The sequence below is a fragment of the Camellia sinensis genome, unplaced genomic scaffold, assembly GCF_055761805.1.
Source record: "Camellia sinensis isolate YWXY unplaced genomic scaffold, ASM5576180v1 Unanchor12, whole genome shotgun sequence".
Classification (NCBI taxonomy): domain Eukaryota; kingdom Viridiplantae; phylum Streptophyta; class Magnoliopsida; order Ericales; family Theaceae; genus Camellia; species Camellia sinensis.
Window position 1 is genome coordinate 1,303,262 of NW_028128998.1, and position 72,089 is coordinate 1,375,350.

The 72,089-nt window shown below is 38.7% G+C and overlaps 1 protein-coding gene across 2 annotated transcripts; it reads right to left on the bottom strand.

Annotated features, from left to right (window-relative positions):
• Positions 1 to 3,286: 3,286 nt before the first annotated feature.
• On the bottom strand, positions 3,287 to 11,237 carry LOC145814665 (homeobox-leucine zipper protein ATHB-14-like). Of its 2 annotated transcripts, none has more exons than XM_082911637.1 (7): positions 10,872 to 11,237; positions 9,900 to 9,989; positions 7,511 to 7,644; positions 5,725 to 5,884; positions 5,507 to 5,589; positions 5,123 to 5,397; positions 3,287 to 3,635 (listed from the first exon to the last, which is right to left on the bottom strand). In XM_082911637.1, exons 1-6 carry the CDS (start codon positions 10,923 to 10,925, stop codon positions 5,388 to 5,390), a joined length of 531 nt encoding a protein of 176 aa, XP_082767763.1. In that variant the 5' UTR covers positions 10,926 to 11,237; the 3' UTR covers positions 3,287 to 3,635; positions 5,123 to 5,387. The 2 variants fall into 2 exon arrangements, with proteins under 2 accessions (XP_082767763.1, XP_082767762.1); XM_082911636.1 differs by having other exon boundaries at positions 5,123 to 5,415.
• Between the last annotated feature and the right edge of the window lie 60,852 nt (positions 11,238 to 72,089).

A 72,089-nucleotide genomic window follows, 5' to 3' on the forward strand; every position in this document is an offset into this window, starting at 1 on the left:
GGCCAGCATCAAAGCCACACAATATTCCAGACAGACAGGCTGACCCACATCAATATCCCAACTCAGCCAAGCAGCCCTCCTACTATTTCCTACCCAAAAAGGAACCAGAGTTTCTTTTCCATTTTTTCATCCTGGAAAGAGCAATTACCCCATTTGTTTGAGATATGAAATAATGAAAGAAGAAACACATCCAATCAAACAGAGATGATGTCAACCCTCAAGCAGCATAATTATAAGACAACCTATCAGCCTCAGTAGCTTCAGCATCACAGTTCAAAATAGTATCAGTTCCACAGATAACAGTATAAAGCATAACAGCTCAGACCATGACCATATATCAGAACAAACATATCAGCCCAACATACCAGTACAGAAGCTACAATTCAAATAGGTTGGCAAGACCTAGTTTTCTACACTGTCTATGAACTCTACCTTAGCCAAAAGGACCACTGCCTAAATGAACATGCAAATACAAAGCAACAGTGCTGCAGAGCTGATATGTTGGGCTACAGAATCAACAGCTGTAGAGCTACATAAACAGCTCAAACCATGACCCATATATCAACAACCTCCATGAACTACAAATCAGCTGGAACAAAGTCTAAGCTGTTACAGCTTGAAAATGATTTCAGTCACTGAGTAGGCCAAACCTGAACATGATGCTTTAATCCACAATGCAATTCTTACTGACACTAGATCACAGAGATCATCTAAGTTAGGTTGGGCATTATTGAAAATGCACTCATTCTTTAATTTTCATATAGACCAGAACACCGCAAAGGGGATGATTCTCCAAATCTTCTTTTCCAAAATAATTTCCATCTTATTTTCCAACAAATATGATATTGTTATGTAGTTATGAATATTCGATTAACTTAATTTGTTGTCACGAATAGTTTACTCAATGAATCACACAATATGAACGATTTGAATTATCAAAAATATGACTGGTACTGACCCTTATGAGAGGTCACAACAAGCATCCCTATGATATATTCAGTTATAAGATAAGTGGTCTTTAGTTATGAATTTAGTGATGTTTGATTATACTAAACTAAAAGTTCAAAATCACTAAAAAGTTTTCATAATTTAACTCACAATAATATAACATTTTAGATGTTAATTTTTATTTTTCACAAATTCAGCTCTATAAATCCCAACTCTCTTACTTTATCATTGTAAGTGAGTTTGGAATCTAAATTGTGAGTTACCCGTGTAATTCTAAACTAAGGTTTGGTTTGGGATAATTTAAAAAAGTTAAAAAGTCACAAATTTATTAAAAATATCAAAAAGACAAAAAGTTCATACTATTTGGGAGAAACCTACAATATTTGATTGGTAGGTTGGTCATTTTGATTTTAACTACCTAAAAGTCAAAAAGTCAACAAAGATAGATTGGTCATTTTGATTTTACTATAATATTTTATTACACATCTTTTCGTAAAAAGTCGAAAAATTATCTTAAACATGCATTTTTTTCTCTATTTTTTTAGCCAAAAAAAAAAAATGCACTTAGAGCATCCGCATCAGCCTCAGTAAATTTTGAGTCAAATTATAACTGAAAAAGCTATTTTCATATTTTAACTAGTCACCCACTACATCAAACTCTCTATTTTAACTCAATCCTATTAAAATATTTGTTATTCTTTTTTTTTTATAATTAAATTGATGACCTATCAATCAAACAATTTTTATGTTTTACAAAAAGATAAAACTAGAGGAAAAAAAAAAATTGCCGTTGACCGGCCGGACTTCCGGTCGGACGTCCAGTTACACCCAAATCGCGTGTTGTAGCGATGAACAGTTCCTCGCTTCATCAGACGATTTACTGTAGCAAATTTAACAAAAAGTTAATTTAACAAAAATTTACTGAGATTGATTGAGGAAGGATTTGATGATTTGTTATTTATATTTTTACTTTTTATTAATTTAACAATATTGATGCTGATGCTCTTATATAATACATCCCAAATAACCCTTAAATGTGACTTAAAATGGTTGTGGGGCCACCAAAATATTAAATCAAGATAATTTATGAAGTTAATTGTAGTAATTTTTTTTAAAAAAAATATATGAATTAAATCAACTTAAAGTCTTGTTTGGGTTAAACTATATAAGTACACTTTTTTGCATAAGTATACTTATTTGAGTCACATCAATCAATATGTCATCTCTACTTTTCTACAGATTTTTTTATAAAAAGTCAAAAAGCGCACTTATTTAGAACATCATATTACAAATCAAATCAACTTGCATTTATTTTTTTTAAGGGTAAATTATACTGACACTCCCTGAGATTTCTATTTAACACAAATATCCCTTCCAAATTTGAACATTATACTTACCTGTTTATCAGATTAAAATGACATATTTGTCTCTTAACCTTTGCACATGTAAAATAATAAAATAATATAAATATTTTGTTCACGTCAATTCAAAGGAAATATCAATCATCTTCTTTGGTTTAATTCACACAAAAAATTTCATGATGGAAAGTTGTAAAATGTAGTTATGATTATAGGAAGAAGAAATGGTAGGAAAAAATATAAGATGGTCATTTAGAAACTTTTAAGGCATGACATCAGCAATCCATGAGGTAATTTGTAATGAAATTACAAGAGAAAAATATAATTTTTTTAATGTGTGGAAAGATTTATATTAAATAAAAATATCAAGAATGTCAATGTAATTCACTACAACAAAAAACACATTTGGCGACCCACAAATTTCGTCGCCAAAAGTACTAATTCCGTCGCCAAACGAATCGGCGACAAAATATACAACTTGTCGCCAAAGCCCTGTCACTAAAAGTATTGGCGACGAAATCAGAAATTGTCACCGTATGTAGACATTTAGCGACAAGCAAAATTGGTCGCCAAAAATCATATATTTTGTCGCTATAAAATTACAATTTGTTGCTAAAAGGTTAAAATTTGGATAGGCTATGTACTTTTAGCGACAAATAAATGCGTCGCCAAAAGTACTATTTAACGACAAAATTAATTTGGTCGCTAAAAATCACGTTTTTAGCGACGAGTAAGTTTTGGTTGCTAAATGTTCCTGGAATAACCACTAACTTTTAGCGACAAAAACAATATGTTGTCGCCAAATATATTAACAATGACAAAAACACCACCTGTTACTAAAAATTCACTACACAAATTTTGATTTTAATAATTTTCCTGTTCAAAATAATCCAAAACACCTATTTTCCTGTGCACAATATATAAACAAATGTAATATAAATAATAATGCACCTGTGCAAGACATTCATTCTAATTCAAAATTAATAGCTATGAAAAATCCCAATAAACATAATTACAATTCTCTGACAATCTAAAACATGCATACCAAAGTACTTACAAACTACTAATATCAAACCCATAAATACATTACCAAATCCTATGTCAAAATATTTTCAAAATTACAACCAAATATTTTGATGTTAAACATCTAACCAACAAGTTATTTACTAAAATCCTATGTCAAAATATTTGCAAAAACACAACACCAAATATTTTGATGCTAAACATTTAATCCATAAATCATTTACCAAAATCCTATGTCAAAATATTTCCAAAAACACAAAATCAAATCTTCTGATGCAGCCCAAACTATTTTCCACCATTGTCAATCTGTCACATGAAAAAAGAAAAAACAATATTAGATTGACAAAAAAAAAAAAAACTCGATATGAACTTCACAATTTTGATTTTAATTTTGTAACGGGAAGTCCAATCGGGTGCTGTTTGCTCATACAACTCTATTTAGGCTTGAACAAGCTACCCGTGCCAAGTTTCGATAGTTTCAGTGGTCATTTTGCAATTTTGGCCCCCGAACGGGCCTTTTAAGTCTTGTGTTTTACATTTTTTCTTCTAATTTTCTAACCGGAAATCCAATCGAGGTCCCGTTTGTTCCTACAAGTCTATTTAGGTTTGAACAAGCTGTCCGTGCCAAGTTTTGGTGGTTTTGGTTGTCATTTCGTAATTTCGGCTCCTGAACGAGCCTTTTAAGTTTTGTGTATTACAAATTTTCCTTCTAATTTTCTAACCGAAGATCCAATAGAGGTCCTGTTTGTTCCTACAAGTTTATTTAGGCTTGAAAAGGCTATCTGTGCCAAGTTGGGTGGTTTCGGTGGTCATTTTGAAATTTCGGCCCCCGAACGGGCCTTTTAAGTCTTGTGTTTTACATTTTTCCTTCTAATTTTTTAACCGAAAGTCCAATCGATGTCCCGTTTGTTTCTACAAGTCTATTTAGGCTTGAACAAGCTGTCCGTGTCAAGTTTCGGTGGTTTCGGTGGTCATTTCGCAATTTCAACCCCCGAACGGGCCTTTTAAGTCTTGTATTTTACAATTTTCCTTCTAACTTTCTAACCGGAGATCCAATTGAGGTCCCGTTTGTTCCTACAAGTCTATTTAGGCTTGAACAAGCTGTCCGTGCCAAGTTTCGGTGGTTTCGGTAGTCATTTCGAAATTTCGGCTCCCGAACGGGCCTTTTAAGTCTTGTGTTTTACATTTTTCCTTCTAATTTTTTAACCGGAAATCCAATCTAGGTCCCGTTTGTTCCTACAAGTCTATTTAGGCTTGAAAAATCCATCCATGCCAAGTTTTGGTGGTTCCGGTGGTCATTTCGCAATTTCGACCCCCGAACGGGCCTTTTAAGTCTTGTGTTTTACAATTTTCCTTCTAATTTTCTAACCGGAGATCCAATCGAGGTCCCGTTTGTTCCTACAAGTCTATTTAAGCTTGAACAAGCTGTCTGTGCCAAGTTTCGGTGGTTTCGGTGGTCATTTCACAATTTTGGCCCCCGAACGGGCCTTTTAAGTCTTGTGTTTTACAATTTTCCTTCTAATTTTCTAACCGGAGATCCAATAGAGGTCCCGTTTTTTCCTACAAGTCTATTTAGGCTTGAACAAGCTGCCTGTGCCAAGTTTCGGTGGTTTCGATGGTCATTTTGCAATTTTGGCCCCCTAACGGGCCTTTTAAGTCTTGTGTTTTACAATTTTTTTTTCTAATTTTCTAACTGGAGATCCAATCAAGGTCCCGTTTGTTAAACACAACCAGAAATATTAAATGAAATGCTTGTAGTGATTTGAAAAGTAAATTATGAAAAATATACTTACAAAAGTGTTTGTTAATAAGATTCCTCTGATGTAATTTGTTCTTGCTGGACCTTGGACAAATTCTTCAATGACTCTAGTTCTTTTTGTAGGCTTGAAACCACCTCAGTATGTGCTTGTGCAGTAACAGAAGATCTAGATGATGATGGTTTTGGACTAACTCCAAAGCCTTTTTAGTATCCCGATTTCTTTCCAAGAATCTCGATTGACAGCTGCTCCTGAGTTAAAGGTATTGCCCCAGGCTCTAAAGACTCTTCATGTCGCTTTTTCAAAGCTTCCTGTCAATTTGTAAACAACTTCAAAAGAAACAATAAAACAAATTTTTAAATGAGATCGTTATTATTCATGTAGTAAATATAATACACAATGTTAAGAAACAAGACTTACTTGCAAGAGAAACATGTCACTCTAGGCATTATTGCATCTTCAGGATAATGGCCAACACCTTCCAACTTAATGACCTCCAATAACTAATAAGGACAAATAGAGATGTATAATTAATGTCAACAATTGAAGAAAACCATTACAATTCAACAGGTCAATTTGAATTAAAAAAGATCAACCTTATAGTGATTTCAGCAGTAAATCAAGAATAAATAACTTACCTCTTCGTGCTCAATAGTATGAGCTAGTGGAAGAATTACTTGGCCCCCAAAACTTCCAGCTCGAGCCCTTGGTAAAATACAGGGACCAACTTTGACAGCTGCAGCTAAATAAGCATCAATACTGTTGTCTGCCCATTCTGACCTGTGCTCCCGCAAGAACCTAAGAAGTATTGCAGGGGGCACATTCTGAAAGAAAGGACAATGTAGAGAAGAAAAAGAAATGCTAAACTTGAAATGAGAAGATGAATCCAAATGACAAGTAGGAGTGTGAGAAAGCATACATTAATAGACCACAGTATGACAATAATCTGAAATTTACTTCACTTACTAAGATGCTTCCATCATTAATTAAATCCTGAAAGTTATGTGGGAAAAAAAAAAAAAGGAGCCACATAAAAATAAACATAATATTTGTAGATATTATACAAATGTGTGATAGCAGCGTGACAAAATTTTTGCACACTCAAGGGAAACCTAATAACAATCATTGGCATTATTGTGGAACAGATCAAGCAATTTAACCATTGCTTACAGCATACCACTCTGGATATGTCTGATCATTTCCTGAAAACCAAAGATTAAAGTAGTGCAGCAAAACTCCTATGCTGCAGAGACACAGAAACTAGTCACTTAAACATCCTGATGTACCTGCACTGTATGTTTGAAACTACGAGATGTAGAAAGCACATGCCAAAGATGAGATGAATAAAGTGGAATGTTGAAAAGAAAAAAATTCTGGGCTCTCTAGTGGTTGTATGGTATCAAACCATCTAGAGGCTCCTGATCATATAGACATGGGAATAGTGATAACCTATTTCCAGCAGTTGAACTTAACTTTAACTAGCAGGATTGGGTGCAAGTGTGTAGTGTTTGTGAGTCGGTGACACACAAGGTAGATATCAAGTCTAACCAAGCTAGTTCATTAGTTTAATCCCTTATTCATTTCTTTTTCCAGAAGGTGTCATCTATATACTATTATATTTTTACTAATGCAAATTACCACTGCTGAATACAATACACTACCACTGCTGAATTTGTTCTGCACAATTCCTTGTTGGCTTTAAAGTTTAAACTACCTGCCAACTTTTCTCTTTGGGTTGGTATCTCAAGGGGGCATGGGCAGTTTTACAACTGAATGGAAGCTAAATCAACTGATTGGTAAACTAATCAAACTCATAGTAATGAAAACAAACATCTATGCTGTGTTTGAGCTATGCACAGTTTGGCTGATTGACAAAGAGGCAGAATCAGCCTCATACAAGCTGAGCCCTAGCATACACACCAAAAACAAAAGCTGCATAACAAGTTGACAGCATTTGTCATCCTGGGATAATTTAACAATCTATGCATGAGAAACATAATCAACGAATGAAGTACTCCACAATTTTTTTAATAATGTTTTCCCATGGACTATTCAGATAAATGAAACACTTCCAGTACTAATACCCATGTTCTGCCATTTGTCCTGATCATGTAAATAGGCATGGAACTAGTAAATAGCATGCTGGTATAAATGAAAATCATTCAATAGAAAACATGAGCAAACTAATGATAATTCCTGTTTCAATAAAAAAAGACAAGAAACACAGAAATTACATGGATTAGCAGCTGCAACTAAAAACATTCATATACTGGTAAAAGAAACAGACAGAATCAGATGCAAATAAAACCATCATCATAGCAGCAAATGAAGCATCATCTTTAATATGTTAAAGAAAACTTGCACAAGCATCATCTTTACCACACAAGATGATTAATAATCCACTAACTACAAACTGAAATCCACCTAAAAAGGGCCCACAGCATAATGGGTCGTGTGAGGAAATATGGACCGAGAAAGGGCCCACAGCAGAACCTCGCAATCAGCCCAATATCACTTCCAGTGCCCGGTCCACCAGCACTCTGCAAACAGAAATGGGTCTAGGCCCAAAAAGAAAAAGCTAAAAATAAGGTTACATATCTTTCAATGTACTTAACCAGATATTTTTCAAGATAATACAAGAAGAAAATGGAAATTTGAATTACAAGCTACAATGACCATATATGGTTTTTATGAATGGTCTACTACTCAATGTGAGTTTAAAATTTTCTTCAACAAGATTGTTAAGAATGAATTTTGCCAAGATTGAACTCACTTTAAGAATGGTTAATTAATCCAATGCTATTCACGCAAACAATTGTGCAGGACTCATAGGGAATTTCAGATCAGTTGTTGTCAAGAGTTCATTATTTGAGACTCCTTAGCTTCCCTTTGCCAACATACTTCCGAATGCCATAGATACTAAAAATGCAACTGCATTCCCCACTTGTATATACCTACAAATTAGATGGAAATAGACAAATATTAGACACCAAGGAAACAATTTAGAGTGCTGCTATTTGCCTCAGACCTTTTTTCTTTTGGACCCTCATCTTTTAATATTGATAATTATTTGTTTATTCACCAAAAGGGTCGGTCAAGTCTTAAAAAAAAAATAAAAAAATAAAAAAATAAAATGCAAAACGACGTAGTTCGACTTCTAATTTATTAACTCCAAACTAACAAAATTTAGAATGGCTCAAGAATTTATAGAACTTACTGATCAAAGATCAAGTTCAGAAGCTTCCTGGGTAATCAATATATTGGGGTAAAATTGAAACAAGTATTTGTGTACACTACGTGAGCTTTTACAACACAAGCACTATTTGAAGTTATCCCATGTTGAATATACAAATTACTTTTAGTGCCATAATGCTATGATGATTACATCTATGTACCATGTTTTGTTTAGAATTTTGTGTGACACCACTCTATTAATTTAATAGATCTCATCAATCATGTCTGTTGCTAATTCAAAGGAAGTTTGGCTGACCCTTAGTGGGGGCACTTTATTGCTTTGAGGATTTGAGAGAAAAACTAATTAAAAACTATACAGAATTATCTGAGAATGATGATCCATTTTATGTACATTGCATTGCTTATTTTAATAGATCTCATCAATCATGTCCATTGCATTGCTTATTTGAATTATCTGAGAATGATGATCCGTTTTAGAAGATGGTGTTTTGTGTAGTTGATGCTGGTTTACTATTTACTTGGGTGACATTTGTTCTTTATTGAGAATATGATTGATAATTTAGTCAAACCTTTGGCAATTAAATTGTGCAAATGTTCATGAACAACTGTTGTTTTCTTGTCTTTTCGTGCATATTTCTTCTACAAGGCATCTCATGACATGGATACACGATTTGGGATTAACAAAGAGCAAAGCGATTCTACTACTAAAGCATGGCTTGAGAAGATGAAAACCCTATTTATCAGAAAGGGTTGTGGATTCTCCTCACGGAGTGTTATTACAGGTGATGCATATAAAGGAGTCAATGAGATTGGACTACCTTTTGAAATTGCTCAACGGATAACATTTGAGGAGAGAGTTACTCAATATAACATGCAGTATCTGCAGAAGCTGGTTGATGAAAAGTTGTGTTTAACCTATAGGGATGGTTTGTCAACCTACTCGCTGAGGGAAGGTTCAAAGGGGCATACTTTTTTAAGACCTGGTCAAGTGGTACATCGACGGATAATGGATGGGGATATTGTTTTCATCAATAGACCTCCGACAACGCATAAGCATTCCCTGCAAGCTTTGTCGGTTTATGTTCACGATGACCATACAGTCAAGATCAACCCTCTTATATGTGGGCCACTTAGTGCTGATTTTGATGGTGATTGTGTCCATATATTTTATCCTCAATCCCTTGCTGCAAAATCAGAGGTTTTGGAACTGTTCTCTGTAGAGAAACAGTTGCTTAGTTCTCATAGTGCAACTAACGAATGTATTTTGGACTCTTTTTAACTCTAAAATTAGACAATAACCATACAGAGGGAAACATAAAACTTAAACCTTCATCTCCGCAATACAGAGTAAACTCATTCCCCGTGTAGTGTACACAACCAAAGACCAACAAGAAAATAATAAAACAAAAATAACATGTGATTTTTGGCAACGCAAAATATACATATTAGCCATAATGAGATACACAAAACTTTTGTGACTAATAAACACACACAAATTTCATCAACAAAATTGTTAGTTATATTCTAACACAAGCACAAATCACTAGTCCCACATAAATCAACTTATAAGAATCTTCTTCTAACAAGAAAACTATTATTTATATATATGTGTACGTACCTTATCGGGATGAAGATAGACTTTGTCTCTGAAGAGAAGAACAACACTGGCCTCATCAAGAACACGGGTGAAAGCAGCGACTGAGTGTTCCTGAAAATCAAATAATTGTAGTATTTCAAATAATTCATGTACAATTACAGACTCTCACTGAAAACACTATAACTGAAATACATGGAGTGACAAATACTAAAAAATGATTAATTAAAGATCCTAAATTTACTATATATACATACTTCCACAACTTCAATTTGTAGATAAACACAAAAAACAAACCCACCAAGAAAACTAAATTATATTCTCCTAAATTGTATTTGAGTCCAAAATTCTCCTAAATTATATTCTCAAAGATCCAAAAGTCAAAAAAAAAAATGGATCTAATAAACAAAATCACAGTAGGCCATCATTGATGCATTTTATCGAACATTTGACAGACAAGAAAAATGGGATTTGAACTCTAATGAGAGAAACCAAACATCACAACAACACCCCTAAAAAAAATTCTAAAAAGGCACTTGGCAAGAAAAAAAATTCAATTAGGGCATAGAAATTGCAATTTATAGGGCAAAGAGAGACAAGCACAATTTGCCAACAGAAAAAATAAGAAGCTGAAGAAGGGGGGAGAGAGAAAGAGAGAGTCCCCCCCTCCGGCGACCCTTACCCTACGGCCACGCCTAACAAACCCACGGCCACGCCCCTCCTTGCCTCATCTACGCCAAACACCTCTACCGCTCTCGCCATTCGCTACCTAGCTCATGCTTGACAATCGTTTGAGTATGCTATTTGGACTCTTGAAGTCTACTATTTGGATGTTGAATGAGAAGAGAAGAGAATAGATGAGTGCATACCGTTGATTGACAACTAGACTTATTAAATTTAATAAGGTTATATAGTTTCAAGATCATAGGTGTAGAAACTAAAATGACTAACTTGATAAATAAATTTAAAATGCCCTAAAATATAGTCAAAGCTTACTTGATGTAGTAATTGCCCCCAACGAATGATTGCAGCTTTTTTATCTCTTCGCATTAGCCAATAACCTATAACATTTGAATTGTAAATCAAAGTTTAAATTAAATTGCACTGTACATGAAATTAACGGAGAGTGGACATGAAATGAATGTTATATGATGAAATTATTAAAAGGGTCACCGATACACAAAATATCTATAATTTTTTGGGCAATGAATAGTTGTAACTTGTAAGAATATTCAACACAAAACTGTGGTCCACCCTCATGACACACCACTTGAATAAAAATACAAAAAAAATGCAAGTTCCCTGGTTCATTCACATACCCAACAAAACAAAACAAGAGTCATATTTTGCATACTCCATCTAAACCAATGGCAAAGATGATCTTAGCCAATGCTCTTGAATATCCCATTAACATATGCTTCTTAATGCCATGTCATGCTGTGTGCTCACAATCGATGGGCCTCATCGACACACTGACAGCGGTGGCAAATATTAATCCAAACAATATTTTTTCACTTTTTAACAATGAAAAATATTTTTCACCCAAACAAATTCTTTTTCATTGACTATAAAAAATATATTTTTTTGTTAACTTTTGTTTTCCTTCATAAAAAACTATAGAAAATACAGAAAATAAAAAATAACTTTCACTTAAACAAACGAGCTTAAGTTTGATCTCTGTTTTCTTGGTAACATCCATTTACCTTTTTGCCTTCTAATGCTATATAATACATCACCAAGAAATAAAAAAAATAAAAAATAAAAAAGAACAGAGACAGAGACAGACACCAAAATTTTCACAGCTCCAAAATCAATCACAAGAACAGAGATTATCACAGCTCCAAAATCAATCACAAGAACAGAGAAGACACCATAAATTCTCTATAAAGTCTTATATAAACCATCCTTGCATCTCTTGAAAAAGCTCTAGATTTTGTTTCTTACAAAAATCAGTCCAAAAATTCCGAACATACTAGTCCCGAAAATTAGTTTCAAAATCAGTCCAAAAATTAGAATAGATCAATCCCGAAAATCACAATATCAGTCCGAAACTCACAAAATTAGTCCGAAACTTTCACAGTGTGAGTGAGTGAGAGTGAGAGGGAGAGGGAGAGGGAAAGAGAGACGAAGAAGAGGGAGAGAAAAATACCTGTTTGTGCCGCTGCAGATTCGGAACTGAGAAGATGAAGAAGTCTCCTTTTAGGTCACTTTTGTTTATTCACTTAAAAGTCATTTAAAAAAAAAAAAAAAAGACAGATTCGAAACTCTCACAGTGTGAGTGAGTGAGAGTGAGAGGGAGAGGGAGAGGGAGAGGGAAAATGAGAGGGAGAGGGAAAGAGAGACGAAGAAGAGGGAGAGAAAAATACCTGTTTGCTGCCTCTGTTTGTGCCGCTGCAGATTCTGAAATGAGAAGATGAAGAAATCTCTTTTAGGTCAGTTTTGTTTATTCACTTAAAAAAAAAAAAAAAAAAGATTCAAAACGACGTCGTTTTGATAATAAATTTATTGGCGACGAAAATAATTTTGTTGCCATAAATAGCACTCACCTTTCAGCGACTAGTTTAATTCTGTCGCCAAAAAGTCGAAAATTGGCGACAAACAGTTTCGTTGCCATATATTAATTTCGTCGCCAAAACGTTTTTAGCGCTCCCGCGCGAAAAATTAAATTCGCGCCAACCATTTTTCGCGACGAATTGAAATATTTGTTGCTAATGGTGTATTTTTTGGCGACCAACACGTATATTGTCGCTAAAAAAATACAATTGGCAACCAAATTCAATTTTGTTGCTAAAAAACGTCGCAGAAAATGCTTTTTGTTGTAGTGTTACCCTATTTTTTATTTATCATCCACTGACTGAAATAAAAAATAAATATAGTATACACCTTGAGAAGTGGGTGCACATAGTAGTCGCTCCCATAAATGGCTCTATGCATTTCACATTTTGAGCTGTGCATTCTAAACTCATCTGTTTTAATTGCAAACAAACAGTATATGGAGTCTCATGGTTTGCAAACACGTAAACTTATGGTGTTGGTGTTGCTTCTTGTGGGAGTTGTGGTGTTAGCTTCTCAGACATGTAATGGAAGGGACATTGTTGTGACGCAGCGTCGTATATGCGAATCACAGCAAACACTCGTGGGGTTTAGAGGAGAAGATGACTCCTTAGAGGACTGTCGAGGAAGAAGCGTTCCTGCACCGGTTTACGACCGCGGATCTCAGCAACACCAGACTCTTCCTCCTCCACCTCTGTAAATTTCTAGTCGTCTTCAATATGGGTTTTCAGCTTTATCTTCTATTTGATTAATTAAATGCTAGCTAATTCTATGTATGGTTTGTGTTTTTCATGATGACTGTTATTGCTCAACTCTCACTTGATCTATGATTTTAAACCTTCAACTAGTTTGGTGTTTTGTTCATCTTTATTTTGTCATAAATTCTTTTTTCTTCACTGGATTCTTATAATTAAATCGGTAGTTCATTACTATGAACTTTGTCTGGTACAATATTTGTTTATATTTTATGATGCAGACATGATTTTAAATTTTTATTTTGTTTTATTTAAATTAAATTTAAAAAAAGAAAAAGAAAAAAAGAAAACAGTTGTTATAGTGAGTAGGGGTGTGTTTGGTTTGATTTGGATCGGTTTGAGATGAAACACAATCAATCCATTATGTACGTTTCTATAAAAATTGAAATTAAATAAAACTATTAAAATCATAGAATCAATCCAAACTAAACCATTTAAACATGATTGGGTTTGCTTTAAAACTATGTTTCCACATATTTTGTTCACCAAAAAAATAAAAAATAAATAAATAAATAAATAATTTTAAAAAAATTCAATATACCATAAATTATAAAAATAATAATAGTGTGCCTATCAAGCAAACTACTTTCATAACATTTCACCAGTTGAGCAAAATATAACATTAAGGAAAGGAAAATTATAAACCTATATAAAATTCATAGAAAAAACTTGATAGGAATGATGTGATAATATTATTATTGTAAGTTAAACGAACATGATGTGTAGCAAATAAATAAAAGACAATATGATAGAGGGATTAAATAATTTTTCCTTATATTAGTAATTTTGAGACCTTTTTTGTTATAGCATTTAAACTATCATTTTCTTAATTTAAATATAAAAATTAAAAAAATTAGTAAGTACAACTTTTCTCACATCTGTTAGTAGATTAGACTACATGAATTATTAAAATTAGAGGGCTTAAATAAAAAAAATAAAAAATTCAACGGTTATATTGTTAGATGGCTTAAATAAAAAAAATAAAAAATAGATGGGAGCTTAAATATAACAATAATACTAGGAATCCAAACTTACGTACTCAAAAATTACTCATAATTATCATATTGTGATTTAGATTTATTTTATAGATGAATCATACACTATATAAATTTAATTTTCAACAAACAACCATCCACTTAAAAAAATCTTAATGGTTAAGTCTGGGCTACAAACTTATTTTAAATATAATGTTAAAAAAATTTGAGAATGGCATTAAAAACTAAAATCTATTTAAATTAAAGTTTTTTTCGGTTAGGTATTTAAATTAAAGTTGGAGCAAATTACACTAAAGGTCCCTAAAGTTTTGGACTAGTGTCACTTTAATCCTTGACTTTTCAATTGTGACATATTTGACTCTGAATTTTGAATCTTGTTCCAAATAAGGACAATTGAATATACCATTACTCAATTTCAAAGGAAAAATCGTCAATTTGATAAAAAAACAAACTAATTTGACAAAAATAAATGTCAAAAAAATATCTTTTAATTTTTAAAAATTATTTATACTCATCAAAGATAAAATTATGTAAAATTGATAAATCTTTTACACATTTATTTTACCAAAATAATTTTTATTATGTGCTTGGATGATAATCATGTAATGGGGTGATTGTTTTTATTTTGATTAAATTAGTTTCTATTTTGCCAAAAGTTAAATATGACAACAACTTTGATATCATTATTAAACTAATCCGTTAAATTAAAAATCCAAAACTAAAAACATGTTATATGTTAAATATATCGATTACATATTAAAAGTCAAACAATCACCTATTACATGATTATCATCCAAACACATACTAAAAATTAATTTAGTAAAAATAAAAAAATAAATGTGTAAAAGATATATCAATTTTACATAATTTATCTTTGGTAGGTAGAAATAATTTTTAAAAATTCAAAAATATTTTTTTGACATTTATTTTTATCAAATTAATTCATATTTTATCAAATTACCGCTTTTGCTCTTGAAATAGAGCAACAATATCTTCAATTATCTTTATTTTAAACAATATTTAAAATTTATAATTAAATATATCACAATTAAAAAGTCAAAAATTAAAATGACATGAGATCAAAATTATAAAGGCGATTAGTGCAATTCACCCTTAAAGTTGGAAGTTGAAGGTATACCAAAGTTGGGCGATTTGGCTCGGAATAAACAAATGTTAATCGCATTGGTTTTAACATTGAGTGCAAGGCCCTTTTCACATTAGTTAATCCAATTAAGTTCTAAATTAATGTAATTTTTATTTTAATAGTCAACTCGTTTTTAAAATTCAAAAGACTACATTATTATATAATTAGTCAACTTGTTGATTAGGCTTCCATGTCTATTTCGTGGAGGATGCACATTCAATTTAGATCACAACTAAGATTATTCAAATTATAGATAAAACCGATTAGGGTCAACTTGTGCAGAATAGACGGCAGAGACCTGATCTATGCTTAACTTGCCACCTCCACTCGGTTGGAATTCCAAGTTCACGTGCCAATTGTATTGTTTATAGCATTTACATCAAACTACTTAAATTAAATTATCAATTTAGCTAAAATAATTAAGGGCGTACAAGAATTAGATTGGTCCAGTTGTAAAGTTGTTACTTTATTTTTTTTAAGAAGGAAAGTATCATAAATACGAGTGTGTTAGCAAAAATTAAAAAATTCTTACAGATTAAATTCAATCCAATTATCAAGTGATTGTGTTGACGATTCTTTTGTCTCAATAAAAAGGATTTCAAAATTGCCAAGTGTAGAGAAAAGAAGAATTAAAAGAGGAAGAAGGGAAACAGAGAAAGATGATTGAGTGAATAATCAGGGGTGATTTGGTGAACAATCAAACTAACCATTAATTTACCTCTACTCCTATGCTTCGAAAATGAAGTGTAGGAAATTAAGTGCAGGAAATATAAATGATAAGAAAAATACAAAATCAATTGTCTTTAATTTGAGTTATGAATCCTTTACAATATAGCCATGAATGACTATTTATAGGCAAACATTTGTAGGAAAAAACTACTTAATAACTACCATATTCTTTCATCTCCCACACTTCACACTCTATGATCTTTCATTGTCTTTAACCTCCAATTCATGTTTCATGTTCTTCACTTTGTCCTTCATCATCTTTCTACATGTGTTTAATACTTTATAACTCCTCATAACCTCCAAATGAGTAGGAGAGTGTCACATGTCTTACAATTATATAAATAATAACTAATAAAAATTATTTATTTATGGTGTCAATATTACCCCCCGCAACTCTTTCAGAATGAGAAACCTCAAATTCATGAAGAGTTGTACATCAATTTAGACCACATTTGGCAATTAGTTAATGTAGATGAAAGGAGACACACATTGGAAGGTTCTTTTATCATACAACATGATTCAATTTTTGTTAAAAAAGAACCAAAACCTTGCTCCAAAGGTGCTCACAACATATTTTAGAAGCTTTAAAAGCTTTGAATGCGTAATAGTTACCTGTTTTGAGAGTTTTTACAGCTTCAAACATAATTAAAATAATTTCACATGCTTTGAATTTTAAGGTGTGCTTTGAAATTGGATTACTTTGCATGTGTTTAAAATGGTGAATTCTTAGCAAAATATCACCAATTTGATTTAGTCACAATGCATGCCAATGTTATTTTTTCTTTGAGCCATTAGTAACAGTTGGTCCTTCTATGCTTTACTTCGAGACCTTCGATGTTCTTGAGACTATGGAAATTTCAAGACCTTCAAAGCATGATTCTTCAAACGTTAACAATATATTTTCACTTTTGATTGCACTACTTCAAATTGCTTTGAAGTGACAAACAACATACACACTTTCAAATTACATTACTTTAAAGTGTTTTACAGAGTTTTGCATTACCCTCTAACTAAATATATAGACCTTCGAAGTGCTTTTGAGGGAGCTTCGAGCCACATTCGAACTAAATATATGGAACTTTGAAGTGTTTTCGAGTTTCGAATTACCATCGAACCAAATATATGGACCTTCGAAGTGCTTTTGAGGGAGCTTTGACACACCTTCGAGCCAAATTTGTGGACCTTCGAAATGCTTTGACATAGTTCCAATATTATGTTCAACTTCAAGATAGTAGCATATCCAAAACTTATCTTGTTTTGTGGTATACTTTAAAATCGACAAATAGCCAACCCTGAAACACTTCTCAAGACTTCAAAGGTGAGTAACCAACCTTCAAGACAATTATTGAAGTTTTAAAGGCCAGTAACCAACCTTCAAAATAATTCCTAAAAGCTTCAAAGGCGAGTAACCAACCTTAGAGACAATTCTTGAAGCTTCAAAAGCAAGTAACCAACTTTCAAAACAATTCTCAAAGCTTCGAAGGTGAGTAACCAACCTTTGAAATAATTCTTGAAGCTTCGAATGTGAGTAGCTAACGTTCAAAACAATTCCCTAAGCTTCAAAGGCATACAATCACATCCAACCATCGATTGTTTGTAACCCAAAATTGTTGTTGATGTAACAAACAATCCTTTGAAGCTTTCGAAGTCTCAACAAAAAAGAGTTTCGAAGCACATGTTTTGATTCATATCAAAAAATAATAATAATAATTGATAGAACTACTTTGAAGACATCCTGGAGCCACCTCCAATACATGCAAAGACCAAACTTGGGTCTTACCTTAAAGGATGTCTTCCAAAGTCAACAAATTTAATAATGGATTCATAGATGAAATCCAAAATTAAACCACTTCACAAAGTTAATTATGGTGTTATGTGGCTGTCCATAAAGCTTAAAATTTCAGAAATTAAAATAAAATAAAATAAAGTTAAATTGCCATTACTTTGAATAAATTGGCCATTCTTAGCCAAGTTCAAAATTTCATACGGCTGAGTTGTTCTTTAGTGCATCAAACTCATCAAAACAATGCTTAAAGATGATTATTTTATTAGCCATTTCATCAAAATTAAATTTTGATGTGAACCACAAATCCAAAAACGATTTTGAATACCAAGAACCATAGTACAAGATGGCCTTAAAAATTCAAACAACTTGACATTTTGAATAATTTTAAAAAATTCAGATTCATGAACATTAAATTGTTCATCATTCTTAGCCATGTTTGGCTTGAGAACATGTTCGGCTGGAGAACATGTTCTTCAGCCAAATAACTTTCATCATTCATTGACAAATGGACTTGTTTTTTTATTTTATCCATTAATGGATTATGAAAATCCTCTAACTGAGTTTCATCATTTCTTGGTCTAATGGGTAGTTCCATTTTAGCCATTAATAGTTTATGAAAATCCTCTATATGAGTTTCATCATTTTTTGGCATAATGGACTGTTCCATTTTAGCCATTAATGGCTTATGAAAAGCTTTCGTAGACATGTTATTTCCATGGTTTGACCCTCTAGGAATAGGTTTTTCAACCCTCCAAACTTTATATGGAACATCATTTTTAACCATGTTTGGCTCAACAACATGCTTTTTAGCTATGTTATTTTCATAAATTGGCTCTTTAAAAATGAGTTTTTTGACCCCCTAAGCCATTGATGAAATCAATTTTTTTTCTTTTGCTAACACTAAAAGAATTTTGAAAAAAATCACCAATTTCGGCAATAAAAGCCTCGGTTAAAGACTTGGTAGTGAGAGTTGACAATTCATCATTCCATTGGTGAACTTCCATATCAGTTCATGAATTTTCCCAATTAAATCGTGTCTTTTTTCTTCCACTAAATAATATTGTAATGGATGGAAGTTTCTTTCATCAGGAAAATAGATCTCTTCTTGAAGATCCAAAATTTTTTGTTTACGCCAAAAGATTTCATCTAGGCTATTTAGAATGGACGAATCCAATTCATTTTTCATTTCTTACACTTGATGTCCTACCGGGCATGCCAAAAATTGTTGGCTTATTTTTCCTACAAAGGTAAATACCATAAACGCAAGCATGCCAATAAAGATTGAAAAATCCTTACAGATTAAATTCAAGCTAATTATCAAATGATTGTTTTGACAATTCTTTTGTCTCAATGAAGTGGATTTCAAAATTGCCAAGTGTAGAAGAGAAAAGAAAAATTAAAAGGAGGAGGGAGATGGAGAAAAATGATTGAGTGAACAATCGGGGTGATTGGGTGAACAATCAAACTAACCATTAATTTACCTTTACTCCAATGGTTGGAAAAGGAAGTGCATAAAATAAAGTGCAGAAAATTTACCTCTACTCCTATGCTTTGAAAATGAAGTGCATAAAATAAAGTGCAGAAAATTAAGTGCATGAAATATAAATGACAAGAAAAATAGAAATCAACTGTCTTTGATTTGAGTTTCAGATCCTTTACAACATAGTCATGAATGGCTATTTATAGGAAAACATTTGTAGGAAAAAACTACTTAATAACTACCATATTCTTCCATCTCCTACATTTCACATTTTATGATCTTCCACTTCATCTTATGTCTCCATAACTTCCTTTAACCTCCAATTCATGCTCCATGTTCTCCACTTTATCCTTCATCTTTCTACATGTGTTTAATACTTTATAACTTCTCATAATCTCCAAATGAGTAGGACAGTGCCACATGTCCTGTAATTAGATAAATAATAACTAATAAAAATTATTTATTCATGGTGCCAACAAAAGTAAACCAAAAAATTAGAACCATAACTGAACTGTTAACCTATGGAACCGGATCAAAACCGAACCATAAAATTAGTTCGGTTCAGTTCGGTTTTACGGTTCTAAAATTTTTATATAAAATAAATATGATATATATTTTATGTTAGTAAACAAATTAATGATAATTAATTTGGTTAGGTTTGTTAGAGTTTATCAATTTAATAATGAAGACTAGCCTTCAAATCTTATAAGAGACTTTTTATGTTTTAATTTAATATATATAAAAATAAAAGCAAATAAATATGCTACAATCCGATTCAGTTTGAAACCGTAAACAAAACTTTTGAGCCATGAACCGGACCGATTTAAACAGTTCCACATTTTCAGAACTAGAACCAAAACCAAAGCTAATAAAAATCAAACCAGACCAATTTAAACAGTTCCACATTTTCAGAACTAGAACCAAAACCAAAGCTAATGAAAATCAAACCAAACCAGCAATTTAGACAAATTATATCAGTTTACTAATTTCACTGATTTTTTTTGTACACCGCTAAAAATAGCTAACCAATTTAAAGGAAAATTCTCTAAAATAGTCATTTCTCAAAAATAAATTACCTACACTAAATTTCTACGTAAAACCGCAATGAAAAATGAAATTCAAAGCAAAAAAGACTCTACATTTCGGGTTCAAAAGTCAATTTATAGAAAACATATAAAGACACTTACTTTCGAAATTAATGCAATTAAATCACATAAAAGAAACTCAAAACAACATTACGTCTTTCAATCCAATTATTACACCATAAATGAACCGAACACACTGAACTGCATCAAAATCGACCGTTTCTAGGGCTTCAATTTAGGTGAAAACCAACAAGAAAGGAAATAAATTTCAAACAAACTCGAATTCTAATCCTTACATTGTAATAAAAAAAAATTCTCCGTTATTACCAACACAAAACACATATAGATTCGGAAGTGATTTCTATTGAGTCACTATATACTAGCTACTTAATTCTTTATTCCTAAACCATTTACTTATGTGACTTCTCCCTAGCCGCTAAAATAGTTGTGTATAGCCAAAGGGGAAGGAGAATGAGCGGCAACTTTAATACAAAATTAAAGTAGGACTCAATTGTTGGTTGATGTGGGTCTAAGTGGGTTTGTATTCTTTTAAATGAAAATGTTAAAAAGAAAAAATTAAAAAATAAATAAAAGTTGTAACCATTGAATAGTAAATGAGAAATTTTGTTCTAAAGTGGGCATCAATAAAAGAGGTTTTGGAAAGGTGAGAAGCCACCTATCCCACATTGGTTAATGTTGAAAACATTAATGACTATATAAAGCCTAGGATTTGGCCATTAATTTGGGTCCCTTCGACATCCAAATTTTTCGAAGAAAAAGAGTTGTAGATGTCTCAAAGATGAGGCTTAAGCCTAGACTATGGACCAAGTCGGTTATGCAAAAATTGATACACGAGCTCGTTGTCGCCACCCGCTTGGACCGGACTGAGTCTGTCAATCTTGGACTGGGACATGGGTTGGGTTGTGCTTAGGCTTAGGCTTGGGTTTGGATTAGGTTGTGACCCAACACCCGTATTTGTTTTGTGACCCATTTGTTTAAATATTCAAACTGCATCATTATATACAAATTTATTTATATATAATGCACATGGGAGTTTTGTACCTTTGTAGCTCTAACCCTAATGGCTAGAGTTTATGACATTTGATGGCCCTCATGATGGTTGCTTTCAAGGTTAAAGGCTTTCCCCCTAGTATAAAAGGGCCATTCCCCTTCCAAATTTAATAAATGGATTTTAATAGGTAGTTTTTGAGAGATGGAAAATAAAGATGTTTCACACCAAAATATTCAAAAAAATTTCCCCTCTCTTTTGCTAGTCTCCTTCCTTGGCTCTTGTTAGAGAAAGTACTTCTAATGTTCCAGTTCGTTAGAGTTGTTCTAGTGAGTGCTATTACAGCAAACATTCAACCATTGAATCCTAGGAGACACAACAGACTTCCAGCACTACCAGTGAGGCGGAGAATCTGTTTTAAGGATACTATGTGAAACATAGACATCAGTTTGCATCCCTTATCATTCGTTCTTCATTTTTTTAGATTCAATTTATTTCATGTTCAAATCTTATTTATCATTGTTGCTATTTGTTCTTGTAATTTGTTTTATTTGGAATACATCTTGTAATATATTTTAATGTTGTAATTTAATTTCAAGTATTGTATTTCTTTTTAGAATTAAGAACAAGATAGTTTTGTCTTATCTATTTTTATTTTATCTAATTTATTGTTCAATTATTATGAAAAATACCAACAAGGAGAAGGAAGGAGAATGATGAGGAGAATAAGATAATAGAAGGGATGGTAGATATGGGTCACTAGCAGGGGGACGGGTTGTAGAGGAGGAGACCCTAATGCCTTTTTAATTTAAGACCATGGGCAAGTATCGTTTCACGGTGAGCTCGCTCAGTACCATAGCCGAGTTCTGAAGGGATTACACCGTTCCAGATGACGTGCAATTCACTCTGGCCAAGCAAGACACCATACCTTGGGGCAAACCCTATTTCTACCCCTTCACCGTGCTATCCATAATCGAGGGTAGACTCCAATTCCCCATTCAACGTCTTATATGCGAGTTCCTTAGACAGACTAGGCTCTGCCCATCTAACTGTCTACAAACGGTTACAGAATAATAAACGGCATCATCGAGCTCAACCGTTGTCTTGGACTAAACCTTGGATTGGCCGAGATATTCCATCAATATTCAGTCGGTCAAAACGATGACGGCTGGGTGTATTACCATAAAGTAAAAAGAGGCCGAGAGAAAATCGTCAAAAGAATGCTAAACAAAGACTTGCACAATGACGATTTTCCCTAGGTCTCTGGCAATTATGAAGACCAAGAGGCCCAGATACTAGGCTACAATATTAACTAGAATAAAGGATCAGCTAGTATGTGTAGACAAGTCCGCAGGGGGACCTCACTACAGTTCGGACTCGATTTGTGTCACGGTTCTTAATCTGAACCAAAGAGTCCAAATCCGGCAAATCGTTTTGAGAAAACAGATTTTGAAAGAAGTGCCAAACATGGACTGCTTTTCCAGATACAGAGTCGCCACCTAAATATTTTATTTTGGGAAATTTAGGAAACCCTTACTCGTTGCCTAAGGCCACGTGTCCATCATCACCAAAGTTGCCTCGGCTCGGGAACTTGGGTACGATTGGGGAAGGTCACTTCGTGAGCACCCCCGCTCGCCTGATCAAAGATCGGCCTCTACTAACCATGATATCAAGTTTTGAAAACATTGTGTGTTCTTATTCCGATTTTTTAGCCTAGGTTTACTATGTGATGCGCACAGCATAGAAGTATAGACCGAGTCGCCTGAATTGGAACAAAACATTTCGTGTTTGTTTTTGAAAGATGGTTTGATGGTGCTACTCGCAAGTAGGCTAAGACGTGGATTTGCCACCCTCGGGTGGGCTTAGAAAAGATGGTTTTGCCACTATCTAGTGGGCTTAAAACTCACAGTCAATGATTTGTTCCAATCCAAATAACCCAACCTTCACCCACAGGCATTCAGGCAGTCATATCACATAAGCAAATAGCCTCATGGTAAGCATGCTATCATGGCAGTCACTCACACACATGCAAGGATGCTAAAGCATAAAACTCACCGAGTACTCCAAGCCAAAACAGAAGCTAATTAGAAATCCATGCATGATCCTAAATATGCTGAAATGCCTAATGCAACACATGCAAGAATGCAACTATAGCAGGCTCGGCTATTCTAAACATGGCATATGAGGTGCAACAGCTAACAAGTATTCAATCTTGAAATTGAAATACAAATGCAGTTAGTATGATGCGCCGAGCCCGGTGCATGCAAAACAGATGAATGAATGCAACATGCTATCATACTGTATGCTAATTGAAACATGCCCTAATCTAACCATCATAAGTTGGTAAATAAAAGGGAGAAAGACGTGGGGTTGGAAGACATGCATCACACACATGCACACTTATTACAATTATGCCCTCGCACAGAGGGTCTGAATAAATAATATACAGTCCTAAATGAATAATTGCAGTCCGAATAAATACAGTCCAAATATGTACAAAACCCTAAGTAATTAACAAATTAAATTAGGAAAGCGATAAATTGGCATGCAAGCCATGGACTGCCTCGGCTTTGTTCCGAATGATGAATGATGCATGCTTGAGTTGCCTTGTGCGGAAATCCACTGCGATGCCCCAATTAGCCTCTGTTTGCAATTGTTCTTGGAATGCGTGCCAAGCTCCGGAAGGCTGCTGATTCTTGATTTGCTGCAACAGAGAGCAACAAAGGGGCATGGCAAAGTATTTTCATATATGTATGCATGACTACTCTTCAGGGAGCGTAGTCCTCGATCCTCGTGCCATCAATCACGCATCTTAATGCATGATGGCCGAGGAGTCGAATTGCACGACTCAATATGAAATGAATGCATGTATAAACACAACAAGGACTAGACTCCATCATGAATAATCCGGAGTGTCGGCGACCAGGAATTGAGACACGTTCCGTCACTCGAAGTACGAAACGTACCTCGTTTCCCGTGCTTGGGCTAACTCCTATCCCAAACACCATGCAATATGCATGGCATGCATGAATGCAATCCTAACATGCGTCCTAGCATACACAATGCTATGAAATGGTATACACAATGCTCGATGTAACATGGCATACACAATACTCTAACATACAACCTAGCATACGCAATGCTATGAAATGAAATGGCATACACAATGCACAATGGACTTTCACCAACATGAGTGGACCTCAGCCACACTCATATTAGTAGCCATTAGATGAAAATGAGGTATTCGAAATGCGTGCACACGTGCACGCAAACTGAGGACCGAACCTAAGGCACGAATGCCACTCTACCAAAGCATGGCAAGGCACAAAATATGGCATACAAGTGTGCAAGTTTCAGCACTGAAATATGACACAAAACAGCCCCGAAACATGGAAACATGGCACTCGATGCATGAAATGAATCCCGAAACATGAAATGAGGTACATGGAATGACCTATGGCTATGCAAAGCATGCATTATTTGAACATGAAGTATGAAGACAGAATCAAGAAAGCCCCAAAAAAAGCATATTTCCAGTTTATAACAAGTCTCAAAAATGAACACAAATAGGGCTAATTTACCATGCAAAAATGGCCCCAAAAATAGAGATTGAACACAAAGGGACAGCAGCTGGCCCCAAATGGAGGAGGGCCCTTCAACAAAGTTGAAGAGAGGCCGAAAACATGGTATTTTACAGTTTATGATCAAACCCAAAACAGTGCATAAGCAAGCTTAAAATACTATACAAAATAAGGCCTAAAATAGAGCTTTAACACAAAGAGCAAAAAGGAAGCCTCAAACAGTGAAATATCCTTGATCAAACATGAAGAGTGGATCAAAATATTGCTATTTACAGTTCGAACTAGAGCCCAAAAATACAAGCACAAGGAGCTAAAAAAGCATGCAAAAATATGGCCAAAAGAGAGATAAAGAGGCAAGTGATAGAAGGAAGTCTCAAAAAGTGAAGAGCCCTCCAAAAAAGTTGAAGAGGGGCTCAAAAAAAGGTATTTCACAGTTTATAGAAAAGTCTGAAACAGCTCACAAATAGGCCTAAAGTACTATGCAAAAAAAAAAAGGCCTAAAAGAAGGTTTAAACACAAAGAGTAAAAAGGGAGCCTCAAACAACAAAAGACCCTTAATCAAACATGAAGAGGGGGTCAAAATAAGACTATTTTCAGTTTAGGTCGAAGCCCAGAAATTCCCAAAAACAAGGCTAATATATCATGCAAGATTAGGCCTTAAAAGAGAGATAAAAGGAAAGGGGTAGTAGATGACCTTAAACAGAGAAAGGTCCTCAATAAAACATGGAGATAAGCTCAAAATAAGAGTATTTTAAGTTTGGGTCGGAGCCCAGAAATGCTTGCAATTATGGCTTATAGATGAAGCAAGAAAAGACTAGAAAAGGGAAGAAAGAAGACTCACCCTTGAAGAGTAGCAAACCAGCAGCTTTTGGACCAAATTTCTGAGCTTCCAACCTCTGAAAATCAGCCTCAAAGTGTGGGAATGGAGGATGGATGTGTGGTGCTATGAGGTGTAGGGTTAATGGTGCAAGAGGCTTAGGGTTTTGGAGCTTGGAAGAGAAGGAGAGGGAGGTTGTTTGTATAATGCTTCTAAACAATTTTTTTTGTCTCCACAAAATAGAGCTGGAGGGTCTGGTTTTATAGAGAGAGAAGTGGAGAAAAAAGGGGGGAAAATGAAATTCAAATTTCCCCCCAAAATAGGCCTAAAAGAGAGTTAAAGAGGCAAGTGATAGTAGGAGATCTCAAACCAAAGAGAGCCCTTCAACAAAGTTTAAGAGAGGCTCAAAACAAGACACTTTGTAGTTTATAACAAGCCACGAAAATAAACACAAGTAGGCCTAAAATAACATGCAAAAATAGGCCTAAAAGAGAGTTAAAGAAGCAAGTGGTAGCTGGAGTTCTCAAACAGCAAAAGGTCCTTAATCAAACATGAAAAGGAGCTCAAAATATGACTATTTATAGTTTGGGTCGGAGCCCAAAAATGCTTGCAGGAAAGGCTTAGATATAGAGCAAGATAGGAACAAAAAAGAGGGAAAAGAAGCTTACCCTTGAAGACCAATGGACCAGCAGGTCTTGGTCTGAGAAATGGTGCTCCTAAGCTCTGAAAAATAGCTCCAAGTTGTTAGAATGGATGGTGGTGGGGTGTATACCAAAAACCGGAGCAAACAGAGGTGGTTAAGTGGTCCCGAACTGAGGCACGCGGCCGTCGACTTCGAAAAACCAGAAATCGGGCTCCAAATAGGAAAAATGGCCTACGACCATGAAACGTAGCCTACGGCCACTGAGAGATGATCTACGAGACCTCTCCCTCCCTTCGGGAAGAGAAAACAGAGAAAACGGAGCCTGGTTCGCAAACCGAGGCAAGACACGAAAGAGCCTGGAAATTCGGAGACAAGGCTCGCAGCCGAGACTCTGAAACTTCTAAACGGGCACAATATGCAATATCACCGAGTGCTCAATCGGTGACGTCTGAGTCTTAAGGTCGGTCAAAATGGGGTGTCTACAGTATGAATAGCTCAGTCCTTTCTCTTTTGCATTTTCAATACTTCCTGTCGCACTAACCCTCATTCTTTTCTGTAGATCTGAACTTGTTTAAGGAGAACTATGCTTACGTTGATCAAGACACTCTCTGTGTCGCGCTACGATATTGGCATAGAGATTGGATTGAGCTCCTGAGTTTTGAACCGACTTATCGATAAAATGGTAAGCGAAAGAGCAAGGTTACAGACTTTCTTCTAGAGTCTTTGCTTGAGCCAGACCCCAACCTCCCACAAATCAACCTCATCCCTCTCACCGAGTAACAAGAGATGGAAAAAAAGAGAGTTGTGCATGCTCTAAGCACCAAACAAGCTTCTTCATCCACCGTTGAGGTCTAGACCGAGCAACAGCCAGTGGGTTAACCGCGCGAGACCGTTGTTTCCCTTCCCACAACAAGGGCAACCACATCTTGGCCTAGTAAGAGGGCTCACACTTCCTCTACTAAGCAATAACGGCTGGTGGACGAAGAGGAGATCGAGCAGCCAGAGGTCGGGCTGCCCGAAATCGAACAATCCCTAGAGAGTCACGCGCTCTAGCCGTGCTAACCCTTCCTCCCCTCCGATATGGGCACCGACCATAACCTTTAAAGGCCACGATGTGACCACAACTGACTCTGTGTGAGCTGAGAAGGACCACCAATTGACCTTCAGTTTGGCCAAGAGCCTTTGTCTGTCGGTCGACATGTAATGACACAAGTTGCTGACCAAGCTAAAAGTAATTCGGTAAACCACCAAGTCGCCGGTTCTGGTAAGCCTAGATTCTGCAGTTCTTTTATTCAAATTTTTGCTCAGTTTTCTTAATTGTCTCTCGTAACTTGCAGGCCGTGTAGAAAAGCCACGCTGCCCATAAATGTATGCTTCAATTAAGGAAGACAGCCTGAGCAGCCATCGCTAACAGGGAGGCCAAAGATGCCGAGTTGAAGCTGCGTAAGGCTAGCCTGGCCAAGATTAATGCTGAAAAAGAAGCGCTAGCAGAGCAGGTCTGCACAGCCAAAGTAGACAAACAAAAGGCGTTGTTAGAGAAGAAGGATTGCTACCTGTGCGAGCTTGCCAAGCTAGAGAGAGCCAAAAATGATGAAATAAAGGCTTTTGAGAAGAAGATGGAGGATGCTAAGGACCGAGGTTATGCCGAGGGCAAGCAAACTTATGTCCAACAATGCAAGGTAGCCAAGGGTGTCTTCTTCAAGTGCGACTAGAAGGGGACAGTAGAGCAGCTTAGCCAGGCGCATGATTATGAAGTTTCCCTTAATCTTCCTCCTCACTTCATCCCGAGCTACATGACAGAGTGCGCTAACGCTGTTCAACAAAAAGTTTTGGAGGAGGAAGGGAGCCTAGCGTGAAACAATGCTCTGTCAGCTAGTGCTAATACTTGTGGCTAGCAAGCATCGCTAGCTCGGCAAGAAGTTTTCAACCAAACTCAACCGAGCAATGCCATTACCAATCTCACACTTGAAGATGCAGGCAGTGCCGACGCTGAGGCCGAGCTGGACAATCTTTTTTTTTTTTTTATCATGTTATCATTTTCCCTTTTTTTCTTTTGGATTTTGTTGTATTTCTTTTCCTTCAGATTTTTACAATGTAACCAGGCTAGCAGTCCCTCCTATTGTACTGAACTTCTACATCAATGAAAATTTTCCTACTCTTTGCAAATAAGTTTTTTCTATATCCTGCCTATTTGTGCTTTATATGCTATGCCGAGCTTACCTAGCTCCATCCAAGAGTTGCTCAATCCCATCCTTCTTTGCCTGAGATAATCATCTCAGTCATAAAGCTAAAAAGTGTTGGTTAAACCTGTCAATCTTTGGCTAAGATATCCATCTCGGTCAAAGATTTCAAAAAGTGTTGGTCAAACCTGCCAACCTGCTTTAGCTGAGATAACCATTACAGTCAAAGAGTTCAAAAAGTGTTGGTCAAACCTGCCAACTTGTTTTGGCCGAGATAACCATCTCAGTCAAAGAGTTCAAAAAGTGTTAGTCAAACTTGCCAACCTTCTTCGGCCACGATAACCATCTTGGTCAAAGAATTCAAAAAAGTTGGTCAAACGTACCAACATTCTTTGGTCGAGATAACCACCAAAGATTCCAAAAAGCAATTGGTCAAACCTACCAACCTACCTTGGCCGAAATAACCATTCCGGTTTAAAGGAATCAAAAATTGATCAAATCTGCCAACCTATTTTGGCTGAGATAACCATCTCAATCCAAGTTTCCAAGAAAGAGTTGGTCAAACCTGCCGACCCACTTTACCCCCAGTTGAGCAAATATTTTTTACATATAGATCGAAATAAGTACAAGTATTCAAAAATTTTCAACAAAAAAAAAAAAAAAAAAACTATCTACTTGTTTTATTAAATACCAAACAAAAAGTTGGAAGATTACAATTGCTAAAAATAAAATAACTTGAGATTCGCAGTATTCCATGGCCTTGGGATAGCTCGGTCATCCACATCTTCTAAGTGATAAGCTCATTTTCCTGCTAATCCCATCAATTTGTACGGCCCCTTCCAGTTGGGTTCTAGTTTGTCATCACCAGGCTCCACAGTGTTTTTCATTACTTTGCGCAGTATCCAATCTCCTATCTTGAATTGCCTTGGATAAACTTTCTTGTTATACTTTCTAGATAGTTCTTACTAATATGAAGCAATGTGGATTAGCGCCCTTTCTCTTCGTTCTTCAACAAGGTCTAGTTCCAAGATAATTGCTTAGCCATTCAAATCTGGGTCAAAATTTTCACTCCTAATGGTGGGGAGGCCAACTTCTGAAGGGATCACTACTTCCATGCCGTAGGCTAAGGCAGAGGGCGTTTCTCCAGTTGACCGCCTTGGTGTAGTCCGGTAGGCCCATAAGACATGGAGAAGTTCTTCAAGCTACTTTCCTTTCGCTTTTTCTAACCTTTTCTTTAGACCATCTAAGATCACTTTGTTGAACGCTTCGGCCTAGCTGTTGGCTTAAGGGTACGCCAGCATTGAGTTGTAAAACTCTATCTTGTATTCTTCACAAAAACCCTTGAAGATTATTCCATCAAATTGGGTGCCGTTGTCTGATATCAAGGCCTTAGGAATTCCAAATCGGGTTATAATATTCTTCCAGACAAACTTGTTAATGTCTTTCTCTTTGATGGATGCAAGTGCTTCTACCTCCACCCATTTTGTGAAGTAGTTTGTCGCCACAATGAAAAACTTTCTATTGCCTTGCACGACTGGGAGTGGTCCAACTATGTCTAAGCCCCACTTTGCAAAGAACCGTGGGCTGGTCAGAGGTAGAACCTCTCTGGTCGGCTGATAGATTTGATGTGCAAACTTTTGACATTGTTCGCATTTTCTGACATATTTCTCCGTGTCCGCTTGCATGTATGGCCACCAATATCCTTGTGAGATAGCTCGATAGGCCAAAGATCTCTCCCCTGATGGCTTCCACAAATGCCTTCGTGAATTTTGAACATAGAGGTTTCTACCTTGCTAGGATGGACACACTTCAAGTATGGTTTAGTGAAGGATTTTTTTGTATAGTGCTAGAGATGGAGAAAGCCAAAACCGTTGTGACTTCACTCAAATCTTGTTTGCCTCCTTCTTGTCCTCTGGCAAAATCCTATCTTTCAAGAAGGTGATGATAGGGTCCATCCAGGAGGAACCTAGCTCGGAGCAGAATACCTTGGCCGCTTCAGGTTCCTCAATGCTCGGTCTTGGTAGGAAGTCAATTAGCCAAGGATGTGGGATAGAAGTGTCCACCATCGACGCAAAACCAGCCAGTTTATCTACCTTGCTATTTTTCTCTTGGTTGATTTGTTCTATCCTCATGGCTTTGAATTTCATGATCTTATTTCTGACCAGCTCTTGATACTTGGCCATTTTGTTATCCCTTGTTTCATAGGCGCCTCATATTTGGTTGATGACCAATTGGGAGACGTTGTACACCATTAGCTCAGTAGCCTTTATCCGGTAGGCTAACTTCAAACCAGCTAACAGTGCTTCGTACTCTGCTTCATTATTGAATGCTAGAAATCCAAGTGTGATTGCTTGTTCAATAGTCAATCGATTTGGAGAGATATGGGCTATCCCAAGTCCAGTGACGTGTCTGTTGGACAGGCCATCCACAAAGAGCTTCTGCATCTCTCCCACAAACAACTTTCAGCATGTGGATAGGTCTGAAGATGTTTTAGAATCTGGAACATCGATGATTTCTTCCAAGTTGTTGTCTGCCATTTGGATTTTATCCTCTCTACTCGGTTGCCTTACCATTTCCCTTTTAGGCATATATTTACAAAGTGAACTTGTAGTTGCGTGACTTGCTCCTTCTCTCTTTGGCATTACATTGTTGGCCTTAGTGGACGATGCAACCACCGTTAGGCTTAATTCCATATTGCGCTATTCCCGCGGCACTTCCCCCCTTGTTCGTTTCTTCTATCAAGTCGACCAGACCAACAGAGTGAATTCTTAGAGCAAACTCTGCCACAAAGTTTGCCAAAGCTTGGGCATTTATTGCCGTTCTAGGTTGGAATTTGATGTCAAATTGTTTCAACTCCACTGCCCACTTTAGTATTCTTTCAGAGAAGTCTGCCCTCTCAAACAAGGCTTTCAGGGAATACCGTCAATACAACCACAGTGTGTTCATGGAAATAGTGCGACAATTTTCTTGAAACCATCACTAAAGCTAAAGCAAGCTTCTCTAATGGCAAGCACCTTGTTTCGGCACCTAGCATTGTCTTGCTCACATAAAGATGGGCAAGTGCTGTATTCTTTCTGCGCGTACTAACATTGCGCTAGCTACATGTTGGGAAGCCGCCAAGTGTAAGTAAAGTTTCTCTCCAGGCACTGGGGTCACTAACAGTGGCTGAGAGGTCAAGTACTCTTTCAAGCTCTCCAGAGCTTGATCACACTCTTCATCCTGCTCAAATTCGGAAGAGTGGTCGACATTTGTTTGATGATCGATTTATGAATTGATTTAGTGCAGGTCTATCAAATGTTGTAATTCCTTGACTGTGTTAGGCCTTTCGAGCTCTTGAATGTCCTTGATTTGGAAGCGATCTACCTCTATACTGTGGTTGGTCACTAGAAAGACGAGAAACTTGCTTGACCCCACACCAAATGCACACTTGGAAGCGTTTAATCGTAACTTGTAGGTCTTCAAAATTTGAAACATCTTAGCTAGGTCATTGAGATGGTTTATTTTATTCTTATTTTTGACCACCATATCATCGATGTAAGCCTCCATTGTTCTATCTAACAATGGTTCGAACATTTTGGTGACCATTTTTCTGAAATGTTACCCTTATATTTTTTAGGCCAAAGGGCATAACCTTATAGCAATACAACCCGCTCAAACTTATTAAGGATGTGAGATATGAAGAATGTGACCTCCTAGTCCGGTTCATACATAGCAACCTGATGGTATCCACGATATGCTTCAAGAAAACTAAGTCAGTTGTGGCCTACAGTTAGGTCCACCAGTTGGTCTATCCTTGGTGGAGAAAAACTATCTTTTGGGCATGCTTTGTTGATCGTCTTGTAGTTCAAACAAACACGCCATTTATCGTTCTTTTTGGGCACCACCATGGTGTTGGAGATCCACCTGGGATAGTGAACTCTCTTATCGCCCCTGTATCCAATAGGTTTCCCATCTCTTCGGCTACTATCTCGGCATGATGTAGAGCCGACCTATGTGTTCGCTGTATAATTGGTCTAGTGAAATGTTGATGTTAAGTTGATGGTAGATGAAGTTCGGGTCAATGCCAGGCATATTGTACGACGTCCAGGCAAACACTTCGATATTGGAGATCAAAAATTCCATGATCTCTTTTCTCTTAGTGCTGGACAAAGATAAGCCAAGCAAAAAGAACTTCTTTAGGTCGTTCTCGTCGATTCTTACTTCCACTAAGTCTTCCACTACTTTCTGTTTGGCTGTTTTGCCAATGTCTGCAAACATCTCCTTGCTCTCTGGTTCTTCAACCATCTGCACGAATCCTTTGGCAGCTCAGCTACTGTTCACAGTCACGAAGCATTGCCTGGACATGATTTGGTCTTCCAAAACCTCTTTAATTACTCCGGCTTGATTTGGGAACCGTATCACTTGATTATAAATTGATGTTATAGCTCGCATAGCGTGCAACCATGCTCTTCCCAAAATGATGTTGTAAGTGGAGGGAACTTTCAACACCCAGAACTCCACTTATTTTGTCATCGATCCAGTTTTGACCGGCAAAATTATCTTGTTAACTAGCCACTCTGGCCTCGAGTTAAAGTCGACCAGCAGGAAAGTCGCTGGTGCCAAGTCTTTGTCCTCCGATTTCAATTGTTTGAAAGTCTTATAGTACATTATCTCGCATGAGCTTCCCTAGTGTATCAAGATCTGTTTGATATCAAAGTTTTTGACACGCAAAATAACAACTAGCGCGTCCTTGTGAGGATTCTGCAACATTGCTAAGTCTCTGTCCAATAAAGTGATGACATTCTTTGCTTTTGCCTTTCCTTTCTTTATAGTCGGTTGAACACTCAGCACTTCCCTCATATGTTCTGCTTTTTTTTATTATCCCTCTGAGCTCATAAACTCACTCAGGTTCTATGATCCCATGAATCACATTGATCACGCCTTCAGGCGGAATATCTGCTGGCATCCCGTCTACCGTGTTGTGATCTTAAGAGTCCTCCCGTGCTCCTCTTTCAATGTATCGATCTAAGTGGTCAGTTACCACCAATTCTTTTAAATGTTTCCTTAAAGGCATACAATCTTTAGTTTGGTGCCCTACTTTATCATAGAAGGTGCACTAATACCTTTTGTTGTAGCTCCTTTGTGCCTCTCCCAACTTGGTAGGTCGTTGAACGAAGGGTTCATCGCGTATTTCACTAAGGATTCGGTAGATGGGCTTGTTGAAAACAGTCGTAATGGAAATGTGGACCCTCAACCTCCTTCCTTGGGCATCTTTATCAATGGGTAGTGCACTGCGATTGTTGTTGTTAGGTCGACCCTTCTTTCTAACCATATTAACCTTTCCTGCTAGTTTCTTGTCCGACATCACTGTTGTGCTAGACTTTATTTTGGCGCAAGCACCATCATCATCTACCCTGATATGCTAATGCACTCTCTCTATTAGGGCTTCCATAGTAAGGGGCGGTGTCATCGTCATTGAATTCCTCAACTTATGGCCCATTGGCAAACCTCGTTTGTACTGCGCGATAGCTAGGTTGGTGGGGCAATCGCCTATCTAGTTGAAGGTTTCCCAATATCTATTGTTGTAAGACTTCAATGTTTCTTTATCACCTATATTTATGGCGAACAACTGATATATTTCAACCGGTGTCTTGGTGTTCTTTTTGAACCTGGTAACAAACGCCTTAATAAAGTTGTGTCCAGATGGGAACATGATGCACATTAGAGCCTCGTTGTGCCGGTGTATGGTCATAACTTGGGCAAAGTGGCTTAAATGTATGTTGGGATTTGACTTTCCATCGTAGATTGTGAACTTAGGCTAGTTGAAGACTAAGGGCAGTTGTGTGTCCTCTATTGCCGGAACGAACGACGAGCTTTGCAACCTTGCAAATGCCTTATCAGCTAGTTCATAGGCAAGGCGCGGTACTAGCATTCCAACCTCGATGCTTTTGTGCAACCTAGGTGCCAGCCACTACAGAGCTGAGATCCTTTGAGGGTCATGGGCTTGGGAATCTTCTCTCTTTCATGCCCTTTCTTCTAGAACAATTCGCAGATCCACCAACCTAGGCAGCTTGGTATGTCGAAAGGGGGCTTAGTGAGTATGTGAGGGTCGATAATTGCTTCCCTCCATGCAAGACCTTTCAGTCCTTGTTCTCTCAGACTTGGAGTAACGAGTCCTGGAGGTCCTTAAATGTGCATCGCCAGTCTAGAGACTTATGCTCTCAGAATGCGTTGGAGTGGCTTGCATAACCCGATCTCTTGAGTGGCAAGATCGCGCTTTACTTTTGTGAATTTCCACCCCTACCACACTTTTGCCCTTCATCTAGTGTTTCATGGCTTCCATGTCAGCTGCCATTCTCCTAATTAATTCATCTTGCTCCCTCACGCGATCCTCCAAAACCTAGGCATCCATCATCCTTCTTTATCCATTTGGGCTTTGAGAGCGGAAAGGACTCAAGCCTCGCTTTTCCCGTGCGTCAGGGTCTAAGTTTGTCAGGGATGAAACAAAAGGAAAATCCTCACGCCTCTTGTTCGCCTCTAGAGTTTGTCCATCAATGGCAGACTGAGTCAAGTCTTCGTTGTGCCCCATTAAAACTAGTTAAAGGAAAACTTAATCAAGTGGTAAGTTCTCTATATGTTTCCTACAGATGGCGCCAATTGTACAAGCACGAAACAATCCTTCTCGTTTAATCCAGTTTATCAAGTTTGTACTCCTCCTAACATTGTCGTCTTATCACCTGAAAACACTAACATGAGCTTGCCAGTGGGAATGCACCGAAAACCTCTTCGATGCCTAAGTTAGCAAGTTGACAAAAGACACTAAAGTTCTGTGTATTCAAGATTAAGAATTGCAATACCTGGGAATAAGTTTGTCAACGGCTTTTTATAGATTCTGCGCGGTACAATCCTAGTATGACTCTATCTCTCTTTAGCAAAGTCATCCTAGGAATCACAGTCCAAAAGGATAATGCTTATCCTTGTAACATCTGTCACAACCCCACTCCGCCCCTAGTAGAATGGTGCCGTGATGGCCAGTAATCCGAGATTACCAAAGGCCAACTGACAAAGATTCACACACAATCAGAGTATTCATATGGGGCTTACAAGTGTGGAAGCAATATATTTAATTCTAATTAGTCCATAAGAGTTGTGCATAGATAAAATGAAATGACATACATCTTAATATAGTTTACAACTTGGATACAATAAAATAAAGTACAAAATACATCTTGATCAAAAGGCTTCTCAAGCCGACATATACAAGAGAAGTAACTACAAGCCAAGAAGCACAATCTTCAAGATGCTACAAAACATGAATCCAAAAACATCTTGCAAACAATCATCTAGGCGTCATAGCCTTCCTGCTCGTCACCTACATATATATATATATAGAGGATGAGCTTGGATACTTAGTGAATGATACCAGTAATAAAGGTTTTGCATGAATGATATTCAAGATCTCTTTTCTAAACAGTACATATCAGAATTTATACAAAATCAAGGGATAAACCAAGTCCATCTATCAAGTCTTTCAAATCTTCAAGGGATGCTTACTAGCATCAATATAATACAAGGGATGACATTCCGGACAAACAAATCCACGCGGAAAACCGTCAGTGGCAAAACAAGGGTGCAGTTGCATTATAGTCCCCGGGCACTAAGGACTTTCAAAACAAGGGTGTAGTTGCATTATAGTCCCCTGGCACTAAGGACTTTCCCAAAATGTCATTAAAACAAATATAATACTAGATACAAAACTAGGAACAATCATTCATGTCTGATCAAATACTTTTCCAAAACAAAGCAAAGCAAAGCTTTTATCAAAACGTTATAACATAACTTTATTAAAAATACCACTTACATAGTTCTTCGGGTGTAGGAATTACAAGCAAGGTTCCAAGGCCTACAAGCACATAATAAATCCCATTGAATGCGTTTCAATAAGACAAGGTGAGATGCTCAAAGATGGATATGAAATGCATCCTTAAAACAAGCTTTACATGACAAGAAAGGATCTCGGCATTTCTTTCAAAATCAAGTCAAACAAAGCAAAACATGCTGGGAGTTACAACACTGCCTTTTCATCTCGGGAAAACATGCTGGGTACTAACCAGGTCTAGGCCGAGGTCCCACACCTCTTAGCCGAGGTGTGTTCCCGATGACCACATTCAAGGAAATGAAGTTTGGGAAAATCTGGGTTTCCCTCTTGAAGAACATGAAGAGCATGAATGCTAAATTCATAACTTCTTTATTTGAAATATGAGTTTCCATGATATGAGTTTGAAAACATGGACCTGGGTACCCATACTTGAAGATTTCATGGAAACAAACACAAAAACATGGAACTTGTTACAAACTTTCAGATCAAAACATGGTTTTATCTCAAGAACACAAGAACATCATTTTCTCTTTCTAAAGCAAGCTTTAAATCAATGCATGGCTCATGAATCATGCTAGGTCATGCAATGCAATCGGATCAACATAAAGAATAACAAGAGTAAATCAAGATTCTAACCTCAAAACACGGATTAAACGGCTCAAACTCTAAAGATCAAGCTTGGGATCTAGCTCTCTCTCTCTCCAACTTCCTCTCCTCTTCCTAGAGCTTCTTTCTCTACCATGCAAGAGATATGACACAAAATGATATATTTCTAACTCTGCCGGCTAACTTAACCCTCTACTGGGACACGTGGCAATGGCTGGTTGGATCTCCTCAAAAGGTGATGGATTGGTAAGACAAGAGCATGACAAAGTGTAAGCAACAAGTAAGGTGACATGGGCACTTCGGCGGGTAATGATCTCGGCTAGGACAAAGCTTCGACAAGTAAGGTCTCAATGATCTCGGGTAGGAAGGACAACACTTGGCCTGGCTGTGCCACACCTTGGCCTAGATGTGCCACACCTCGGCCTAGATGTGCCACACCTCGGTTTAGGTCATACCAGTCCAGGACAAGATCACTTTGGTATAACATCTCGGCCTAGATAATATACATCTCTACCTTGGTGATGAACACCTCGACCTAGATAATGACATCTCGGCCAACATGTCAGGGTGAGGATGGAGGTCAACCAAAGTGGTTCGAAGATGGTCCTAGGTGTAAGAAGTTCAAAGGTGTAACCTAGGCTTAAGATGACCTCAGCTAAACTCACACCAAGCAAGGAACAAGGCATGCTTGCAACACTTATGCAAAACAAATCAAGGTTTGTAAATGCAACTCAAGAAGACAAGATCATGTAAATACATGCAAGCATGACTGGAGCAAAGTGAGGGTTGTTACATCCTACCCTCCTTAAAGAAGTTTGGTCCCCAAACTTAAGTTACCTTGCCCCAAAAACAACTCCGGATGTCGGGTTTTCATTTCTTCTTCCATTTTCCATGTGGCATCCTTACCATAATGCTCTTTCCATTCAACCTGTACCATTGGTATCGACTTGTTCCTCAACTATTTCACTTGCCTATCAAGAATCCGTATCGGCTTCTCCTCATAACCTAAATCTTCGTTAATCTCAATCCCGAAATGGTCAATCACATGCAGGGGATCCCGAATATACTTTCTCAACATCGAAATGTGGAACACATTGTGAACTTGACTTAGTTCTGGTGGCAAAGCAAGTCTATAGGCAGTTGGGTTAACCCTCTCAAGAATTTCAAACGGCCCGATGTAACGAGGTGCTAACTTACCTTTCTTCCCAAATCTTGAAACTCCTTTCATTGGCGAAACCTTCAGGAGTTCATGATCCCTAACTTCAAATTCCAACTCTCTTCTTCTCTGGTCGGCATAGCTCTTCTGTTGACTCTGAGCAGTTTTGATCCTTTGTCGAATAAGCTTAATCTTCTCGGTTGTAACTTGAACTAGCTCGGGACCAATCAAAGCTTTATCTCCTACTTCAGTCCAAGATATTGGCGATCTGCACTTCCTCCCATACAAAGGTTCGTACGGCGCCTTGCCAATACTAGCTTGATAACTGTTGTTGTAAGCGAATTCTACTAATGGTAGATGCACTTCCCAACTTCCCTTGAAATCCAACACACATAGTCTGAGCATATCTTCGAGTGTCTGAATCGTTCTTTCTGTTTGTCCATCGGTCTAGGGGTGAAAAGCTGTGCTAAACTTCAACTTGGTTCCCAAGGCCCTTTGTAAACTCTGCCAAAATCTAGAAACCAACTTTGGATCTCGGTCTGATACAATGGACATCGGCACTCCATGAAGTCTAGCAATCTCATTCATATACAGTACAACAAGTCAGTCAGCATTGAAGGTAGTCTGAACAGGCAAGAAGTGTGCTGACTTAGTTAATCTGTCGATGATAACCCAAATCGAGTCCATACCTTTATGCGTCTTCGGCAAACTAACCACAAAATCCATGGAGATATGTTCCCATTTCCATTCAGGAACTGACAAAGGTTGAAGAAGTCCTGCTGGTCTCTGATGTTCTGCTTTCACTTGCTGGCAATACAGACTCTGAGATACAAACTATGCTACCTCTCTCTTCATGTTTGGCCACCAAAAGGTCTGCTTCATGTCTTGGTACATCTTGGTGCTCCTTGGATGAACGGCAAACTTGGAACCATGGGCTTCCTGCAAAATCTTCTTTTTCAACTCTGGGACGTCGGCTACACACAATCTTCCTTCAAACTTGAGTGCCTAATTTTCAACGATATACCCGCACCTCGGCTTAGTGACAATCTCATCGATCACCTTCCTGAAGAATCTGTCTTCCATCTGTCTAGTTTTCACTTCCTCAATGATAGTCGGCTCCACTGAAATCATTGACAAGTAAGCTGAATTCCCAACCAACTTCCTGTTCAACACGTCGGCCACTGAGTTTGCTTTACCTGGATGATACTGAATCTGCATGTCGTAATCCTTCAATAATTCAAGCCATCTTCTTTACCTCATATTTAATTCCTTCTGGGTGAACAAGTACTTCAAACTCTTGTGGTCTGTAAAAACTTGGCAAGAGGCTCCATATAAGTAATGATGCCAAATCTTCAAAGCAAACACTATGGCTGCTAGTTCTAAATCATGGGTAGGATAATTCTTTTCATGAGATTTCAATTGACGCGATGCATATGCTATAACTTTACCCCCTTGCATTAACACACATCGCAAACCCTTATAAGAAGCATCACTATAAATCTGGAATTCCTCATTACCTGTCGGCAGTACAAGAACTGGTGCTGTGACTAACCTCGTCTTTAGCTCCTGGAAGGCTGATTCCCTATCCTCGGTCCATTCATACGCCACTCCTTTCTGAGTTAGTTGCGTCAAAGGTATTGCAATCTTTGAAAAGTCCTTCACAAACTTTCTGTAATAACCGGCCAAACCCAGAAAACTACGAACCATGGACACATTGGTTGGTGTCGGCCAATTCACAATGGCTTCAATCTTACTTGGATCAACAGAGATACCCTCTTCATTAATCACATGCCCCAAAAATGAAATGCTGGAAAACCAAAAATCACACTTGCTAAGCTTGGCATACAATCTTCTATCTCTCAGAATTTGTAGGGTAAGTCTCAGGTGCTTCTCATGCTCAGCTTCACTCTTGGAATAGATCAATATATCGTCGATGAAAACAACCACGAACTCATCTAGGTACGGCTTGAAGACCCTATTCATCAGATCCATGAATGTTGCAGGAGCATTAGTTACTCCGAAGGGCATAACCAAAAATTCGTAGTGGCCATACCTTGTCCGAAAAACAGTCTTCTCAACATCATCGGCTTTAACCTTGAGCTGGTGGTAGCCCGACCTGAGATCGATCTTGGAAAAGACTCGTGCTCCGTGTAGTTGATCAAGTAAATCATCGATCCTTGGCGATGGGTACTTGTTCTTAATGGTTACCTTGTTCAGTTCTCGGTAGTCAATACAAAGGCGAAGTGTACCATCCTTTTTCTTAACAAAAAGAACTGGGGCTCCCCAGGGTGAAGTGCTCGGCCTGATAAACCCCTTGTCTAACAACTCTTGTAATTGCACCTTCAACTCCCTAAGTTCGGCTGGGGCCATTCTATAGGGTGTTTTAGAGATAGGCTGGGTTCCCGACATAACGTCAACAGTAAATTCTATTTCCCTATCGACCAAGTGACCAGGCAAATCATTTGGAAAGACGTCGGGGAATTCTCTAACAATTGGGATATCGGCTAACTCAACGCTTCCATTTGAATCACTTCGTATACTACACAGATAACCTTGACACCCCTTTTTGATCAACTTATAAGCTCTCATGGATGAGATAAAGTGGAGATACTACCCCTTTTCCCTGAAATGTAACCTCGGCTTAGTTTGGGGGTTTCAACGTGACACTTTTGGAAACACAATCTATGGATGCATGATTCGCTACTAACCAATCCATCCCCAATATATCATCAAAATGAGTCAGGCTTAACGGCATCAAATCAATTAACAATCCTACGTCCTTAATCACAACATCACACGCCCTATAAATAGATGCAACAATCATAGTTCTCCCAGATGGAGCAGATACAGATAACACATAACCAAGGGGTTCTAGTTTCCTATTCAACTTCTTGGCAAACTTAGTAGATACAAATGAATACGTAGAACCCGAATCAATCAATATGTATGCATCTTGAGTACATATTGGAAGGGTACCTGACACTACTGTCTCGGCGCTCTGGGTGTCTCCTGGCACTAGAGCAAAAACCCTGCCTTGCCTCATCTGTGCCCTTCTGACGTTGCTTTTCTGTGTAGAGCCCGAGGTACTTCCATTTTTCTTACCATCATCAGCCTTTGCCTTCGGACAGTCTTTCACTCGGTGACCTATCTCGCCACATTCGAAGCAAGCCCCTGACGCCCAATGACAGACCCCGAAATGTGGCTTCCCACAATTTGAACACATCGGCTTAGTATCACCCTCTTGATTCAAGTTGCTGGAGATGCCCACATTCGTCTTCTTCTTGGCGTTAAACGGAACTCGGCGATTATTATAATTCTGCCTCTTCCTCTGGCTCTCTCCGAAACTCTGATATCGGTTCAAGTTAGCTTTTGCCAGGATGGCCTTGTCTAACAATCCGGCGTAAGTCGGCATGTTGAGCATATTCACTCGGTCCTGTATCGGTCCACGCAACCCACTTTCGAACTTCCTAGCCTTTTGGCATTCGTCGTCAACCATGTGAGGCGCATATCTTGCCAACTCGGTAAAAGCACGGTCGTATTCCGCCACTGTCTTATTGCCTTGCGTCAGAGTCTGGAACTCTGTGATCTTGCGGTCTCGGACACTAAGGGGAAAATGCTTGTTGTAAAACAACTCCAAAAATCTGGCCCAAGTCAAACCTGGATTACCTTCTCGGACCATCATCCACTATCTTCGTGCGTCGTCATCTAACGTGAATACTGCCAATGACACCTTCTGAGCATCGGTACTGGGAAAAATCTCAAACAACTTCTCCATTTCCAAAACCCACGCTTTGGCTTTCATCGGCTCTATACCCCTTGGAATCTCGGCGGGTTCATTTCCTTGAACTCTTTGATCAAAGTTATCGTGCCATCCCCATACAAAGCTGGCGGCGGAGGCACTTATCGCACTGGAGGAGGTGGAAGCAGAGCTGCATGTCGGCCGTTTGTCTGCTCGGCCTGAGTAGAAGTAGTGCTAGTGTCCTGTGGCCTAGGTTGTCGCAACTCACGGACTAAACCTTCGACCAACCTTTCTAATCTGTCCAATCTATCCTCAGGATGATCTCGGCCAACTAGAGGTCTACCCCTTCTCAAGATGCTGAGAGTATGCAAAATATGACTTTAAAACAAAATGAGCAAATAGACATGTATGCAAGTAGCAAATAATCATGCCGAGATGATGCACACCTTGTCAAGTAGCAACCAATATGATGCAATCCTAACATCATTCTAAGGGACATCCTATGCTCTTTAGGACTCAAAATGTGTGAATAACGTACTATAAGAAACCGGTGCTTTGATACCAATCTGTCACAAACCCACTCTGCCCCTAGTAGAATGGTGCCGTGATGGCCAGTAATCCGAGATTACCAAAGGCCAACCGACAAAGATTCACACACAATCAGAGTATACATATGGGGCTTACAAGTGCGGAAGCAATATATTTAAATCTAATTAGTACATAAGAGTTGTGCATAGATCAAAAGAAATGACATATATCTTAATATAGTTTACAACTTGGATACAATAAAATAAAGTACAAAATACATCTTGATCAAAAGGCTTCTCAAGCCGACATATACAAGAGAAATAACTACAAGCCAAGAAGCATAATCTTCAGGATGCTACAAAACATGAATCCAAAAACATCTTGCAAAAAATCATCTAGGCGTCACCGCCTTCCTGCTCGTCACCTATATATATATATATAGAGAGAGAGAGAGGGTGAGCTTGCATACTCAGTGAATGATACCAGTAATAAAGGTTTTGCATGAATGATATTCAAGATCTCTTTTCTAAACAGTACATAGCAGAACTTATACAAAATCAAGGGATGAACCAAGTCCATCTATCAAGTCTTTCAAATCTTCAAGGGATGCTTACTAGCATCAATATAATACAAGGGATGACATTCCGGACAAATAAACCCATGCGGAAAACCGTCAGTGGCATAACAAGGGTGCAGTTGCATTATAGTCTCCTAGCACTAAGGACTTTCAAAACAAGGGTGCAGTTGCATTATAGTCCCCCGGCACTAAGGACTTTCAAAACAAGGGTGCAGTTGCATTATAGTCCCCTGGCACTAAGGACTTTCCCAGAATGTCATCAAAACAAATATAATACTAGATACAAAACTAGGGGCAATCATTCATGTCTGATCAAATACTTTTTCAAAACAAAGCAAAGCAAAGTTTTTATCAAAACATTATAACATAACTTTATTAAAAATACCACTCACATAGTTCTTCGGGTGTAGGAATTACAAGCAAGGTTCCAAGGCCTACAAGCACATAATAAATCCCATTGAATGCATTTCAATAAGACAAGGTGAGATGCTCAAAGATGGATATGAAATGCATCCTTAAAACAAGCTTTACATGACAGGAAAGGATCTCGGCATTTCTTTCAAAATCAAGTCAAGCAAAGCAAAACATGCTGGGAGTTACAACACTGCCTTTTCATCTCAGGAAAACATGCTGCATACTAACCAGGTCTAGGCCGAGGTCCCACACCTCTTAGCCGAGGTGTGTTCCCGACGACTACATTCAAGGAAATGAAGTCTGGGAAAATTTGGATTTCCCTCTTGAAGAACATGAAGAGCATGAATGCTAAATTCATAACTTCTTTATTCGAAATCTGAGTTTCCATGATATGAGTTTGAAAACATGGACCTGAGTACCCATAGTTGAAGATTTCATGGAAACAAACACAAAAACATGGAACTTGTTACAAACTTTCGGATCAAAACATGGTTTTATCTCAAGAACACAAGAACATCATTTTCTCTTTCTAAAGCAAGCTTTAAATCAATGCATGGCTCATGAATCATTCTAGATCATGCAATGCAATCGGATCAACATAAAGAATAACAAGAGTAAATCAAGATTCTAACCTCAAAACACGGATTAAATGGCTCAAACTCTAAAGATCAAGCTTGGGATCTAGCTCTCTCTCTCCAACTTCCTCTCCTCTTCCTAGAGCTTCTCTCTCTACCATGCAAGAGATATGACACAAAATGATATATTTCTAACTCTGCCGGCTGACTTAATCCTCTGCTGGGACACGTGGCAACGGCTGGTTGGATCTCCTCAAAAGGTGATGGATTGGTAAGACAAGAGCATGACAAAGTGTAAGCAACAAGTAAGGTGACATGGGCACTTCGGCGGGTAATGATCCCGGCTAGGACAAAGCTTTGGCAAGTAAGGTCTCAATGATCTCGGGTAGGAAGGACAACATTTGGCCTAGCTGTGCCACACCTTGGCTTAGATGTGCGACACCTCGATCTAGGTCGTACCAGTCTAGGGACAAGATCACTTTGGTATAACATCTCGGCCTAGATAATACATATCTCGGCTTTGGTGATGAAAACCTCGGCCTAGATAATGACATCTTGGCCAACATGACAGGATGATGGTGGAGGTCAACCAAAGTGGTTCGAAGATGGTCCTACGTATAAGAAGTTCAAAGGTGTAACCTAGGCTTAAGATGACCTCGGCTAAACTTACACCAAGCAAGGAAAAAGGCAAGCAAGCAACACTTATGCGAAACAAATGAAGGTTTATAAATGCAACTCAACAAGACAAGATCATGTAAATACATGCAAGCATGACTAGAGTAAAGTGAGGGTTATTACAACATCCTTCCTTACTGCCAACCAAGTAAGATGGCAACACTCTGCACAGTTATCGACAACTAACCGAGATACCTTTACTCCGTTCGGTCTCTGGCCAAACGGTGCAAACCTTATATGCCCAATTGTGCACCGCCGAGCTACAGATAGCTCGGCCTTCTTTTCCTAGATAGTCAATCTAGTATCTCGGTCTATCTATGGATTGTTCGTGGGTAGCTAGTTCCAAGCCTTAACAGCCCATCGTTGACTGGACTTTTACAAGTTCAACCCAAGGCCATGCTATCTAAGCTCTTATCTCGGCCCATTGTGCGGCCCAATCCCTAAAGAGGATCCCACCTTGCTTGGCCCAATTTATCTACACAAATTACCCTCTTATAAACTATAGAGACAATTTACATAATTTATCCTTAAAAATATGTTCCATCTTATATTTAATCTTGTTTATTTATACGTGATTCAATTTGGATATGTATTTTCCACAAAATATACACTAAAGGCTAATCAACAAGTTGCTAGCTAGCCAATCGTTGAATAATGTAGTGTTTTGACTTTATAAAATGCCTTATATTCTAATTTATCAATGGTTCTAGTTTCTCTGGGAGAGAAGTTCAATCTAGTACAATTAGATTTGTGAGACTCGTTATAAGTTTTATTTTTAGTAATTTAAATTATTTATTTTTAGATTTTTAGTGTACTCATTTATTAAAAAAATAAGTTTAATCTGATAATTATAACTACTTAATTTTATCATCTTTATCTATCTAAAAAAAAAAAAAAAATAGACAATTTATTTTAAAACTATCCTTATTGTTTATTCTCTTAAACACAAATTTGATGAACACAAAAATGCATTGCTTAATTTTTTTTTACTTTTTATTTTTTCTCCCATGTCATTATATTTCTTAATTTTTTTTTTAATAGGAAAATCCTCCTTACTCTCCCGCAGGACCAAGACAGCGCCCCTTGCAGAGATTACTAAGGTGTCCTGTTAGCCGTTCCGAGCGAGGAGACTATAACTTGAGAACTTGTCCCGACTTCCCAAGATAAGCTCCACTTAAGTCAGGACTCGCACAGCGGAGGATCATTGAATCCACACCAAGTGCTGATTAGACCACTTGAGATTCAACCTCCTAACTAACTGTGTTTCGCCTAAGAAATTGGTCTAAAAAAAAAGAATTAAACTCATAATATTGGGACTTAAACCCCAAATCTTAACCACAATGCCACCACCCTTGAGTTATATTTCTTCATTACTATGCCACTAGAACTCCTCCGTCAGGGAGCTTGGGATCTGCAACTCGAATGTCGCTTTTACCATTTGATATGACAAGAATTTTAGATTATATGAATATCCCGGCATAATCGTACAATTAGTATCATTTGAGAATACATTATTTTAGTTAAATTTTGATTTTTTAATTAAAATATAGAGTAAAAAATTGATATGTTTGAAATAATTTTTTATTTTTATAAAAAAAATATGCGAAAAATAGAGAGAAAAGAGAATTTTAAAATTTTTAATATAGCTTTTAGGCTTTTTGAAATTTTTAACAATTTTTCTGACCTTTAAACTAAAATAAACACATGCCAAACGAGATCTAAGAATAGATTTGGTCAGAAAAACAAAAATATTTAGACACAAAAGTGTGCATTCTTGAAAGTCTAGTGCTATTTTTCATGTTAGTAATACTACATATACTTAAAATTTTATTTAGGTGTGGTTTGAGATATTCTAAATAAATATATTTTTTAATTTTTTATTATAAAAAAATGTGTAAAAAAATAGAGAAAGTGAGTGAAAAAACAGAGAAGAGATATTAATAGATGTTGATATATGTTAATTGATGTGACCCAAATAAATAAATATATATATATATATATATATATATTTATTTTTTAATATATACCAAACAACTACTTAGGCCTCGTTTGGAAACAGGTTAATTTAGTAACTTTTTGGCTATTTGGCTAAAATACGAACTAAAAAAAATTAGTATGTTTGGGATGACTTTTGAACTTTTTACGAAAAGATGTACAAAAAGTAGAGAGAAAAGAGAATTTTTGACTTTTTAATACGAATTATTAACTTTTTTACTAATTTAATAACTTTTTGACTTTTTTACTTAAATTTTTTTTTTCAAACGAGACCTTAATATCGGCGTTCAACCCAAATTTATTTTACGGATGGATGCACGGCACATCAAGCAATCCGTAGCCACGTTCTGATTTTCAATAAAATTGTCAACTTTTCTCCATTTATATAAATGGCACTGTACACAGTTGGGCTGTGCATATTCTAAACATCTTATTTCACAAACCAAACAAATGGAGGCTTGTTTGCATACAACCATGAAGAAATTTCATTTATCCTTCTAAACTATATCCCTCTAATCAATTTCATATTCAAACTTTTAATATTATTAAATTACCTTTTCACTTATTAAATCATGATAAATTTACCTCATGTCATCACATTTGGAAAAAGTTAAAAAAAATTAAAGTTTAGCCCCTAATTTCAAATTATAAATCCAAACGCACCCTTTCTATTCTTCTCTCTCAACCAAACAACCATCACCATCACACCATTACCACCATCAATAGCCACCGCTACCATACACTCTAGATTTATAATCCTCTTACCCACAAACCATCACCAAATTTTATCATCACTAACGACATGAAGTGCTCATGATCCAAAACCTTCAAACCTAGATTCGAAAAATAGCTTTCTCCAAGTATTGAGATTCTTCCAGTAAAAGTTTTGTTGTAGAAGAAAAGGTTGGGTATTGATGGACTTTGTCCTATGTGTACAAAACACCCTGAGTCTTTGATGCACTTTGTAGGGGAGTTCAAGGTTAGGAAGATGGTTAGAGAGACAAAACTATGTTAATGGTCCAACAATGGTGGAAAGAATGGAGAGTGAGTAGCTAGGTGAGGGTAAAGCAGGTAGCTCAAGCAGAAATGAATGGCAGTGCACAAATAAGCAGCATCTCCCCCAAATCCCCAAAATTTCTCCCTTTGGACCTTGGGAAATAGGTCCTATTTATAAGCTTTTCCTTGGAACCAAGAGGACACCAAGTGGCCAAATAGAGAGAAGACATGTGTCCCTAAGGATTACATAGAATATTCTGCCTTGAGCCACAAGGCTGAAGGTGCCACGTGTCCCTCTACATGTACTGTGTACTATCTGTTTGCCTCCATAACTACCTTTTTGAACCTTAGCAAGTGTAGTTGCGACGAGAGTGTTTGGCGTTGCAACTCCCTTTTGAGCCTCAACAACTGTAGTTGCGGCGGGAGTGTTTGCCGCTATACTTGCCTTCTCAGCTTGAACCTCAGCAAGTGCACTTGCAGCGGTAAACCTTGCTGCTGCACTTGCCTTCTCAGTTCTATTTTGCCAATACATGCAATCTTAGGACTCCATTAGCCTACTATCGGCTATGTTCGTATTCACCTCAATGAAGCCTCCACCCTTAGCCACCTAACCACAAACTTCCCAGCTTCTCAGGGTGAAGGCCACAACCAAGCCTGCTATCAGCCATGTTGTGCCTTAGTACCAAACCCAAGGGGGCTTCCTTAGTCTTGCTTGTGTGACTAAGGTAGGTCCATGTAATGGAAAAGGAGTCCCTTACACTTGGGCTATCCTACTCCCATTTTCGCGAGATCGTTGCGGTAAACTGGTATCTCTAGGTCTGCTATCAGCTCCAACCAGTAAGTCTTAGGGCCTGCTATCAGTGCCAAGTTAATGAACTTTGGGGCCTGCTATCAGCCCTAGGCTAGTAATAGCTTGGGGCCTGCTAGTAGCACCAAGCATTAGCCTTTACTTGCAGATGGAAAACTTCTCTCAAAGGTTGCCATCATCTTGGTAGGATGTTCCCTCCGCATGTTAGTTGCATCAGCTATGGTTGCTATGGCAATCATTTCTCGCGGCAAGTGCAAATGGCAAAATGAACAATACTAGGAATGGTGGCGCCAAAAAAATACCTCCACAATTTGGGCACTGCAAGTACTGCCTCTGCAACTTAGTTGCTTCGGTTTTCTCTTCCCTTTAGCAACTCCGGATGGCTGAGGTACCGACGATTCTTCAAATGGCGGCGCTATTGACAATACTTGAATTGACGACCCTGAATCAAAGTGCCTCTGCAACTTGGCCATCGCAAGTGTTGCCTCTGCAACTTAGTTGTTTCAACTTTCTATTTCCCTCAACAACTTCAGATGGCAGTCGAACTGACAATATTTAGCACTGAGGCGAAGTGCCTTAGCAACTTGACCGCTGCATGTGTTGCCTTAACAACTTGACCATTACATGTGTTGCCTCTACAACTTGACTTAAGCATCTTCCTTCATGGAGTCTGCTTGGACACTAGGCGGGTTGGACCTACTTCGGCCCACTATTGGCCCATTTCCCTTGGTCTTTAGCCCAAGCACATTTTTTTTTTATTCCTAATCGCCTCAGAGCGGTGACCTTAGCATTTAGGCCCATACTTAATTTGGGGTTTACTTTCTAACCCTCTACATTTGCTCTCTGCTCGCATGGGGGACACATTCCTTGTTTCCCGTGCGTGCATGACGTCAGCAAGTAACCCGAGGGTTGCATCGGTTGGGCTAGGAGTTGTGTCTGTTTTGAAGTAAAGTCATAATAGCTCTGAAAGGTGCCTTTTGACTAACAGTCATAATGATCCTAAGGAAGCGTGTTGGCGCCTTTTTGTTGCTTTCTCTGTAAATAATGCCTCTTGGGTCCACTGGTCCCCCACTTCTGCAATGTAGCTCGACTTTTCGCGCTTCTTTCGAAAGGCGAGAAGCCCTACAGTTCAAACTTTACTTGTGGTTCTAAATCTGATTCCACAAGTGTAATATGAAATAGATAAACACCAAAGAGTCCAAATCCGGCAAATCTTTTAGAAAATCGATTTTGAATCAAATTGCCAAAAATGGACTGCTTTGCTAGATACAAAGTCGCCGCCTAAATATTTTTGGAAAATTTAGGCAACCCATGACTCATGACAAAGGCTATGTGTCCGTCATCACCAAGATTGTCTCGGCTTGGCAGCTTAGGTACGAGAGGGAAGGCCATGAATTGAGCACCCAACTTGCCCAATCAAAGATCAGCCTCTATTAATCATGACGTGATTCTTATTTACATTATATGCTCTTGTTCCGATTTATTAGGCTAACTTACTATGTGATGTGCACACAAGTATAGACTATTTTGTAGAAATTGGAACAATTTGATTTCATATTTTGGTTTTGAAAATTGTTTTGAATATGTACAACTTGAAAAAGTGATCGCATATGAACATTACTCAAGTTATTCCAATTCAAGCAATTAGCCTTCATCCACAGGCATTCAAGCAGTTTATCAATTAAGCATTTAGCCTCATGGCAAGCATACTAGATATGGAAACGCTAACATACAATGCAATATGCTAAAACAAACAAAAGCTCACCTAATACTCCAAGCCAAAAAAGATGACAGAGTTAGAATAATGCATGAACCTAACTATGCAATATGACTAATTCAACACATGTGATATGCAATTACTAGGCTCGGCTACTAATATGGCATATGAAGCAATTTGATAGTATGCAGTCTAAGCACGTATACAAAGAATGTTTAACTAACAATGTAACTTAGAATGATGCGCCGAGCTCAATCCATGCAAAACAATAGATGCAAGGCATGAGAGATGCTAAATGAAACATGGTGCCCTAAACTAACCATCATAAGAAGGTAAATAAAAGGGAGAAAGACGTGAGGTTGTAAGACATACACATTATTACAACTGTGCCCTCGCGCAGGAGGGTCCGAATAACCTAATTAGCTAAACTAATTAACTAGATATTACAAAACGAATAAACTAATTTTTACTAACCGAATAAACTAACTATGCTAGCTAGTTATTACAAAACCAATTAATTAATTTACTCTATGGAACTAACTAATTAATTACACTAATTAATTAATTACAAATTAGAATTAACTAATTAATTACACTAATTAATTAATTACAAATTAGAATTAACTAATTAATTAAACATGAAATAAGTAACTAAGTTGCTAATCAGCCTTGGGAAGCGAGGAATGCTTATGCATGCGTGGATTTTCACCCGAAAAGCCCACTGTTCTGCTGCTAGAATGCTTCTGTTGCACAGTAGAACATCTTTTCACCTCAGCCTCTACTCTGTTCTATTCCAAAAAATGGCTGCTCAATTTGATAAAAGTGGCCGGCAGGCCAGAAGTGGTGGCCGACCAGCCACAAATGGTAGCCTACCGTCCAGAAATAGTTGCCTGCTGTCCACTGAAGCTTGGTTCCTCCTGCTGCAATAGAAGGCATACAGGGAACAAACAGGGTATTGTCAAGATATATTTGTACACATTACCCCTCATTCTCATCAAACATCTCAAAGGAGTGCAAGCTCAATTCACAAGCCATCAATCGATGCAATTTCACTGCATGATGGCCTATCAACCAAGAGGTACAATTTCAATAAATGCAACATAAAAGACTCTCAAACCTCGTCCCTATCATGGATTGATCAAGGAAAGTGGTTGACATTGACTCTTGAACCGTTTTTATCACTAACAAGTATGAAACAACTCAAGAGTCAATGGGTTCAATTAACATCCGATTGAACCCAAGTTCATTATTATCTTGCATCACTTTTAGTCTGAATTTCATTAATCCATTTTAATTACCAACCATTCCCTAGTGAATTGAGTCCAAAAGTGAGCTTTAAGTCCTCTAATGGAAAGAAATATCAAACAAAGAGTTGCCTTGGGCATAAAAGAGACACCATGCCATTGGTAATGAACCCCCAAAGGGATTAAACCATTAAGCATAATATCTCAATCTCATGCTTAAACAAACACTTGGTTTGAAACAACTTTCAAAGCAAAGAAAAAATCAAGAAATGAGGGAGGTTGCAGAGATGATTAGAGGTGATCACAAGTAGGGAAAGCAAGAAATAAACACTATCAATTCAAATAGGTTGGTGGCTAAGACCTAAACCACCAAGCCTATACTTCACATGAAAAAGCTTGAAAAAATTAGCCACAATATTAAGGAATTTAAGCTAGTAAGCAAGCGCAAGGAGGGAAGGCTAACCCCTCCATTTTAGGGACTTCAAAACTACATTTTTAGCCTCTAAAAACCTCTAAAAATCAGTGGTAAAATGCTCAAAAAAAAGTTGATGAAGAGATGGGAAACACAAGGGCAAAAGCTTATGAGACAAGGTTCAAAGAAGGGTGATTAACCCCTCTACCTTTGGTAGCTTTAAACCACAAGTTTTAACCCATAAAAGTAGTTCAAAAATAATTGAAAAATAGTAAGAAAAGATAGGAAAGAAGTAGTGTAGAGATGCTCAACATTATACCTCTTGAAACACGGTAACTCTTTTGTTCACAAACCACAAAGCTTACACTCTCAAGGGCTGAAATTTAGACTCAATAATCTCAACAAGGAGAACTCCAATATTGGTTTAGGCAGTGTTTGGGTAAGGTGTGTGTGTTGTAAGATAGAGATAGAGAGGGAATTTCAAGTTTTGGCCCTTAAAGAATTTTTTGTAACCTTAAAACAGGAGGAGAGGTCAAGCATATATAAAAAAACTGCCTCTCAGGTCAAAAATATCTATAAAGGAACAACTAGAGCTTTTTTTAGACAACTGACAAAAATATTTGGGTTTCACACAAATGGCCAGCAGGCCAGAAATAGTGGCCGGTCGGCCACTAATAGTGGACAGCCATCCACAAATGGTGGGTTATCGGCCACAAAAATCTACTTCCAGGCCCGATTTCAAATGGGCATAGCTCCTTTATCTGAACTCGATTTTAGGTCATTTTTGAGTCTAAATTGAAGCCCCAAAAATCTTTTTTCCAATGGTGGTAACGTCACATCTAAATGCTAAGTGTGCAAAGAAATATGCCTATTTTAGTGAAGGATACTCAGTTTTGTCCTAACGGATTGATGCCTAATTTTTCCCCGAACTAGTTTTCTTCCCTCTCCTCCTATTTTCTTCAACTCCAAACCTCTAAATAAGATGTTTAAATATTTTCTTTTCAAAGTGTTCACCTCCCTTTCATTTATTTCCACTTTGTCCTTACTCGGTTTATCGAAAAGTGCAATATTTAACGAAATACGAGCCTTTGAACATCATAGAAACTTTTGGAAAAAATATTTTGAAAAAGAGGGTTTTGAGGTCTAAAATAAGTTTGGTCAAAAATAATTTTGGTTCAAAATGGGGTGTAAGGTTAGGATTTAGAAGCTCTTCTTGCTGAAGAAATCTAACGTTTGTACAGCATAACTTTCATCATCAAGTGATCAATCAGTGGTGCCCAAGTCTTAAGGACAGTAAAAAATGGGGTGTCTACAGTTGCCCCTCTTTGACAGAGCTCGAAGTTATGAAGTGACGTGAGTGAATGTCAAAGCCTGAAAAGACCCATTTTGACAAGGCCGTAAAACTTGGGCAAAGAAACAAAACGCAAATGCAGTTGGTTGAACCCGAGGGTTCCCTAAGTATCCCTTTGCAAGGAATCAAACCAGCGTAGTTTAGGGACAGAATACAAAATGATACACAATTGTAATGAAATCATGTAGATAATATACAATGTAACAAAATCATCGAACCACAAGCAGTGCAAAACACACGAATACCATAAAGGAATGAAGATGCAAACTCAAACTACGTTTTATATAGAAAAGAAATGGGAACAACCAAATGACGCCTAACACAGGCTAAGTGCCTACATCCTCAATACTGGCCTGAGCGCAACATGGATACTTACACATAACAGAACCATGCTTTAACATGAAAGGGGTGCGAGCACATGCAAAACTATGTTTTTCATAGAAAGAGAAAGAGTACAAGTAATTGGGTGGTATGATATAAGTGAGGAATGATCTACTGAGAAAAGATAAGGTTGAATGCAACAAGACAAAGTACGATGCAATGGATGCAATGGATATAGTGAATAAGGTGTAGGCCAAACCACATCTTACCTAGAAAAGGTATGGGCACAAAACAGACCAAGTCTAACACAGAAAAGGTGTTGACACCTTCAATACTGGCCTCAGAGCAGCATGGGTACTTACACATGACAGAACCATGTTTCAACGAGGGAAAGGTATGGGCACATGCTAAACTAAGCTTAACATGGAAAGGATACAGGCAATAAATGCTATGATGTAATAGATGTAAGCAATAAATTCTATGTGCATTGTGATATAAGTATAAGATGATAGAATGCGATGTAGTAGTTAGGAAGTGAAAGTACCTTACAGGGGCAATTGGTGATGACTCGCATTATGCTGCTGTGGATCTTCATCTTCTTCTTGGTTGCGCTTTCAAACCACAGGTACTACTTTTCTTCCTAGCCATGTTCGCAACTTTTCCTATTCTCCAATAGGGTGACAGACTAAGTTGGTTTAGTATCTAGAATTGAGGCGCATACAAATTACCTCAACCTATAGGGCTGCCATACAGAGTTCAAGCTGAGGATATACCCCTAGGTATTTAAACCAGACTTTAGTCTCAGAAATCCCAAACCTTTGTGTTCTAGGCCTCAGCCATTTGAACTCTAGTTTCCACTGTCACAGTTGATCTCTTCGGAACTCACCGCAAACATAGTCAGGTGGCTATACCAAGCTGCCTGAAGTCGTTCGGGCACGAAAAACACCAAAGGAATTGCACCTTTAGAGGATTTAGGACCAAGTGAATGCACAAAACAGTGCGATGCACAGTGAATGCACAAAACAGTGCTATACAGGTACACAAGATAGTATGATGCAAGTTGCCTAAGACAGTGCGATATGGGGTGCACAAGATAGTGTGATTCAAAGTGCACAAGATAATGCGATACATGGTGCACAAAATAGTGCGATACGGGATGCACAAGATAGTGCGATACAAAATGCACAAGATAGTGCGAGTGAGGGTGAATGAATGCACAAAACAATGCTATATGGGTGTACAAGACAATGCGATGCAAGTTTACACAAGACAGTGTGATATGGGTGACTGCGTAAGATAACGTAATGAAGGTGCACAAGACAGTGCGACTGAGGGTGCACAAGATAGTGCGATTCAAGTGAATGCACAAGACAGTGTTGTGGAAGGTGCGATGTAGGTTAAATGCACAAAACAGTGCAATGCAAGTATGCACAAGACAGTGCGATACAAGGTGAAATGCACAAGATAGTGCGATGCAAGGTGCACAAAACAATGCGATATAGGGTATAATGCACAAGATAGTGTAATACAAAGTGCACAGGACAATGCGATACAGGGTGCACAAAACAGTGCGATGTTAGATAAACGGTATGCAGGGGGAACTGGGTCGTACATAGAGTAGTGTATCATGTACCTTATGAGATGAGTATAGGGCAACTTGCCACAACTCATTGGAATATAACACAGAAAGAGGCAACTTGACAAAACTCTGTTAAGTGCAAAACAAAGTCAAGAGCAAGAGCAACCAATCACGCGGTTCAACTCAACCAGAGTGTATAAGCGTGCAGGCATAATACAAAACACATGTATTAATTAGAGGGAAAATGGCAATCCCAAGAGAGTTTTGAAATGGTCGGATACCACTTTCAACAGCTAAATCATATCAGAATCAACATGGGGATAAACTACCCTAATCCAGGGGAAAATGCCCGACAAATGGCTCTAAGTGGATTAAGAGAAAGGTTGGGTTCATGCCCCTTGTTCAATTGATGACCCGATCTGATGTACTGAAAATTGCCCCTAGTGTCCAGTTATTGGTCACCGATTGGGTACATGCCCCTTGTTCGATGGATGGCCTGATCAGATGTACTGAAAATTGCCCCTAGTATCCAACCACTGGCCACTGTTTTCAACATTATGCAGGCACATGTAATGGAGATCATCGGATCCTAGAATAGCTGCCAACCAATTAGACTCATGCTTCTCTTCTGACATGTTGAGAACTTACTCTAGTCCCCTCCGAAGCAGTGACAAGTTTCCCATATACACTTTACAATGATCATGAACACGATGCCCCTTGTATGGGCACTCTCAGCTCGTTTATGAATTCCACACATGGACTTGTTTCCTTGTTGGAGCGAACATTCGTGTTTGGAATTTTGACCATGCCACTCCGTTGAACTTTTGAGCTACAGACTCGCAAGGGTGACTCGATGAAGAGCGCCTTTGAGCGACAGACACACTATGGTGACTCGATGAAGAGCGCAAACAAAAACAAACACCATGCGCGACACAACAGAACTCACAATTGACCCAAAAGCAGAAAAAGACTCAAGGTAATTGATCATTCATAGTGCCCCTAGTTTTACTTATGTTCCCTTTAGAAATCAATTTCACAAAACTCAAGTTTTGATTCCTTTTCTGCTCAAGATAGAGATTCCACTAATAAGTTCAAGTATTGAAAATTCTCCACTTGTTGATTCAAGTTAGTTCTTTCTTACCCAACGCAAATATATGATATGCACAGCAGTCGGTGTAGCTCATGGATTGATACGAAGTTGACGACGTGAATTAGGCAAGATGATTGGGTCGAGATGAATGCGATAGATATGGTTAAGACTGAACTTCAGGATGAAATTGCCTACGTATCCCAAGAATGGGAATCAGGTCAATGTAGTTCATGGCTGAGGTTCACTCAGGTGTTGACACTCTCCTTTTGTGCTCAAACTTTTACCAAAGTCGCTCCTTTGGGGTTTTCAACCTTGCGAGCTATATTTTTTGATTTCTCATTTTTCATGCTCTAACTTTTGCCTAGGTCACCCTTTTAGGTTTTCGGCCTAGCAAGCCTCTTAAGGATAGCATTACAACACTTGTGCTAAATATGATCAATTGTCATCCTTGCCCTAACACCGGAACTGACTTTGCCTTGATTTGAGCTTGGTTCTCCATTCTTTTATGCATGCCTTCGTCGTTTCTTTTTGCTCCATTTTTAGAGTTAGTTCTTCTTCTAATGTGGTACTTCCACGTATTTGCTTCCCCGAATTCAGACAGAAGTTCCCTTCCTCACAGTTGATTGGATTTCATTCCAATGGATGCCCCTGGCTCGATGACTAACTTCTTTTTCCTTTTCTTTTTTCCTTTTCTTTGCTCTTTCTTTTGTTTCTTTTCTTTTTCTTTTCTCTTTTTTTCCTTTCTTCTTTTTCTTTCTTCTTTAGGCATCTTTTATCCTTTTCTTTTTGAAATAATGAAAACACAAGGGGAGCAATTCTATGATTATAAGGTTTAAAAGCCGCCTTGTTCTTGCAGGTCTGAAAGCTGCCTTATGCTTGCGAAAATGAACGCCTACCGGCGCAGAGAATCCCCAAGACAATGTAAAATACCACGCACAATTTTGAACTTATCTTCGCAAGTTTTGTAGAAGAAATAGCTGAAGAATCAGCTTGAACTTTTTAAGATCATGAAGGACTTTGCGCCAATAAGTAAGACTTCACTCAAACCATTTAGAGGATCATTCTCAAAACTCGCGTTTATTAACATGACCTCATTCAAAAAACAAATTCAAAGTTTTTTCTATTTCTAAAAAGGCACAAATGCATTCCTGTAGACATAACAAAATGATCAAAAACTTGACTCCCACTTTTTTTATAAAGATAAAGACCTGAGGGTACACGAGAGTGACTCAAAGGAAAAGACTCAACTGACACAACAACATAAGAAAAGACAAAGAAAATAACACTTACAACACAACTATTTGCAGGACACAACTCAAAATAAAATAAGCATTTCTGAGACAAAAGGGGGTTTCCCTTCTCCAAGTCCATCTGTAGAATTTCAAAAACAACTTCAAGTAGCCCACGAGAAGGTGCAAACCTGCCTTCAATTCAGCAATACATATCCACAACCAGAAGGATTGACTTTCAACTTTCAAATCGGGCCTCATAGATGGAACCTCATAATTACGTTGTCCCCACACATCTTCTTGACTGAAGTAATTACTTTTTCACACCATGCCCCTAGTTTAGAAGGTCTTTCCCAAGTGCTTTTGAAAATTACCCTAGCTGAGACTGAGATTCATCATTCTAATCACCAGTGCTGGCATCACTGCTTCATCAAACTTGAACTTGCCAAGATCGAGTAAACTTTCCATCTCTTCAAAGATTTTGTTCCTTTTGCTCAGATGGGAATCAGAAGATTCAGGAATGACCACAATGGGTTTGGGCTCATTAGAGGGTATGATTTGTTGGCTAGGATAATGGTTGGTTGTTGGCAAGCTGTGGGTGGGTTTTATGTTATGAAATGGCTATCTATTGCGGTCAGGAAGAGGGTTATTGACAGCTTTGGGATTTTCAGGTGGGGTGATGACCTTATTGTCAATCAAGTCTTGAATTTCATGGCAAAGACGAAAGCAATGGTCAGTATGGTGACTGTACTGCTGATGGAATGTGCAATATTAGGTAAAGTCGTGTTTAGGTCGGAGAGGATTAGGGAGAGGTCGAGGATTGAGAGGTTTGAGATACCCTTTCTCTATCAGTACCTTTAATGCACAGGTTAGGCTCATGTGGAGTTGGGAGAAGGTTCATTTTTGGGAGGAGAAAGCATTAGGTTTGGAAATATTGGCAAATGGAGTGGCGGGTGTTGGTCGAGTATTCATAGGCTTGGGACTGGAATTAGGATGGGTGTTTCTGGTAAAGCATCCCTTTCCATTGTTTGCTCCCTAATTCAAAATGCTCTCATCCTGAGCAACCAAAGTGTTATCCATAGTCTTTGCAACAACTTCAAGCACTTGTTGCTTGTTCAACCCTTTGACCTTCAAAGTCTCAATAGCCCACCGGAGATGTACATAGGGATCAATACTTGTCCTGGCTTTGTTCTTGCCACTTGCTTCTGCTTGGCCAAGGGATTAGGTGGCTATATCGAAGAGAGGACAATTTGTTGTTGATCTGTCATTACCCAGACTTGAGATAGTTTCGGGTTGGCACTTTTTAACAGCAGCTTGCCCCAAGATTGGAGAGCTTTTTGATGGGATCGAAACCCCAAATGTTAAATCTACCACCGTTCCTTGAAGGTTTTCAATCATTCCTAACATCTCAGCAGTAGAGGGTTCGGCCATTTGGCACTCTTGGTGTACCCGAACCGGATTGGGTGTATCCATCATGCACAAATTAGTGCTTTCTGGAATGAACACCTCAGGCTTGGGTAAATGGGTCGGGCTGATGTATATGTTGGGATTCAAGGTAGGAAGTAGTGTATGGATAAGGTTAAGGTGGGGAGGACATGCTTGGTCATGGATGAGAAGTGGGTTGGTGGTAACATTGGGTCTTGAGGTGGAGCTATCATCTAGTTGTCGATGAGATTCTAAACCTCATGACGGAGGCGGTAACAACGATCGGTGCCATGGCCATGCTGTTGATGATATCCATAGTATTTGGTGGGGTTATGTCTGGCAGGGAGTGAGTTACGAAGAGGTTAGGGATCAAGGGGTTTGAGATACCCTTTTTTCATCAGGACTTTTAGTGCATTGGTTAGGCTCATATAGAGAGGGGTGAACGTTCTGCCTTGAGCTCGGGTTGGGTCGGCTGTTTGTGGGTTGGTATTGGCAAAAGGGCCAGCAAATTTGGGATTGGCGGCGACGATATTGATTTCAGTGAGTTTGGGACTAGTGCTACTGCTAGTATTAGCACTCTCGGAAAACACCCTCCTTGTTAGTTCTCTTGTTTTGGGGATAGTCCCTTTATTGAATGCACTCTCAATCTAAACCCCTAAGTCATGCAAAGTTTTGAAAGTGAACAGTGGAGTGACTATTAATTTTTGCAACATATCAGGCTCAAGGTTCTGCACCACTATCCACACTTGGTCCCTCTCAGAAGGGCGATCTGTCATCTGTGTTGCCTTCGCTCTCCACTTTACAACGAATTCCACGAAAGGCTCTTCAGGATTTTGGTGGGTTACTTCAAGGTCTTGGGTGGTCATTTCAATTTAGGTATTGTAAGAATACTGATTGACAAATGCTTTAGCCAACTCTTTCCAATTCTTCTTGACTTTATCCTCAAACTTGGCGTACTAAGTGGCTGCTATGCTCGACAGGGTTCTTCCATACAGAAAGAGTTTTTGAGGCTTAGTCAGACCTATTGGTTTCAGGATGTCCAAGAAAAGCCAGATATGTACCATAGGATCTCCAGACCTGTCGAAACGTCAATGTGTAGCATTTTGAATTTGTCTGGGAGTCTTACGGCAGCCTCAGTGTACCCATCCTCAATGTCGAGAATGGAGTTAAGGCCCTGTGCCTTTTTGAATTACTTCTCAAGGTTAGCATTTTTTAACAAGGTTGGGTTGAGATCATTAATATCATGGGGATAAAGCATCTAATTAGGCTGCATCAGGGGTCTGAAAACTCAAGCTTGGGCCGACCCTTCTCAAGGATCTAGACCTTGCAAATCTTCAATTGGCGGAGGTGGATCAAAGTTCGACTGGGGGCCTGAGACTGGATGTGTAGTAGATGCCCTAGATGGGCGTTGTATTTCAGCATTGGTCTCATCATGCATGGCAATTCCCGGGTTTAGGGCTGTTATTATGGCCACAACTTCTTCCGGACTTTGTGTCATCACTTGTTTGCTAAGTTGGCAATTGGGGAAATAGATGGGTGTAAGCTAAGAGCTAACTAACAAGGATTTCGAGCCTGTTATACTTTGATGTATTTGAACTGGATGAGTGTAGACGAGTTTGACTGGATTGGGCTTTTCAAAATGGGTCTTTCTGTAGAATGGGTCTTTCAGTATTAGATAGATCTTTTCTGAGTTGGCCTTTCGTGGATCAAATGGACTGGACCTTTGCTAAGTGGGTTTTTTCTAAAATTGGATGGACTGTGATGGTTTAAGGCGGGGATTGCTTTTTCTCTAGTTCAGACACACCTGGTATTAAAAATAAATGCCTCATCAGATCAGGATGCCAGGTATGCCAATCAAAGCAAAACAAGATACAATTTTTGGCCTTGGTTCTGGTTTTGCTAAAAATTCACCTATATCAAACACAAACCCCTGGATTTTGACTCAAACTCTGATTCTGATATGACCCTCAAGTTTAAAAAGAAGCGCCTCAAGATTAAGACTCTCCCAAGATGGCTTCACATATTTCCAAAGATTTCAAATTTTGCACAAAAGCACTCAAAACACCCCTATAAGAGGTTAGGGTTTCCCTATCCTAGCTTTGGAGTAATCTACAGTTTTACTACTCAAACAAGCGGTATTATATCACTCGGCATATGGAGAGTATCCTGTCCTAATTTAGAACAATCACTAGAGTTTTACTATATGCAGCTAGGTCAAATGGTTAAAAAGGGTACCTCAGTAAGACTCCTAATATACCTCTCACACCTAACACCAAGAAGTGAAAGGAAGATCAAGCGGTACAACAGTAGTCCAGATCCAAGGGTTGTGTTCCCAACATGGCAGAACCCACAACCGATCAGCCTTTTGGCAAACTTTTGGGCAAGCCTCCGACAAACAGTCTAGGAATAACATATGGAAAACACAGGGACTTAAGCACACCAATGCAAATGCAACTCAAAGAACATATAATTGTAGATAAAATTTCACATCATGAATTTCAAGTCCAGTTCTCTAAATCCCTAGTAGAGTTACCAGAAACTGTAGCTTGACTTTTCGTGCTTTTTTCGAAAGATGAGAAGCCCTACAGTTCGGACTCTACATGTGGTTCTGAATCTGATTCCACAAGTGCAATGTGAAATAGATAAACACCCAAGAGTCTAAATCCGACAAATCTTTTGAAAAATTGATTTTGAATCAAATTGCCAAAAATGGACTGCTTTGCCAGATATAGAGTCGCCACCTAAATATTTTTGAAAAATTTAGAAAACCCATGACTCATGCCAAAGGCTACATGTCCGTCATCACCAAGATTGTCCTGGCTTGGGAACTAAGGTACGAGAGGGGAAAGTCATGAATTGAGCACCACACTCGTATGATCAAAGATCGGCATCTACTAATCATGATGTGATTCTTGTTTACATTATATGCTATTGTTCTGATTTATTAGGCTAACTTACTATGTGATGCGCACACAAGTATAGACTATTTTGTAGAAATTGGAACAATTTGATTTCATGTTTTGGTTTTGAAAATTGTTTCAAATATGTACCACTTGAAAAAGTGATCACATATGAACATTACTCAAATTATTCCAATTAAAGCAATTAGCCTTTATCCACAAGCATTCAAGTAGTTTATCAATTAAGCATTTAGCCTCATGGCAAGTATACTAGACATGGCGACACTAACATACAATGCAATATGATAAAATAAACAAAAGCACACCTAGTACTCCAAGCCAAAAAAAGATGACAGAGTTAGAATAATGCATGAACCTAACTATGTAATATCACTAATGCAACACATGCGATATGCAATTACTAGGCTCGGCTACTAATATGGCATATGAAGCAATATGATAGCATGCGGTCTAAGCACGTATTCAAATAATGTTTAACTAACAATGCAACTTAGAATGATGCACCGAGCTCAATGCATGCAAGACAATGGATGCAAGGCATGAGAGATACTAAACAAAACATGATGCCCTAAACTAACCATCATAAGCAGGTAAATAAAAGGGAGAAAAACATGGGGTTAGAAGACATACACATTATTACAACTGTGCCCTCGCGCAAGAGGGTCCGAATAACCTAACTAGCTAAACTAATTAACTAGAAATTAAAAAACAAATTAACTAATTATTACAAACTGAATAAACTAACTATGCTAGCTAGTTATTACAAAACCAATTAATTAATTAACTACTCTATGGAACTAACTAATTAATCACACTAATTAATTAATTACAAATTAGAATGAACTAATTAATTACAGCATGAATACAACATGAAATAAGTAACTAAGCTACTAATCAGCCCCGGGAAGCGAGGAATGCTCATGCATGCACGGGTTTTCACCCAAAAAGCCCACTATTCTACTGCCAGAAGAACATCTTTTCACCTCAACCTCTGCTCTATTCTGTTCCAAAAAGTTGCTACTCATGGTGGCCGACCGGCCACAAATGGTAACCTGCTGTCCAGAAATAATGGTCTACTGGCCACTGAAGCTTGGTTCCTCCTGCTGTAATAGAAGGCATACAGAGAACAAACAGGGTATTCTCAAGGTATGTTTGTACACATTACCTCTTCTTATCATTAAACAGCTCAAAGGAGTGGCAAGATCAATTCACAAGCCATCAATTGATGCAATTTCATTGCATGGTAGCCTATGAACCAAGAGGTATAATTTCAACAAGTGCAACATAAAAGACTCCCAAACCTTCTCTCTATCATGGATTGATCAAGGGAAGTGATTGACATTGACTCTTGAACCATTTTCATCACTAACAAGTAAGAAACGATTCAATACTCAATGGGTTCAATTAATATCCGATTGAACCCAAGTTGATTATTATCTTGCATCACTTTTAGTCCTAATTTCATTAATCCATTTTATTTACCAACCATTCCTTAGTTAATTAAGTGCAAAAGTGAGCTTTAAGTCCTCTAATGGAAAGAAATATCAAACAAAGAGTTGCTTTGGGCATGAAAGAGACTCCATGCCGTTGGTAATGACCCCCCAAAGGATTAAACCATTAAGCACAATATCCCAATCTCGTGCTTAAATAAACACTTGGTTTGAAACAACTTTCAAAGCGAAAAAAAAAGCCAAGAAAGGAGGGAGGTTGCAGAGGTGATTAGAGGTGATCACAAGTAGGGAAAGCAAGAAACAAACACTATCAACTCAAATAGGTTGGTGGCTATAGCCTAAACCACCAAGCCTACGAGGACAATTACACTACAAGCATGCTATACAAAGCTCAAATGAAATAACCAACCTAAAACAGTCCTAAAGTAAGCAAAAATAGTGCTGAAATTCACTTGGAAAAGCTTGAAAACGCTAGCTACAATATTAAGGAATTTAAGCTAGTAAACAAGCACAAGGAGGGGCGGCTAACCCCTCCATTTTTGGGACTTCAAAACTACATTTTTAGCCTCTAAAAACCTCGGAAAATCAGTGGTAAAAAGCTCAAAAAAAGTTGATGAGGAGATGGGAAACACTAGGGCAAAAGCTTATGAGACAAGGTTCAAAGAAGGGTGATTAACCCCTCTACCTTTGGTAGCTTTAAACCACAAGTTTTAGCTCATAAAAATAGTCCAAAAATAGTTTAAAAATAGTAAGAAAAGACAGGAAAGAAGTAGTGTAGAGATGCTCAAAATTATACCTCTTGAAACACGATAACTCTTTTGTTCACAAACCACAAAGCTTACACTATCAAGAGCTAAAATTCAGACTCAATAATCTCAGCAAGGAGAGCTCCAATATTGGTTCAGGAAGTGTTTGGGCAAGGTGTGTGTGTTGTAAGATAGAGATAGAGAGAGAATTTCAGGTTTTGGCACTTAAGGAATTTTTTGTAACCTAAAAACAAGAGAAGAGATCAAGTATATATAGAAAAACAGCCTCTTCGGAGGAAAATATCTATATAGGAATAGATGGAGCTTTTAGGGGACAACTAGAAAAAATATCTGGGTTTTACACAAGTGGCCAATAGGCCAGAAGTAGTGGCCGGCCGGCCAGTAATAGTGGACGACCGTCCATAAATAGTGGGTTGTCGGCCACAAAAATTTACTTCCAGACACAACTTCAAATGGGCATATCTCCTTTATCCGGACTCGGTTTTAGGTCATTCTTGAGTCTAAATTGAAGCCCCAGAAGTCTAATTTGTAATGGTGATGGCCTCACATCTAAATTATAAGTGTGAAAAAAGATATGCCTATTTTAGTGAAGGCTACTCAGTTTTGTCATAACGGATTGGTGCCTAACTTTTCCCTGAACTAGTTTTCTTCCCTCCACTCCTATTTTCTTGAACTCCAAACCTCTAAATAAGATGTTTCAAAGATTTTTTCAAAGAGTTCACCTCCGTTTCATTTATTTCCACTTTGTCCTTACCCGGTTTACCGAAAAGTGCAATATTTAACGAAATGCGAGCCTCGGAACATCGTAGAATCTTTTGGGAAAAATATTTTGAAAAAAAGGTTTTTCAGGTCTAAAATAAGTTTGGTCAAAAATAGTTTTGGTCCAAAATAAGGTGTAAGGTTGGGATTTTCTTGCTGAAGAAATCGAACGTTTGTAGAGCATAACTTTCATCACTGAGTGATCAATCAGTGGCGCCCAAATCTTAAGGGCGGTCGAAATGGGGTGTCTACACGCCACAACACATTTTATTGTCTCCTTGTCTTCTTTTCTCTCTAGCCCTTACCTTTCAAAGTCTTCTTTACTTTTCTTTATTCTTTTTCATGGTTGCCCTTAGGTTTCTACCCGACAGGGCTGTCCTACCCAGTACTAAGGAGGAGGGCCCCATACTTTGGGGGGCTTGATGACCCATTCTGGAAGGCCGTTGATTCGTTTGTTCCTGATGCGCCTCCTCTCGAAGAACCTCTACTCTTTTTTGGCGAGGCCTCTCTGGATGACGTTGACATGGTGAACCTAGTCTCCGTGCTGTGGTTTCAAGTGGAGCATGGTGATTTTCCCCATTCATACATCTATTAACGCACTCACTCGGGCCCTTTACGACACTGGTCACTTTGGGTTGATGATATCATTGTAGATGACCACTTCAAGCAGTGCTTGAGAGATGTCCGTCTCTTCAACGTCATTTTGATTTCGAGGGAGTTGTCTATACGCAAGGAACAGACCAATACTGATACGATTGTTTCCTGCTAGAGCCGTGACACTTATACCTTCGTTCTGGCTTAGGGGGAGATAACCCCAACCCTTGAAGATGTTGCTGTCCTCCTTTGCCAGAGCACCCATGGGATTACCCGTTTGATCCTGCATCCCTGACTGCTGTAGAACAGACTGCCGTCATTGCTCTCTAAGGTGCCTTTCGAGAGGCATGAAAGTATGGCTCTTGGTACGATCTTAGGACTGGGGAATTGCTTCAAGAGAGGCCCAAGAGGGAAAAGACCACCTACCTCTCCTGGCTGAAACATTTTTTTAAGGACGTGTAACCGGTTGTGGGTGACATTACTAAAGGTAATCATGAGTCCATATTTGGGCCGGGCTACCGTGGCGACTTGTACGTGGCCACCATTGTTAGTGATTTCATCTCCTTTTTTGTTCTTCCCAACAACCCTGTTGAGAGCATCAATCCCTCAGTGTTCCCTCTTGCTGTCAAACTTTGCAGCAACAGTTAGATCCCTTTGGCTCCCCTCTTCTTGAGGAATTTATACTTTCGCCTAGACCTCATTCATTCGAAAATGGATAGATGCATGGGCCGTTATGATGTATGGAGCTTTGTTCATACCCAGTTCCTGACCACCTTCTTCTACGAGTAGTTTCCTTCCATTGGCCACGCCCCTAAAGAGCATGAGTCCTTTTTTTATCAATGAAGTCCTTGATGTAGAGGGTCGTCCTGTCCTAAATGTAGAGGGACGGTCCGTCACATGACAAGTGTGCCACTCTCTCCCTCGCATCTCCAGGTGGTCTGGTGTTGGCACTAACAGACCTTTTGTGGACTACATTGATCGTATGAAGGAGTGCGTGTTCCGCCCTTTTACCCAGCTTCTTCCTGGCATCTCTGTTGTTCCGTTCTATTTTTTTAAGGCTCGTCATGTAGATTTTTCCCTTGACAGTGTCCAAGCCAACTCCCTTCTTATCACTGCTATGATATGTCATGGGTTTTTGCTCGTATGGAATAAGGAGGGCATGTCCAGTGTCGTTTATCGATCGGATAGGGTCCTTAGACAATTTGGTATGGATCAGTGTCCCACATGCCCCTCTGCCTCAGACAGATTTTTCACCAGTGCTTCCAGCGGTTTGCTTGTGATTACACTGCTTTACTTGTGGAGGGTTTAGGACTCATAGAGCTGCCCTCGCTTGGAAGAGAAGGCATCTTCACCTCTAGCAACAGTCTATTATGGCATTGCAACCTCAACTCTTTTTTCAATTTTTGCAATAGTGACCTAGTCATCCCTATAGTGGAACCCATTCCGCAACTTGACTTATCCCTTCGTTTCCCTTCTAGTTGCAGAAAGCAGACCAGTGTATTTTTTTGTTTCAAGCTTTTGTCCTTGCTTGCAGTAGAGGAGCCTCATCTGTTTGGGGCAATGTCTGTCTAGCCTTTGCAACTTGTTCTCTCCCCAATCCGTACAACAGTGTGTGTGACCCGCTCCCGCTTGGGAGCAGTCCAAGAGGCAGCGACATCCGTTGCTGAGGCTCGTGCCTCACCAAGTAGGAATAGACTCCAAAAGGTATCCATTCTTAGAAAATATTCTGCATTTTTCACACTTCTTTGGGCTTTTTATCTCTACTTTAGTAATCACATGATCTTTTTTCCTTTTTAGGGCCGTTCGGCTATACCACTTTCGGGCCCCAGAGGTTCTTCTACTGCCATCAGAATTTCCTTAGATTCAGACGACGACGACGACCTTCCCATTGCTTCAAGGGTAACAAGACTCAGAACCCCCATAATGGTACTTCCGGACATTGAAGAAGAACCAAGTGCTGAGGTCGAACCAACTACTGAGGCTGAGCTAGTTGCTGAGGCTAAGCCAATTGTTGAGGGTGCAGACATGGAAGGAGGTCGTGATACCACCCTTGATGAAAACGAACAAGCCCCCCTTACTGTGGAAATTGCAGTGGGTGGCATAGTTACTGAGGGTGCAGAACCTCCAAACCCTATTAATTCTGTTCATTCTGACCGATCCTCCATCGGCAGGAATGATTTTGTTCCAGAGACTCCAAGAGATGAGCGTAGCATAAGAGAGCCACTAGAAGTTGTACCACCTCCCTTGGGAGCTGTATCTAGGGGTTCTTCCCAGTCCACTGAGTCTCCACTGGTTCCACAAACCCCACTTTCCAATGTTCAAGTTACTGAGGGAGGTGCAAATGTAGTAGCGTTTCTTGCTGTGGGCCCCCAAAATTTGGCAGAGGTAGCTGTCAATCTGGCCACTCATGGTACCACTGCTGTTACTGATGTTTCTAACCCAGTTGCCTCAGCAACTTCTGAGCAGCTTATTGATCTGTACCCCATTCACTTCCCTGAGGTGCCAGGTAATCTTGGGAGATCACGAGACTTTTATGTGGGCGTGGACACCACTGTTGTGCTAGATTTGAATATTGAGGACTACCATATGGACGACTTCTTTTCGGAGCGACATGACGGTGTAAGTAGCTTTGGCCTTTCTCGCGAGGTCAATTCGCTTGGTTGCCTCCCAGCATCTACTCATTCCAATGCTGTTGGGCAGTCATCTTTAGGGGAGGTGCGTCATCCTATGACCTTTGGTTGCTTTGCCAGTCTCCCTCCTGTGATTCAAGCTAACGGTGGTGTGAGACAGTCCCCTTAGTCCTCAGGGAGAGTTTCTTTTCTAAATTATTGGGTCTTCTCCGAAGCTGCTCCCACTCTTGCCCGTATCCAGGCACTGCACCCTGGCACCTTTGCTGCTTTTAACGTTCCTAGCTGTATAGTGCAGACAACATTGTTAGAGTCACTTGCCAGTTCATTCGCGACCTTGCTACTAAGAGGATTCTGACAACTCCTAGCAAGTTCGTGGAAAGTGCTAAGGCCAATCTTAGCAGCTTTAAGAGGAATGATTTGGACCTTTCGTGGATAAGGGATAGGCTTCAGGCAGTCAATGGCTTCCTTGAGCATGCAGACAATGTAGCAATGATTGCATCCTTGGAGGAGACTATCAAGGAGTGTGAGGGTGCATTGGAGCAGCACCAACAGAACCTGGCTCGGTTCAGGGAAAAGGACTCCACGCTCGTCGCTCAGTTACCTCGGGATGTGACCTTGATGGACTCCCTCATGAAGGGTTTGATTTGATGAATTGGGGCTTTGTTGTGGCTCTTTTTCTTTGTACTGTTGCTATCTCTTTCTCTTTTTTCTTTTTCTTTTTTCTTTTTTTTGTCCACCTTTCAACACTGTAATCATGCTATGGAAAACTTTGATGTTTATGAGAATCAAAGAAATTGAGCCTTATTTTATTGCCTTCCTTTCATTGTCTTTCACATAACTTCTAAAGACAAGCGAAACTCTTGCCATGAACAAAACTTTGTCATGACTAAGCTTTTTACATGGACAAAATTTCACTAAGTATGGAAAAATTTCTTCACGCTATGTGCATGACACTTTCTTACATGTTTTTGGAAGTACTAACTTTTTTTATGAACAAAAGAAATTAAGGAAAATACTCCTCTACATACATAGCATTGATAGGGCCAGTTCTGAACCCATCATCTACTCTTCTCAACTTGTAATTCCCGCTACTGCTTGCCATAACAACTTTGTAGGGGCCTTCCCATCTTGGCGAGAACTTAGGGATTGGTTGCCCCCACATGATTGCATCCACTATTTTCTATACCAAGTCCCCCCCATTGAACTCCCTGTGTTGAACAGATTGATTGTAGGCGTGAGCTATAGATTAATGATACCTTTCCATTGCTTGCGAGGCCCCGATCTCTTCTTTCTTCGGCTGCCTCTATGTCATTCTTCCTGCTGTCTGGAACTAAGTGTGCTGACATAGCCATTTTACGAGGACACTGCCAACTCAACTAGTAACATAGCTTCGAACCCATATACTAGGGAAAATGGTGTTGCCTGAGTTGGCTTCCTTTTTGACATTCTATATGCCCAGAGTGCTACGGGGAGTTGTTCGGACTATGTGCCCCCTGCTTCATCCATCATTTTACTCAGTATTCGGCTGGGGGTTTTATTGGTTACCTTAACTTGTTCGTTTCCTTGAGGATAGTACGGGGTAGACTTGTGGTGCTTGATTTGGTAAGTGTCCAACAATCTTCCCACATGGCATTTCACAAAGGGGGTCCCATTATCAGACATCACCTTGGGTATGCCAAACCTACAGATTATGTTTTCCTTGATGAAGTTGGCCACTCCTTCTTCATCTGCCTTCCTTATCAGTATAGCCTCTACCCACTTGTTACTAACTTCAGTCGCTACAAGTATCCATGTGTGGCCTTTGGATTACTGCGCTATAGGACCTACTAGGTCAAATGCCCAAGTATGAAATAGATAAGGGCCTTGATGTTGTGCAGTTTAACCACCGGTGTATGTATCAAGTTCTCAAATTTCTGGCAGGATTGACATCTCTTTACAAACTTTTTAGCATCTTCTTTCCATTGTCTGCCAGTAATAGTCGAGGTGAATACGGTGCCCATATAATCGATGAGCTCCTTGATGCTCTGCCTTATGGACTTCCCTTAGCACTTCGTTTGCCTCATCTTTTGATGAACATGCCAAAAGGTTCCCCTTCAAAGCTTCTGTGGTACAGCTTGCCTTGGTTAAAGAAAAAGGGGAGGGCCTGCCTCTTAACTCTGATTGCATTAGCTTTGTTCTCGGGCAGTGTGCCACTTCCAAGGTAGTCAATATATGGCTGCCTCCATTTCTCACTGCTTAAGAAATGAGCTTCTTCTTTTTTAAGATCGGACTAACATTTTGCACATTACCTCTGTAACTCGGTACTTTCATTTTCCATATCTAGCAAGTAATACCCTTGCCTCTGCATCCGTTGGTATAGACTGATATCTCCATCTCCACAGGACTTAGCATGGATCTGCTTAAGTCTGTAAGTTGCTTCTTGTCTGCCAACGCACCTTGCTAACAGGTTGTTAGGACCACAAAAATATAACTCTCCTCTGAGGAGCAAGAATGATGCAAGTTCTTTTGGTCTGATCGTTCCTTGGCCTTTTTTCAATTGTTGGATTATGTCTACTCTCCAAGGTGCCTTTCGAGAGGCATAAAAGTATGGCTCTTGGTATGATCTTAGGACTGGGGAATTGCTTCAAGAGAGGCCCAAGAGGGAAAAGACCACCTACCTCTCCTGGCTGAAACATTTTTTTAAGGACGTGTAACCGGTTGTGGGTGACATTACTAAAGATAATCATGAGTCCATATTTGGGCCGGGCTACCGCGGTGACTTGTACCTGGACACTGTTGTTAGTTATTTCATCTCCTTTTTTGTTCTTCCCAACAACCCTGTTGAGAGCATCAATCCCTCGGTGTTCCCTCTTGCTGTCAAACTTTGCAGCAGTAGTTAGATCCCTTTGGCTCCCCTCTTCTTAAGGAATTTATACTTTCGCCTAGACCTCATTCATTCGAACATGGATAGATACATGGGCCGTTACGATGTATGGAGCTTTGTTCATACCCAGTTCCTGACCACCTTCTTCTACGAGTAGTTTCCTTCCATGGGCCACGCCCCGAAAGAGCATGAGTCCTTTTTTTATCAATGAAGTCCTTGATGTAGACGGTCGTCCTGTCCTAAATGTAGAGGGACGGCCCGTCACATGACAAGTGTGCCACTCTCTCCCTCGCATCTCCAGGTGGTCTGGTGTTGGCACTAACAGACCTTTTGTGGACTACATTGATCGTATGAAGGAGTGCGTGTTCCGCCCTTTTACCCAGCTTCTTCCTGGCATCTCTGTTGTTCCGTTCTATTTTTTTAAGGCTCGTCATGTAGATTTTTCCCTTGATAGTGTCCAAGCCAACTCCCTTCTTATCACTGCTATGATATGTCATGGGTTTTTGCTCGTATGGAATAAGGAGGGCATGTCCAGTGTCGTCTATCGATCGGATAGGGTCCTTAGACAATTTGGTATGGATCGGTGTCCCACATGCCCCTCTGCCTCAGACAGATTTTTCACCAGTGCTTCCAGCGGTTTGCTTGTGATTACACTGCTTTACTTGTGGAGGGTTTAGGACTCATAGAGCTGCCCTCGCTTGGAAGAGAAGGCATCTTCACCTCTAGCAACAGGCTATTATGGCATTGCAACCTCAACTCTTTTTTCAATTTTTGCAATAGTGACCTAGTCATCCCTATAGTGGAACCCATTCTGCAACTTGACTTATCCCTTCGTTTCCCTTCTAGTTGTAGAAAGCCGACCAGTGTATTTTTTTGTTTCAAGCTTTTGTCCTTGCTTGCAGTAGAGGAGCCTCATCAGTCTGGGGCAATGTCTGTCCAGCCTTTGCAACTTGTTCTCTCCCCAATCCGTACAACAGTGTGTGTGACCCGCTCCCGCTTGAGAGCAGTCCAAGAGGCAGCGACATCCGTTGCTGAGGCTCGTGCCTCACCAAGTAGGAATAGACTCCAAAAGGTATCCATTCTTAGAAAATATTCTGCATTTTTCACACTTCTTTGGGCTTTTTATCTCTACTTTAGTAATCACATGATCTTTTTTCCTTTTTAGGGCCGTTCGGCT

Bases quoted from the DNA above. Each gene is read 5' to 3' on its own strand.
- LOC145814665 (XM_082911636.1), bottom strand. From the start codon at position 10,925: ATGCGAAGAGATAAAAAAGCTGCAATCATTCGTTGGGGGCAATTACTA. The intron at 7,645-9,899 runs GTACGTACACAT...TTTTGGGCCTAG, and splicing joins TCTATCTTCATCCCGATAAG to ACCCATTTCTGTTTGCAGAG. The intron at 5,885-7,510 runs GTGGATTTCAGT...AATACTTCTTAG, and splicing joins ATGCTGTGGGCCCTTTTTAG to GTTCTTGCGGGAGCACAGGT.